Source organism: Salminus brasiliensis, chromosome 17 (genome assembly GCF_030463535.1).
Source record: "Salminus brasiliensis chromosome 17, fSalBra1.hap2, whole genome shotgun sequence".
Taxonomy (NCBI): Eukaryota; Metazoa; Chordata; class Actinopteri; order Characiformes; family Bryconidae; genus Salminus; species Salminus brasiliensis.
Genome location: NC_132894.1, coordinates 11,511,752 through 11,583,840, shown reverse-complemented (window position 1 = coordinate 11,583,840; position 72,089 = coordinate 11,511,752). Strand labels below are relative to the sequence as shown.

Below are 72,089 nucleotides of genomic sequence, written 5' to 3'. Positions count from 1 at the left end.
TTTCATTTCAGATTAAATTTCATGGGATGTAAAAATGATTAAGTGCCAGTAAAGTTGTAAGTGATGCTCAGGGCAGACCAGAATATGTACCTGGAGTTAATCAGTAGTTTCATATCGATCCCATTTTTGCTGTTAACTCTGTCCTGTTTCTTCCTCAAACCCACTGTAAAGAGATGTATCAGTCTGCTGATAGTACCAACCTTCACCACTGTTATATATAGCACAAACGCCATACCAGCACATGCTATCTTTATGTCAAGTTGTAGAAGAGCATCCATTTTTAAACCATGTTTAAACCAACATTACTAGACGCTCAGAGGGGCTAAAGAATCAGTTTGAGAGGCGTTTCTGGTCCAGGTTGGCATTAGATCAGTCCTGTTATGGAGACGCATGTGAAGTAGCCAGTTAGAGCAGGGAAAACATGATGAAAAAGAGTAAGTGTACTCCATGACAAAGGTTGGAAGTCGATTATGTTTGTTTATCAATTGCAAATAACAAAATGTTTGGCTTATGGTGCACTGGTCCTTGTCTACTCACAGTCAGAAAATTCCTAATGTTGTAGTTACTAGTACTCTACCAGCAACTGGTGAATAAATCACATTTAAATAGTGTATATATTCACTCTTAAAAATAAAAGTGCTGCAAATGTTTTTTGGGTGATGCCATAAAAGAACCACATTTCGATCCATACAAAAACTTTGTAAATAAGTTTGTAAAAGAAAAAAAAGCTGTCACTTGACTTAAATGTTGTTTACCAATTACAATTCTAAAGTCTGACTGGCCACATCATCAGATACACATGTACACTTATGTCCAAATGTTTGTGGACACCCCTTCTAAAGAAAGCATTTATCTACTTTAAGTTGCGCCCATTGCTGATATGGATGTGCAAATGCACAGTACTGCCAACAGAATAGGACTCTCTAGAGCAGATAAACATATACCTAATGCCAGGGGTGGCAGTTACAAAGTCTCCCAGCATTAAGCTATAAAGCAGTGGAACGTTTTGGGAGTTAGGAAGTTGGGGATGAGGTGGGGTGGTGATCATCCTGACCTCTATCTAGTAGAAAGCATTCCCTGGACAGTAGAGGCAATTACTCCAGGAAAAGCAGGACAAATCCTTGATTTCGGAAGAAGCAATGAGTGTGTGGGTGTCCTAATACTTTTGTCTATAAAGTGTATATTACCAAACTTATCACCTGCATTCTCTAGTAAAGATACAAAAACGTCAGGGACGTGGGAAGTGGAGCTGGTGAGAGAGCTGCAGCCTCCCCAGAATGTAGGATTGCTAATCTGAGCCTAGTAAAGATGTATATCAAAACAAGATGTATATGTTCTTGTTTTAGGTTTTAGGGTTTTTTTGACCTAATGCTTAATTATATTTTCAAAAAGCAGCTGAGGGATGTTTAACTGAGCCGAATGGCTTCCCTTAACCAACTGTTGGCCACTCATAGGGAGATGTTGGTAAAACACAGGTTGTTGGCTAGTCCCAAAGCAGCCTAATTTGTGTCAGTGTTGTTGCAAATTCTGACAAGTTCTATTTCATGTGAATTTTCCAAACAAAAAAAAATCCCAAACTGCTGAGCTACCTTCATTACCCCTACCTTAAAAATCTTCGCACATCCCTGTGTTCTACCTTAAAGACAAAACATCCCTTATCCATGGCCACATTAATGCCCTGTATCACAACTTATTATTTTTATGACTTGGAAAGAAAACTTGGGAATTCATGGCTTTTTCAAGTACCCTTTCAAAAGCACTATTAGCTAACCTACCATTTGAATGTGAAACTAACAGTATGACCTTCTGTGCTGTCACCTAGTTGTGCACATGTTCCAGAGCTTCACCGAGGGGGAGCTGAAGCAGATCGTCGCCACGCTGGTGGAGCGCAAAGCACGGAGGGACACCAAGCAGGGCAAGAGGACTAAACGGGCCAAGAATGGCAGCAAGGCGTGCTCTCTGCAGGAAGAGGAGGTGACGATTAGTCAGTTGGGCCTGGCCTACATCAGTGACGAGACAATCCCTTTCCGCTACTGCAGTGGCAGGTGCGTGGCCAGCCGCCGTAACTACGACCTCACGCTGGCATCCTTGAAGCGCAAGCACGTGCTGAACCGGGAGGACCTCAAGAAAGCCAGGCACAGCCCCTGCTGCCGGCCAACCGCTTACGAAAAGGAGATCTCCTTTCTAGACAACCAGAACCGATACCACACCATCTACGAGGTTTCAGCACGTGAGTGCGCCTGCGTATGATCTTGATGGCGAAAGCTATGTGGAGGGAAAGTGACACTCCATAGTTTTGGGATTGAAGACCTGTAAACAAACAAAAAGAAAAAAAACAACTAATAAAAGTAGGTATAAGAAGAATTAACTTGGAATAAGGAATAAGCAGGGCTACGTTCACCACGTAGAAGGAAAGTGTCTGTAAAATAATGCTTCTTTGCCTTTCCTGGACACTATTCTAAAATGGAATTACTCAGTCATTACACTGCATCAGAAATCCAAACCCTCAAATCCACTGCTCGGTTAATCACGGCACACCACAACTAGGATAACATCAAAACAAAAATGGAAACTGTACGGAAAAAAAGACTCCAGTACAGAACAGAAGACTGCAGAGCTCGTCAGAAGCTGCTGTTGATCTTGCCTTTTGAGGTCCAGGTCGACTACGTTGAAATATTTTGTGAATGCCAGTTTCGTGGCTTTACCCGCCTGCAGTACATCCCTAAATCAGTCATGTATGTAAGCTATGATCAGCCTAAAGAGTTCCTCTCTCAGAGTATGGAGATGCACTCTCCCACAAATTGTCTGTTTGTGTAAAGGGTGCCCTTAAGTGCAGGTTTCACACAACACCACATTCCCGTAACCACACGCTAACCTTAACACCAAGAATACAAAAACAGCAGCACCCGGAAACACACCAGGACCTTGAATGAAAATGGATGACAGTCCTGAAAAACTGTGCCCACTAGCAGTGGAGTGGGAAATAGAGTAGATATACAGTACAAATGGGTAGAATTACTGTAAATATGGATACAGAATAGCAACAGTCCTTAGAATCACCTTTAACTAACAATATATATCTTCTAAAAAGACACTCCACTTGCACTTGGAAGGCGGTGGTGTTATCCACTATGCTACACCAACTGGATATGTTACACATATGCTTTGCGTCACTGAGTAAAGAAGAGGGAAAGCACCAACCATCTGAACCAGTCAGGAAAATTAACCCCAGTCTGCAATAGGGACAGCAGTGTTGTTAAAAAGCGCCAGGCATCTTATTCAGCAAAACTGTGTAAACTAACAGTGTTTTGCTAGGAACGAAAACACAACCCAATACGTAATCTTCTCTAAGTATTCCTGTGTTCTTTCACAATGTGCTACCTAGTCAAAATGTCCTAGCAGAGCACATATTTATAGATATAGTTCCCTACCTTAAATACACTATATCCAAATGTTTCCGGACACTCCTTGTAATGAATGCATTCAGCTACTTTAAGTTGTGTCCGCTTGCACACTACTTGTCTAGTCCTTGTGAAGAAGTAATGTCAATCGAATACTCCAGAATACTGTCTGGAGCAGACAAACATAAATCTGTTCAGACAGTTTCCAACAAAAGCAGGATAAACTCTTTTTAATACCCTGAATTTCAGAAGAAACAATGCATGAGCAGGTTTACCAATACTTAAAGTCCACATAGTGCATAGGTAGGATATTCACCACATCAGAAAATGCTTGGAGGAGTAAGACTATAGCCAAAACGATATCATCGGAAAACGCTCTCAGCATTAAAACGAGCAGCCCAAATCCATCTAGCTAGCTGAGATGGCACAAAAACCCCCCTTTTTGGTGAATTTGATTTATAGAGCACTTGATAAAATAATAATACTTAGCCAGTGTGAGGCACAAGTTTAAAGTACATAAAAAGCATTAGGCATTATAAGGCATTATAACAATGCAGTTATTTCACCATTCAAATGAACAGTAACCCTCAGGTAGGATGACTCAATGATTTTGGATCAACATCTCATTTCACATCCAGTGGATCATTATATGTGCACTGTGCATCACAGGCAGTTCTGCACAGGCAGTATGTTCTGGTATCAACTCTGGTAACCTTGTGCACTGCATTTCAACGCTTTATTATCATACTGAATCTGAATCTGTGTGTAATAGCACTCCCAAACTACTGTTTAATTACATTACACCAACACTCAGCCTTTAGGAAAGGAATGGAATTTTTTCATTTGGGAACATCATGTTGAATCAAGAACAGAAATGCTAATTTCCAAATGATAATGAGATCTGAAAGCTCATGATCACAGCTACATATTTAGCATCTCTCTACAAAAGAGGAACCACTGTGATGTAACCACTCCAGTGTAGGCAATGTGACACTGCAAACACAAATAATAACAGACTGATGGGTTCTGCTGCTAGAAATGTAGTGCTCTTCTGAGGTATCACTTGGAACATGAACAAACATGAACCTTCCATGTCCTGTTTAATGGTAGAGTCCACGTTCCAGCACATCAGGTATGTGAAACTCTTAAAAATAAAAATGATACGAAGGGTTCTTTAAGTGACGCCATAGAATAACCAAGTTCACACGCACACTCACCTCTTTCACAAACATTCATACGGAATCAAAAGTGGTTCTTCTTTGGCCTCACTCAAAGAACCGTCTGAAGCACCTTTTTTTTTTTTTTTGAAGCAGTGTAAGGTTTTTCTCTTTTGTGAAATTGTGACTCCAAGCTGTCACATCTGAGCAATGTCACGCAATCATGCAAATGTGCTCAGAGCCCCACCACATCCGTCTCCCAGCTAAAGTGTTCTTCTGAGGGAACTATGAGCTGCGCTTTGCCAATTTTTTACAGCCCTGTCTAATAGAAAACAGAATACAAAAGACATCTCTTTTTCTCATCAAAAAGACACCGAGCTGCTGTTACGCATTTACCAGAACAGCATTCACAGGAGATAACAGACTGACAGAGGCCTAGAAATATATAGACCAGCTCTGCTGACTGCAGCTTTTACAATTCATGATGCTGTCCAACATCGAAGAAAATATGCCTAAAGAAAGTGGTATGCGCATGTGGTAGTAAGCAGTATGCCTTAGATGCCTAAGAATGGTTCTTTGAGTGATGCCATAAAAGAACCGCTTTTTTTTGGATATATGCAAAGCCAGCCACTGTCTCTTTTCTGACTGCTGCTGATGCAGCCTCGTCGGGCAGCCAGGTACCCGGCTCCACTGCACAAACTAACAGACATCTGTGCCGGCCAACATCACTTAAGAGAGAGCACAGCCGACAAAGCAACATTTGTTGGGATTTGACCTTGTGACCCATGGGCCATAGTGGCAGAGCATTAGACAGCTGAGCCACAAGGAGCTCAAGAAGAACCTTTTAAAGGTCCATAGAACCTTATTATATATATACCATACATCTCTATTGCAACCCTGGTTCTTCATGGAAACAAAAGTGGCATCACTCAAAGAACTATCTACGACACTTTTTTTATGTAGTTCATGGGTATCCAATCTTAGGTGCAAAGTGTCTATAAGTTTTCAGTTCAAACAAGCTGGAGCTCTATGAACAACCTGATTCCACTGATCAGTTGTTCACATGTGCTACTGCTTGGTTAATATATTTCTAACCTTGCTCTGGCTAATGCATTTCTAATCTTTACCACTGACATGCACAGATGAAAGAAGGGTAAAGCACCTTTGGCGCAAGCAATAATCCAAAGGTCCAATTGAAAGACGCTACCAACACCGATATATTCCAATGCAGATTTAAAAATCATCAGGACCAACCACTACCGATATTCCTTATTTATTCCTTAAAACCCTACAGGCCTATATGTATAAGGCCTCAATTAACATATGTGACATATTAGTTTCAAAGCAGTTACTGCATAATTTATAGCAGTTCTTAAATTAAAACTTCAAAATTAGCATTTTCTAACTGAAGCACTTCACTTAAGATGATCATCTCAGAGATCATACTTAAAACTGAAAAAACACAGCTAACAGCATGACATCACACATGCATACAAGCATATGCCGTTTCCGGCTAGATTTACTACAGGATTGTAATGGATTCATTCAAGTTTTTTTTTTCAATATCAATCGAAACTGAACAAAACCAATATGCCACCTCTAAAAAAAAAACCCCACAGGATTCAACCGTGTTACATCTGAGTGTTACATTTGACTGGGAAATCAGTGGAGGAGCAGGTGCGAGGAATGTCACAGGAGGATTGTGCCTGAGTTAGCCTCAACAAATCCATTCCATTTGTGTAAATCCTATAACAGACTACTCTAATCCACTTAGCGCCTTTCTAACAGACTTCCAGCCAAAATCGCTGAACACTGAAGCGAACGGAACAGGATAGGTCCTACTAGACAAGCAGAAATGTACTGAGTATTTAGAGGAGCTGTTTTTTAAGTGCTGTGCATTGATTTGAAATAAATGTCGTTGATTTCAGTCTTCCATGGAACTTAGTAAGATTCAATGGATAGATTTTCAAAACTCGTTAAAATGACAACAAGCTCCAGTCTGTACTCAAAGAAAATGAGAGCGCTATCTACAAATTGTTCTTTGAGAAATGCCATAGAACAACCAATTTAGGTTCGATAAAGAGCATGCGTACTCCAAAAATTCCTGGAATTAAAACATTAACTTACAGTAGAAGCTTGTTAAGAACGTGTGCATCAAGGGATCTATTACAAACATGGTTCTTCCTGCAAGTGGTTCTTCTACAGCATCACCCATACTGGAATGTAGATGTACAGCTTTTATACAGCCTGTAATTAAAGCTCGTCTCTGCATTTGATCGTAGTCAAAAACCTTACAACCTCAATCAGACTGATTGTCTGGAAAGTGTTCAAAGACACAAAAGCACATCAAGAAGCAAATGCTAACAAAGACTTTGTTATACAGCTTCACAAAGTTCATGCATAACCTATAAAACAGTTTAAAAGAAGAAAAAAAAAACTACAGAAGAAACATAACACTGTATGTGAAAGCAACTTTGCCACCTCATCAGCTCACTGACATTTTTAACAGCCCACAAACAGATTCACAGCTAAGGAATTTACTTGTTTTTTTTCAAAACTCTAATCAAGGAACGGTTGAGTGACCTCTTAAGTTAAGCCCAATCAATTAATTAGAGTAAGGACGTGATTAAAGAGCACGGATCGAAGGCCAAGCACACAAGACTCAGACTTTAATGCCCTGAAGACAATGTGCTCAAAACCCTCAGGATACGACATCATTACTCACCGAGAATATTCAAACTAAGGGCTGTGCATTAAAGGAACGAGAATTATATATATAAATTATATATATGCTGTTTGTGCATGAAACAGTGTAGCATGCTGAAATATAAACATGGGACGGCTAAATCCTAGAATCGGGATGGCTGACCCATTCACTTCCAGAACATTGTACTGGCTGTACAGACTGGAACACTACCTATGCTAAGACCTTCTATTATTTTAACTCTCTTTTCCAAACAAAACATATTTTTTTCAACATGTACAAAAAAAAGACCCTCCCTCCCTCCTGCCCCCATTACCTTTCCAGAAACCGATATTATTTTCTGGCATTGTTGGATCCTGTTGACCAACTACAATAAAAGTTGATGCAATGCATCTGTATAAAGGATTATCTATATTTATTAAAGAGTAAGTTATGGTTTATTTATTTAGATAGCATCACTGACAAAACAGGAGCATTTATTTATTGAATGTATTGGTGCCAAAAAGAAATCTCATGTATTATATTCAGTATATTATTATGACTGTTTAATAAACTGTACAAGCTTTAAAAACAACGGTCTATTTTTTTTCTTATACATTGCTTAACATTTTTATGAATAAGCACCTTGCTTTTGTGGGTACAACTGAAGGCAATGCTTTCTTCTTACAGTGCTCTAAGTTCTAGGTATTTACCAGGTAAGCATGAGCCACCAAATCTAAAGTTCTAGTTCATTATTTTGGGCATTATGCTGGTGAGTTCCAAGACAATCAAACTAAGTTGCACTGACATTTCCAACAGGTTCTATGTATTATGTATGACAGTTTAAGGTACAAAGTACTAGGTAATTATTTTAGGCAATATGGTAATATGTTCCAAGACTAATTCACGCCTGACAGGTTTTTGGTATTATGAATGTAAGAATGAGGTTCAAATTCCAAAGTACTAGGTAAATATTTTAAGTTATATGATGGTATGTTCCAAGACATGTTGTAGGTATTGCTCTTTATGCTCTGTGACTTGTATTACACCATAAGGATTACCAATCAGTAACTGCATACAAAGCAATGCAAACTGGAGTTGTTCCTAAGTTATAACATGGGGGCAGGATCCACCAGTGGTTCTGAAGAGGTTATGGGCTAAACTATATTTGAAGCACAAACTCTACAGCATTGTATAATGTTTTGAGAGGGGTAAAATAATAGTAAATAATCTAACACAACTAAAATACAATGAAATTCCAAACGATTTCCAAAATGTGTGTATTTTTGTTTCATTTAGTTAAATAGTTTTCAAACATATCCCAATTAATGATTAATATTAGCCAATTAATTACTACTGATTTCAGTGTAATTCAGCTCAACTTTAGTTAAACATGTTTAATGTTTAAAGTTGAACTGAATTACATTACAATTGGTAGTAATATCCTAAAATATAGAACCTAAGGAACTGTAAAAGAAGGCACTGCCTTTTTGGATATTATAGTCAAGTCAAGTCAAGTCAAATGTATTTGTACAGCGCTTTTTACAACTGTTGTTGTCTCAAAGCAGCTTTACATAATCAGTAATTAATAGTTAGTAAAATAAAAAAAAGAAAAAAGAAGACATAAGAAGACATGAAAAATCTAAGACCCCCAGTGAGCAAGCCCATGGTGACAGTGGCAAGAAAAAACTCCTTCAGAGCTGGAGGAAGAAACCTTGGGAGGAACCAAGACTCACAAGGAAGACCCATCTATCCTCCTCTGGTCAGAACAATTTATAAATTATTGATAAAAGTTACGAAACCATCTATACTGTTAAACTGCTCTGATCATAATCATAATATAATAACCATGGTGTAGTATAACCTATTATCATCATGGCAGTGATGGTAAGAGTAATGAGAGTAATGATAGTTAATAGTGGTAATATTAATAGTGGCAGATAGTTAAGAGTCAATTTATACATTACCATAATATTATACATTATGGTACACATTTTGAAGTTTATTGTTTCATGTTGTATATTGCTCTGATATTGTATGTTTTTGTCAATACACTGTGGACCAGCTTTAACAGCACCACACACATGCACAACACTGAACACCTGCACATTTTCAAAGGAAGCTTACATAGAATAAACCAATTCACTCAAGCTCCTCAGAACCAGTATACAGTTCTGCATGTGGTTGTATCTGTCAGCACTTTTTGAGAACCACTCATGCGGGGAGGTGTGTAGTGCCCGTGGCTAGTGGACTGAGCCTACAGGATGTGAGTGCTTTGTATGCTGTTTCTTCATGTGGCCTGGTTCCAGGTGACAGGCTCCCTCCATAATGAACCCACGTGAAGAGTAATGCCTTGGATGGCTCAGTTCAAGCTGCCGGCCAGCATCACGAATGGGTAAGAAAGCATTACAACCAACTGGGCCATTACTAATATATACAATATATTAGTACTACATACATATAATGCATATTGAAATATTATAAGCTAGACACCAGACCTTTAGGACAGTTATGTATATTTTAGGTATTTTGGAAACATTGAATAATGAATGGTATATTGTAGACCTATTTTCACTGTAGAAATTAGAGTTAGAGGTGTAAGAAAATATTAATATATTGAAATATTGCAATGTTATGTTTTGCAATACTGTATTTTTAATAAATAGTTTACATCTAAAAACTGGTGGTGGACAGTGATAAATTTTTTGACCGCTACATAGCATTGTTGCAGTCCGTCTGTTTGTCTGTCTGATTCCTCTGTTCTAAATGGCTTTATTTTGTGCATATTATGGATTTTGTTTAAAGTATACTTTCCTAAAATGCGCAAAAAAATGCAATATATCAGCTTTCTTGTAGTAACCCTGTATCATGATATCGTATCACAAGGTTTCTGCACAAGTTTTTTTTTAATTAGAGCTCATTTAAACACAATGTAATACACATTACAAACTTCTGTATTTTACATTTTATATTTTAATTTCCCCCAACATGTTAAATTAAGCAAATAAACAGTAAAATGTGTTTTAGAAATTTGTACTTATTTTGTTATTAGATCCAGGGTCTATACTGTATACATTCACAATATTGTACAAAAGTCAAAGACCACCTTTCATTAATGATTATTTTTTAAAAATTACACAGAGGTCTCAACAACTAAAGATAATATCTAATGTTTGCTTTATTTTCTCCTCTCATTCTCAAAGATGACAGCTTTAAGTGCTGTTTAACTGATGGAGAACGTTTGGGTGGTCTACCAAGTCTTGCCTGGCCCAGTGTTCTGGAAACTGTGGAAACTGTTTCTCTGTGTTTTCCACCACTTATTTTCCTTCGTCTTTCCTCTTCCTCATGCAAGTGGATTATCTCCATTTTATCTATCTAATATGCTCAGAAATATCTCCTAATAATCCTGATTGGCCATACTGAACCAGAACTGAAATAAATGAAGGGTGGTCTCTGACTTTACACAGTGCCGCATAAATACCCTAAACGCAATTTGTGCCACATCTGCTGGCTAGATCTCTTGTAATTGACTCCTTTTGGAATCCTCTATAAGGGGTAAACAACTGCTCTGCGCAGGCCTCTTTAAGTCTGAAGTGAGATTCATTCATGCGATCACTGGCCTCCAGACGTGAGCTTACGCACTCTCAGTGCCAGGTCCACCCGCTTTGCCTTCTGATTTTGGGGAAACGATACGAAACAAAGTCCGTTTAACCAGTAAACCACTCTGACTTTTGTATATATCAGGTTATCTCCGCTACACAAACACCATCTATCACTGTCTCCCACTGTCCTTGTTCGTTTATTTTTGCTGTGTTCACTCATTATGAGGTATGAATATCGTTGGACTCTCAACAGGACAGCGGGACGCTACGGTGAACCTAGAAAGACTAAACACGTCTGCAACCTTCATTTCCTGAAAAAGAACAGCAGACACACTGCAGAACGCTGGTTACCAGCTCTTCAGCTATTTACCGTCCGATCTGTTTTGGAAGTGTGTTTATGCCATGTTTCGTAATCACCACATCACACCAGACCTATTCTTTCAGTAATTTGTGTGGTAGAAAGCAGTACTTTTGGGATTAAGTGGACAAGAACGGTTTCCCCAGCATCCCTGAACACTCGTAAAAGAAAACCATGAAAACAATCTTGAGCTGCACCAAGATGATAAAGAAGTGAACACCTGAAGCTGCACCAAGATGATAAAGAAGTGAACACCTGAAGAGCTTCAGGCCTCTCTTGCCTCAGCTAAGGGCAGTGTTTAGGACTAGTTTTGTGTTTCAGTCAGTTTCGTAGCTCATTTCGTGGGGTCACATAAAAAAAACCCAAAAAGACAGGGGTTACTGCCAGTTTAGTAGTCTCAAACATCAGTGCCAGCTGCTGCAAGGTGTTGTGGATAAAGTGTGCTTGGTATACAGTTTAACACTGTATATCAATGGCACAATTATATTCTTTGCTTTAAATTGTTCAATTTAGCTGCCATTTAAGAAAATGTAATATTTATTGGAAGCTTTTGGCAGGTATCTATCTATCTCTATCTAAGTAACTGTAGTATAGTAATTATGAAGATAATTACAGTATAAAAATAATATTAAAAAGATCTGTAAAAACTACAGTAATGTTTATATATTATTTGTGAGCTGCAGTATCAGTGGATTAGATGTAAATAAACAGCACTGCCCTGGAGAAACTGGTAATTACAAGTAGCTTTTACAAGTACATTTTACAAGTACAGTTTATGAGTACAGTTTTACAATGAAGTAATTATACAGATACAGTGCAATGTTATCAAACTATACTGTGTGGTCAAGGAATTGTTTATTGTGATATTATTAACAATAAAATAAACTATTTATTGAACAGGTGTATTCTGGCACATTGACTTTTGTTGGATCACTATAATACTATAATAATATTGTCCTTAACTGTGTGTTAAGCCCACTCCGGCCACCTGCTCTTTACTGCAGAGGGACATGGAAAAACAGTGCTACCACGCAAGATGTAAGTGACCAGATTCTAAAGCTGGGAAAGTCTTCCAACACCAGAGCCAAATCTCTGAATATGCTCTTAAAACATCAATGAGAGTACAATTTCACAGGCCTTACTCCTGTCACGTACAACACAATGCACATGTACTATCCTGGCAGTCTCGAAGCAGATTAAAAGATTTTATTGCATATAGCTGGCAAGCGCGCGTACCTCGCCACCCCCATATGATATTCCATATGTTACCCAACACGATAACTTTCTCTAATGAGTCACAGTTTGGTCTGAACGGCTCCAAACTGTAAAAGGCTGCCGCAGGAGTTGAACTTCTGCCATGGTTACACTGCAAACATAATGATGGAGGTTGGTAATTAGGAGTTACCACTTTGGACACTTAGGTGACTCATGCACAACACTGTTTTCACTGCACACCGCATTTGCTTATATAGAGGTGGAGTGGAAACCCAAAGTGTGGTTGGGCTGTGGCCGCCGCTCGCAAATGTATTTATTATCCTTTTAAGTCATGGTTATCTTCGCATATACAACGTTCATTTTAGCTATCAGAATTCATAAACATTTGGAAAGAGCAAAATTATAAGAGTGTGTTTTCTGACATGCTCATTGTGCTTGGAATAGCCCGTGAGGGCGTGTTTGGAAATCAGTGAAATGCGTAGTTACCTGATATGTACCGTAAAACACACAGATTTTCTAATTCAATCAGGCCTTTTTTTAATGAAGCACCGAATCTCTTTACTCTCTACAACATTAATCAGGGGCTTCTATTAACACTCTTCTCTTTGATGGTAGCTCAGCTATTTTAAAACATTCACCTTCACACTGGCGGCTGTGTATATTGGACTATTTGTTTTGAGTCAAATTCTGCTCAGCCTCAGTTTACAGCAGGTATGTGCTCTCTAAACACACCCACAGCAACCTCAGCCGAATCAAAAAGAAAAGTGGAATCCTGATATGTTCATTTCTTTAAAGGGCACCCTGAATTTTTTCCCTTCAATAAAATAAACCAGCGTGTGGTGTGGCAACAAATTGGAGCAAAATGTTCCTGGTGAGCAGGAGAAATGAAGACTAGAACCATAGTCAATAACAAGATCAAGTGTCACCAAACACAGGAATGTGGAACCAGAGGCCAGCTGTCCCAAGGTGCTGCATTTGTCTCTATAAACAGTTCATATTAAAGGACTTATATAATCTATCCAGCCATCCACTAAGCTTCTTTTCCGCCTCTTCCTGGCCGACGTTGCAGTATTCCCACCTTGCGCCCAATGATTCTGAGTAGGGTCCGGACCCACTGCGACCATGGGGCCATATATTGAATACATATATTGAAAAGTTTTGTGGTGTACTATGTAACAGGCATGGGCTATACATGCAGGAAATTTGACATTATAGTGTGTGATTTATCTGATTAAGACTGCCCCCAAAAAATGTTATGGCTATAGGCTAACAAGATAAATTTTGAAGATTTAAGAATAAGTAGTCCTTATTTATTATTCCACCCACTTTATGCAATGTGCAAAACAGCAAAACAGTCCCAGAGGACGATGCTACCACCACCATGCTTTTCTGCTAGTAATTCTAGTTTGTATGGCACCCTGGACGAACCTCCTCTTTGGTCTATGTGGAAGGAAAGAAGCTGTTTTTGCTCTCACAGAGGAACAGAAGTCTACATGACTTCTAGATGTCCTTTTGATGGACAGGTTAAAGTACTGCTACTGGGCCATTACAAAACAAAGCCGTCTTTGGACAGGGGAACTATATTAAAGAGAACCCTGAACGTCTAGGATATAGACAACTACAGACACAGAGTAATTAACTATAACTACAGTAAGCAATGCTAAAAATTTAAGTTTTTTTCAAACAGCTTTAAGAGATTTAATTTTTTTTTTGCCTTCCGGATGCTATCAGGTACCTGACTCCACAGCAGGGAAGACATTTCTTTCTTATCATGGGTACTTCTAACAATCCTGAGCTAAAAGAATGTCGCAGCAAGATGGACAGTAAAGAGAGAACATTCCAGATATATGGTCAGGAGCACTGTGATGTAGGGCCTTATGGTTTTGTCATTAAGGGTTTGAGTCAAACATGAATTCCACAGAGAACCTTCACCGAGAGGCTTCTGTCAAAAATGCTACAGTCCTAAAAATGATTCTTGTAATCGAACAACGATTCAGAGTACTCAAGCCTGAAAGAAGAAAATGGAAAACTCTTTCAGAATAGTTATGTCAAAGCCCAGGCCTAAATCCAGCTGCAGTCCTTCAGGGTTACTCGAAGCAGGCTGTCCATGAAAGAAAGCCCTCAAAGATCACACAGCCAAAGCTCCTTAGCGTGGAAGACTGACTGGAAGGTGCCAAAATTGTCAATGCAAGATTTCATATTTTCATATTTGGGCAATTTGCTGAACCAAGGGTTCATTTAAATCTCAACTAAGCAGATTCAGCATTGTCAAAGTCGCCAAACTGATTCTAGTACAAATCAAAGAAGCTGACATACAGTTTAGTTCAATAAAGGCAGAACTCACTTTCGTATACGGCACTATAGGGCAAGTGGAAGTCGTTTCTAAGATGGTTTTCTGGCCTGAACGGTGCTGTCACATTAACTTTTTCAAACCTCCAAGAACTGCTTGGAATTGTCAGAATCCATCTGCAACCCAAGCACAATCATAATGTCTTTCACTGGAAATTCCATGTTGATCTTGGATGTGCTGAAATAACACCGCTGCCTGTGCCACACGCATGAAAGTGCTTTTCAACACTCATGAGGGTCCATAGATCTGAGAATTCAGTCGAACTGTCTGCATCTCAGGCTGCCATAGTCGTCCTTGTAAAAACAAACATGAAAACAGTTCATTTGGTTGTGCAGTTTAACACAATATCAAGAACACAGAGGTGTTTGTGGGGATCTCTCGTTGTTATATAGTCAGATTTTAGGTTCTTACAAGGTATAACAGGGAGGTGAAATGGGTGAGTTGTAAATGGTGTCTTTTAGATATTGTGGGCCCAATGTACTACGCCATCTGTGCATTCATTACAGAAACAAACCAGACACATTTTACTCTCGCGTTACGTAAAATATTGGCTCAGCTGCCCTTAAACACTAAAACCCATGAGCAGTTTACATGATAAGCGTCAGCCTTAGTAAATCAAACATTCCTTCCAGGCACACTGTGAGCACATACTGAAGTAGTATTAAGGTTAATTTTGTGCTGCACTGGCAACGTACTTCTGGCTCTTATATGTATATGGCATTCTGTAGCAATGGTAGCCAGGATATGCATGATATTTATTTAACACTTATGAAATTGAAGTTTCCCACATTTTCAGGGCATATCCATTTTAAAGTGTTAAAATGTTTGGGGTAGAAATGAGAATATCACCCACACGTAGTGGACACTGCCTTCATCAGGGTGTATCTAAACAAAGACAGGTGTATTTAAAGTGCCCAGGCACACCAAGCTGACAAAGACAAACAGCTCACCATTGCTTTTCATCTTCTGTGAAAGTCTGCAGTCAAACGAACCGCAAAGACTCAGCTGATGACCAGCACGCATGTTCACACTGAATATTTGTGGACACCCCTTTTAATGAATGCATTCAGCTACTTTAAGTTGCACTTACTGCTGACACAGATGTGACATACACAGCTTGTCTAGTCCCTGTAGAGAAGAACTTCCAATAGAACAGGACTCTGTAGTAGATAATCATGAACCTACTGGCACGTTGCCCAGCATCGAGGTGTGGAACAGTGAAACTGTGTTCCCTGGAATGATGGTTGGTGCTCCATCCAATACTTTTAGGTAGGGTGGTGATCATTTAACATCCTGACCTCACTAGCGCTGTTGTCATTGAATGCAAGCACATCCTCACAGCAGTGCTCCTTCACAATCTAGTAGAAAGCTTTCCCTGGACAGAAGAGACAGTTACTCCAACTATAGCAGAATAACCTCTGTTTTAATACTATTTATACTTGCATTCAGCTATAAATAAGTATAAATACATTAATTTTCCTATCTGCTTCTTACTAACCAATGCCACTGTAGATCCGGAGCACAAGGCAGGAATGCCCTCTGAACATAGTGTCAGTCCATCACAGGGTACCAAACACACACAAAGACACCCGGGAGGTGGGAGGAAACCAAAGTACTTGGAGAAAAACCATGTGGAAGCTCTTCAAAGACTGGCCTCATAAATAAAATGCATTAGATCTTGTTAGGACTATCTTAATCTTTAATTACAGAAAGTTATTAAGTAGTCTTAAGTAAGCAGGAGTAGTAATCTTATATTTTGGTTTCAGAGTTCACTTTGGGTTTTCATTTCCATCAAACCATCACTTACGTTTTAAACACATCATTTTTTACTTACGATAAATCACACGGCTTTAGTCTGACTTTTAGTTTTGCATGAGAACAGAAACGTGACACAACTGCCCTTAAAACCACATGAAATAAAGCTTTGGGAGACTGAACTGAAAGAAAAAAATTACGAGCACATTTCTAAGTGGCCACTTTGCCAAGTGTTCGAACTTTTACAATTGCTCCGCGCTTCGTATAAAGGCTTATTGTTCACTGCTGGTAAATGTCTGTGATTTGTCAAAGTGGAATTAGTATGTAATAATAAACAAACGCCTGCAGTGTTTTTTTCACCACCAGTAAGGCCTCATTTGGGCTTTATTATAAGTCAGTGATCTTCTATTATGTATGTATATTTTATATATCAACACAAGGGTTTAAATTATTGTAAGGAAGGACAGACCAATTCACAATCTGATATATTTTTTAATATATTTTTCAAATAGCCAACATTTCTAATGACAATTTAGCCCCATCCCTTTTCCCTTTTCCACTAAAGCTAAAAGCAAACAATAATAGGACAAGATGTTCTACATGGACAGATACACAAAAATAAGGAGGCCATAAATACTCGCCATAGTCATTGTGAACTGTCAATTTTTGTTTTTTAAACTGGTGAAAGTGAGGTAATAAGATTTTCTTCTTAAATAAAACCTTGATCAGACTACATTGTTGACTACAAAACCAAAGGTTACCATCCTTGAATCAGTGTTAGCATCACTGTAACTCACTGTAACTGATCTGGGAATTTTGAGTAGATCACAAAGACAACCACTGATGAACATCAAACACAAAAGCCCAACAGCTCAGAGAAAAACATCTAATTGATAAAACATGTAGTCTATCAAATAAAACCAAAACAACTTCTGATATTAATAAATACATCGAAAAGGACAGTTTCTCTAAATTAGCATATTGCCTGAGACACAGTGGCATTTGACAAACGTATCAAGTCCAAATGCCTGGTTATTAACTTTTGCATTAGTGAGCTGACATTAACACTCTGCCTTCAAACGTCTGCCCTCAGACTGCTGGCAAAAACCTTGTCATTCAGCAAACTGCTAAACTGCTAATCTGAGAAATTCACATTATGCAACGTAAGAAATGAATTTTCTGAAAATCAGTCAAATTAAGTACACTCCAGAAAGCAAAATCACAGCATTAATTTCCTGTAAATTGGTCTTGCTGCGGTGGCAGTTTTGAAATAAGATCATAAAAAAGTGTCAAAATGCCAGATGTCTTAAATTGTCGTAACTATGTTACGAAATGTGACTATTGCTTCGTCTATAATCCCAATATATTTTGATTATTTAAAAAATTGCTATAAAAAAAATACAAATTTTTTGCATATTTTAGACTCCTATATTACAATGCCTCCACGTTTCCTAGAAACCATATCTGCCCTGCCCATTATCAAGCACAATGATAACATTTCAAAGCCATGATAAAAAAAAAATCCAGTAAAAGAGTAAAAGTAAAAGAAGATGTTCAACAGATGCCAGTGGCATTGTACTTTAGCAGCTTAGGCTTTGCAAATACTAACCTAAATGTATTCCACCAAAAGATACAGATAATCTGTTGTAAACAATTCCAGTCTGATAAACCGCTCAAATCTCATTGACCAAACATTCATACATGAACGTCTAGCCACCCCCGCTCCTTTTACACTCGTTCATATTGATGGGAAAATAACTTATACAGATGGGAAAGTGCTGAAGAACCTTGGCCCTTTAAATACAGGAAAGCTATACATTCATATCTGTGCCCTGCGAGAGGCATTATGAGTTTATTAAAAATAAAAAAAACACTACGCACACAAGATCACATACTGCTACAGAATGCAGGAAAGATCTGAAATATGGTTTCTTATCTTTCAACTTCAAGGCTACTTGCTCCGATCATCAATGTAGATTCTTTTACACACTTTTTGTGGGTGTTTTACTAGTTTTTCTTAGTTAAAATACATATTTTCACAAAGATTTTTGGCAGTACAGGAGCGGTAGTGCACAACAACAATACAATAATTTTCATGTCTTATTTTCTAGGTTTGAATAAACATTGGTTAAAAACAGGGGGAGCTAATCTTCACCGTAGGATATTAAATAAGACTCATAACTATTTCTTATTAAAGATCCTTTTCACAAACACCAAAGTACTGGTGAGAACATTACATATCCCACATCATTACTCACAAAATCTAGAGCTTTTTAAACAAATGGCAGTGTTGTTTAGTCCGAGATTGTGTTTTCAATGCTATTTGCTGCTAAAGTGTTTTGGGATGGATGCATTATAACAAACAGTACTGTGCAGTTTTAGACACCTAGAAAGATCTCTGCATTAAGACTTTTATGATTTGAATGTACAGTTCCAAAAACACCAAATCACATAAATACAGTAGAAAGTGAGAAGAACTTATTATTTTGAATAAAGTAGTTTTAGTCTTGTGAGCTAGTTTAAAGACCAGAGCATGGATTTGTTTAATTCCATCCCCAGTTCAGCTGATTTAACATCATCAAGCACTAATTAACCAAACCAGATGTTGAAGATAAATAATAAATAATACTAGACTCCCATGAGGAGAGCTTTAACAATGTTTTTAATAAACAGTGATGTAAAACCGCTACTTTTTGTATTCATTTCATTCGTATATGTTATACTATTCTTTTTTACTTTCTACAAAGATAAGGAGCTTTTTAATATAATAATTTTTTTTTTCCACAGATGTCTAAAACTTCACACAATACACAGTACTGTATATTTCCTGTGGTTACATGTCCTTTGGGCATCGATAAAAACAAATTAAAGCAAGCATGAGCAGGATCAGATTTTTATGTAGTAGGCGAGGCAAAAGAAAGGGAAGAATTAATGACTTTAAGACGAGTCAGTCCCTCTTAAAAAGCAACTATGTATTTTTGTTAGGAATACAAGCTGATTTACCAAGGGTGATATGTACACATTCTTGTAGAAATTGGAGCTACATCTATGTGGATTAGCATTACAGAGAAAGATAACATGTATTATTATAGGATTACTATGTGGTATCTATGCAGTAAAATGAGTGAAATTAAGATATAAGCACAGAAGCTTAAGAATTCTGATTGTGCTCATCTGGAGTATAATAAACATAAATCATCAAATACCGGTTCAAAATATCAGTCAAATCTAAACACCCGTACGGTGCGGATCATTTATTTTTTTTAGCAAATCTGGTATCTTCCAATACCAGTACCATTCTGATTTCATTGTGCCGCTACAATAATTGTAAGGCCGGAAATCAGTTGTATGTACGAACATATTTATCTGATTTCTATTTTGCCACATCTATTTATTATCCCAGAATATAATTTTTAATTTTATCATTAATCACTAGTAAACTGAAAGAACAAGACGTTTCTACAAAATGTTCTGTAAAAATCACTGGAAATTGTGATATAGTGACTTGATATGAAAAAGAGGAAAATTATCACTCAGTAGACGCAGAAAATGTGTACAATAGAACAATAAAAATGTGCGTATAGTTACTAGTTTTATCTGTAGTCTAATTTGCTCTTCCACAACACAGCATAACAAATGCGAGTAACAGCTAAACAAAAGGTCCCACTTTGAACAGTCTGGGATAACAGTTTAAAATTTGGTTTCTTTTCGTTTCAAACAGAAACAAAATGCATAAATGAACTGAACGTAATAAGCTGGTTAGGTCTAAACTACAGATGTTTTCAAACTCCTGTGAAAATGAGATTTCAGTGTATTTTACATGTAAAAGTAAACAGGATATTCTAATGGTTCTCAATGGAGTAATCAAAACCCACTTGAACTGTAATGACTGTACACTTTTTGCTTTGTCTGGTAACATAGGGGACACTGTATTTCACTCAAAATGTAAGTCCTTTTATACAGTAAGCTCACTAGTCCAAAACTATTTGAAGCACCTTTACTCTCACATTCCAAATTAAGTATTCTTATGTGGGGGAGAAAAGGAAAACAAAATCCGCTCGAAAGCCCAGACACCCTCTTACACATCAATGTGATGAGTTTGAGAAGTACAGTACAGTTTTTTTTTTATTTAAGTTTACTCCGAAAAGAAAAGTGCTATCCACCCCTTGACTGTGAATATGAGTTTAGTGAGAAACACCTGCATAATAATCTCACTGGAAATAGCCTTCAGGCCACAGCAATGGAGGTCTGGGATGTTTCCAACAGTGCTGGCTGCATGGCTGTGTGCAGTGCTGAAAGAAGTTGCTGCTACGTGCTCTCTGAGGACCGGGTCTCAGCTCCCTCTGGGATTCCTGCAAGTAAAATGTTAATGTATCAGCATGAGATTAGAATATGGTGAAACTGCAATTCGCCCTGTCAGACAAGTTATCAGTTATTGTCTTTGCTTCTGAGCTGGCTGAGGGAAAACCATCCTTCCCCATATAACAAGAGATATTGTGCAATCTAGTAAGTACTGTTTTCTCAGTGTGGACCAGTAAACTTTCACTCATCAAACTACAGAATATCTTTGTATAAAAAATGTCCTGTTTGTTCTACTGGCTGATGCAGTTCCATGATACAGATTATGACAGTGCAGATTTGACCACTTATCTATATATTTTGGATCTACTAGAATATTTTTTTTAAACTAATGACTTAGCCCAGAATATATTTTAAATATTTATCCTAATTAATCACTAGTAAACTGAAAGAACAAGACGTTTCACCAAAGTTCTGTAAAAATCATTGGAAAATATTGCGATACAGTGACTTGATATGAAAAACAGGAAAACCATCACTCAATAGATGCAGAAAACAATAAAAATGTGCATATTTTTAATAATGAGATTACACTGTGGTAAAAAGTAAAAAGAAAACTTTTCAGAAATTTGGAATGCCAGATTTAGAAGACAAATGTATACAAAAATGATATTGTAACTTATATTGTAAAATTTAAGTAACTGTTTGTGTGTTTAGAATAGGAAAGCTGTGAAGCATGAATCAACAGTTAAGTTGATTGTTCAGAATTATATTTCAACATATAATATGAAATATATTTAATGCATTTGTTCAAGTGCATTCGTTATTTTATCTGAATAAATAAACCATCTAAAAACACATGTTTGGCAAACATTAAGTCTATAACATTAAAATACACATTGTATATGTTTATTGTAGAGAGTACAATATCACTTTTCAGATTTTAAAATCTTGAGTATCAGGCGATTATAATTTGCCATTTTTCCTTAAGAAGTTGCAAAGGTGAGATTTTAAATTGAAGGATTTCATAGGATGGCAACACCACAGGATGAAACAGGATGGAACACACAGGTAATACAATGTGCTACTGTAAGCTAGATTTGTTTCGATCAGAATTTAATCAGATTCTTTCTGTTTTCTTTCTGATATCCAATCAAGCATTTTGCTCTGATATCAGCCTGACATCTCTAGTTTACTAAACCTTGGGAATAGAGCTAAAATACTTGATGTTTCTTTCAAAAATGTCAGCAATACCATGCAAAACACAAAATCCTCTAAATAAATTCAACAGGTACAAGCAGAGTGGCTGATATGGGTTGAAAACAGTTAATGCCAAATGATACCTTTAAAGTACTTTTTGCCGACAGGCTATGCAGTAATAAGCTGTATGACATGCTCAAAAGGCCAGACTGTCTCGGTTAAAATGCACTTTGAAGATTACTAGTCTATAGGCACAGTGCAATTACATGCATGGGTAGCATTTCTTCCACACTGTGGTGAAAGTGAAATTTTATGACAAACGACAGTGTCAGCAGTTGGCAGTTTTTGGACTAATTACTTCAGAATCTAGTGGGCAGACTTTATTCTACTAAATAGTATTCCCATGAGCAGCTTGAAAATCGCTAGTATTCCGTTACAGGCACTACCTGAAGCAGGAGCAGAAGCAGCAGTTATAGGGGGAGCGCGAGAGTCGTCCTCGTCGCTGGACCGACTTGCCTCGCCCTCGGGGAGTGTCGGCTGAGGCTCCGGCTCTTGCTCGGCATGACTCCGCAAGGCCAGGATGCGGTGATGCAGAGCTGCGAACAGCTGCCCTGAGTCTTTAGAGCTTGCCTGAAAAAGAAGCACACGCAAACCAGAGGCTTAAGCAGTACACAGCTGACCTCCCTTAGCCACTTTTTCAGGTGCTGTCCTGTACGCATGACGTCTGCAAGATCATAGTGCCCTTGATCGACTAGGATTCTTTCAGCTGGCTATTATTTATTTGGTGATTTATGCTTTTTTTTTTTTTTTTTACAGTTTAGCAAATTAGGCCATCTGGGCAACAAAAAAATGTCATCCAGGAACAACTTGACTTATATTTGTTATATTTGTTTAATTAGGCTTACTAATTAGGCTTAAGTCTCTTACTGATATAAGGAAGACTTTAATTCCCTGGTCCTCTGTGTCAACGGCAGTAATGCGAATGCTCTTCTCGCTGGCTTTGTCCACCTGCATCTGGGCCCACAGCTTTGTGTTCAAAATCAGACGCAGGCTTCCTTGAGTTCGCATCACTGAAAAACACAAAAGACATATACAATTATGACTCACAAACGAGCTGAATGTACTAAAAGTATGAGGGTAAAAATGAGCTTCAGTAGGCGTTCGGATGATGCAATTTCAAAAACGCAAAACACTGAGGCGAGCAAGAATCAGATTTATATGTATATTTATATGTAACACACAAACTAGCTTTTATTTAGGAAAAATATTATTACTATATAATTTGTTCCTGACATTTGATCAGTTGGAATGGACAAAAGAGAACCAATGGAGCCAGATTTGAAAATAATTATCCAAAACTAAGAATAAATCTTTTTTATGTAACATTTCATACACTGTGCTGCACTAAATCCAATTAACCAGGACCAATTAGGCTCTATCTGTAAGGAAACATGCAGTTGGTGTTAAAAGTACTGATATCCAAATATCCAAGACAAAACTGTCCAACAAAAATAGGTCCTTATAGGTCAGCAGGTCACGTGTGTTACCCAGTCTCGACTGCAGCGTTCCATTGTGGACGTCAGTTGACGACATGTCATTAAGTCTCAAAAGTCCACAACCCCTCTCAACCCACGACTGTGAGCTCTTCTCAAAAACAAACAGCTTGCACTGGATCTGGAGGACAAAACCACAGGTAGACTGTTAATAGAAACATTCCTCTGCTTCAGGTGTGATTCTGCAAAGAGATTAATTGATGTAAAAAAAACCCTGAAGTAAAGGGTTTGCTCGTCCACAGAGAGGTACTTATGGTTGCACTTCAATGAAAACTTGAAGGCATTAAAGGCACTTTAAGGTAAACTGGGTGGAGATTTATAAATAAAACAGTTTGGTGTAGTACCATGTATTATTATCTCTCCAGTTTATATATGGAAACTAAGCTACCCATCTTGTTTTCATGGTTCTGTGATAGCTCTGAAAACCAATTCATTATCATACACTATATGGAGAAAAGTATTGGGACACCTGCACATTCATTTTTCTTCGGAAATGAAGACTTTAAAGAAGGGTATTCCTGCTTTTACATGCCCAACTCCCCAACTAATCTCAAAAGTATTTAATGGAGCAACATCATTTCAGAGAACACAGTTCGACTGCTTTACAGCTCATTGTTGGGGGGCTTTATACCAATAGATTTATGTCTGTCTGTTCTAGAAAGTCTTATTCTATTGGCAATACCTCTCTACAAGGAGTAGACAAACTGTATGTGTGCATTTGCGCATCTGTGTTAGCAATAGGTGTACTTAAAGTAGCTGGATGTATTTTTTTTAGAACTGCTGTACACAAACCTATGTAGTGCGTATGTAAGTGTATATGCATCCAATCAGCCAACAACAATTTAGCTCCACCCATTCATCCTGAAGTTATAAGCAGTGTTTCAACACAACACAAATGTCATTTGCACATGCCAGACTTAAAGACACGGTAACAAAAGCAGTCTGTCTACTTCTAAGAGAATCCAACTGCTATATGTGGACCTCATGGGAAGTACAAGAACATATGTTTTTACAAATAGCTGCAAATTCCAACATGTTTTACATGGTGCTTTTTTCACAACAAACACAAAAACAAACAATAAAATGTAAATGTATTTCGGTCAAACTCACTAATTGTGAACTCTAGTTCTCTAGGTCTAGTTCTCAAGAACCCATCTGGTTCAGACTAAAACTCAGCAGAAACTCAGAGCATTTTGGCAATTATTCATTCAAGTTTCTTGTAGTGATTCCAAGATCTGTCACGGGTAGGGTCAAGCCCCAGCACTTTGACATGATATAACCTTTAATACCTGGAATAAAGGACTTGTTCTTACCTGTAAAACATTGCTTTCTGACTCTTCTCCAGTCCTCACCTCCACTTTCTCCAGTAAGCACTTCTTGGCAGTAGCTTTTGTGTATGCAGCTGCTGACTCCTCCAGAGAGTCTGCTGTGTTAGCATCTACAACATACAGACACACGCACACACACACACACACACACACACACACACACACACACACACACACACACACACACACACACGTACCAGTCCTTAGCACTTCATTTTAGCTTCGGTTTTAACAGAACCACCTTTTGAAACACCTCATAATCCACTCAGTCAAGCTAAAGTTCATCATAAATGAATGGATTGGATGTCTTGGTATTCTGGTTTTCCAAGACAGCTAAAATTGTCAAGGTATGAATGCATTAAGCTGTATGGTTAACTTATGTTTGAGTTTGCTGGGGAGGTGAAAAAGCTTTTGAAAGTGAAACTGGCACCTGATTGGGAAAGAAATTCAACAGTCAAAATTGCAGTGGATGGATTTCCCTTTTGTGAACATTTAGGATAATGAGAGCACTTATCCCGTCTCCGATTACGCTTACATTTTTCTACAGCATACCTTTTTCAGAATTGACATCTTGTGACGAGCAGGGTTCGCTGGCCGGACTGTCGGGTTTCGACTCCACCCTGCCCTCTGCTGTTGCTTTGCTGCATTTCATTGGGCTCTGGAAGCAACAAAAGACGGCTCAGCACCATGCCTCAGCAAGACTCTCTGCTAAGGTGAACTATAGAGACTATAGAGATGAAAAATAATTTGTCATCTAACCAAAACACGATCTGACATGTTCTGTCCAAAAACAAACTTTTCCCCAGCATCACTGCAGTCATCAGCTTTCTGGGAGCTGAAAAAGAAAACCATCCATGTTAGGAACTGTAAAAACTTTCTGCTTGAGGACACATGGTGTAAGAAAAAAAGCTTTTGAAAGAAGGAAACTTATTGAGACATATTACCTTGTGTTGTTCATGTACTGTAAGAAATAATTTGTCTCTTCTGACTGAGAGACATCTGGTCTGGAATCACTTTCTTTATCTGACACCTCATCCACCTGCAGACAGAAATGAAGAGGGTTGTTTATTAATGACTCAGTGTGATTAGTGTGTCCAAATTCAGCATTTAAACATTTAGTGCCCAAATTCAATTTCAGTTTAAAGTTTTACACACAAAAAAAAATCTGTAAACCTTAATTCTGTCTTTGATATTTTGTCCAAATACAAATGACGTCTCCAGGGGAAGGACCTTGTTCTTACTTTTGTCCCCATTTTTTTGTTGTTCATCTCCGCCTTTTGACATCTTTGAAGAACATACAAGAGTTAGCATTGTTCTTATATCACTGCACAGACCACAAGTTGTCTTGTTACAAGTTACAAGTTGTCTTGAAGCTAATACTGCCTTCATGTCACAGTGTGCATACCTGTAACTTGTCAGTCTCATGCATGCTTCCATCAGAGTTTTCAGAGGTCCCCTCAGGTCCTAGCTGTGCCTCCAATGGCTTGTTCACTCCATTCGTACTGCTGTTAGAATCTAGAGTTTGCCATAGACAGGTATGTTCTAAACAGTGGATATTGTTATTTCAACTTATTTTGTATAGTTTGGTGTATCTACTTCTACTACCTTTCATAAATCACTAAGTTTAGTGGTGAGGTTCATTTTAGGTACACTTACTGCATGAACTGAAAGACTTGGAGGGAGGTGCCTGGAGCACAGCTGGACGAAGCACACTGCGCTGCTGCTCCTTAGGTTTCTGACTTGGAACTCCTGAAATAAACACCATACAGGACAGAGGTTTGTTTACTGTTTACAGTTTGTAATCCTGCTGTGGTATTCTGCATTTTAATTTCCTGTGAAGACCTGATTTATTAATGATATATTCCGTCCAGCTGTAATGTTAGGAACCACCTTTAGGAACTGTGGACACTATACAACTTTCAGAATCCGAGAATTTCTGTATGTCTTACACTACACAACTTGTTGTGACCTGTTACGTGGACAAAGTGAATCACTGTATGAGAGATGACAGATGATGCTCAGAAACACAATCTGTGCCAAAATAAACAAACACAGACGCCTTTCATGTCCCAAAGTGGAGCTTGAGAAACTTGCTATGGATGTTGTTTCTGCACTAATTTGTGTAGGAAATAAAAGCAGTCACTTTCTTTCATTCTCTATACCTAATTTAATCTTTCTATATTGTCATAAAATAATGAGGGAAAGGCAATGAAGCGGCTAGTCAGTTAACTGTCCAAATACTTTTAAGCTTGTGAAAATGAAAGGACTGAGTTAAAATTACTGTAAATCCTTCATGTTAAACTCATTGAATTTAAGAGCATCTTAACCGCATCATTTGAAATCTACTGAGATGTTGTACGGAGACAAAATTAGCAAAATGGATTGCGACCAATTTGTAAAAAGAAATATGTGGACCAGAATGTATAGCATTAGCAATATCACCTACCAGCACTAGGTGCCTGCCCATGTATTAAGGTTGGTGGCCTCAGACGAAAACCCACAACTTTCTCCTCTGTCCAAAAGAACACACATATTCTAGTTAAATAAACTAAACACATACAGGCAGTTTGGAGAGAAAAGGGACAGTTCATACTTTGTTTTAATTACGCATCCATGTGCACAAGATGGCTGCGCCACATAACCTATGGTCATTCAGAGTGCTTGTTATGTATATACTAGTCGGCAAGATACAATCATTTAAACTGTCTCTGCTGTCAAAGTTGACCTTGTTGTGAAAAAGCAGCTAAAGGCAGGTATTCCTGTACCTGTACCTGGCTGAGATATGTCAGCTCTGATTTTGAATGGCAGCAGTGTATAAAAACAGCTGTATATAAAAACCATTAAGAAGTATACCATTTAGAGATGCACTGAATATTTGGCAAGCAAAATTATTCGGCCGAAAATGGCAAAAAAGCACTTGCAGTGTTCAGCCGAATAAGTGAAAAGACTATAGCGATTGACGTTTTTGATTACGCAATCAAATCAGTTTGGACTGAGGCACTCTCTGTAAATGCAGCTGCTGAATTGTCAAGAGGTGGTACATCTGCAAAAAGTTACAAAACCTTGAGTTTAATTTATCACCTAGTTTTGTTATTGCTGTTTTATTTTGTTTTTTCTGCTGAAAAGCAAATCCATTGTTCTTTAGGCTATTGTTTTAATGCAATTGTGAAAAAAGTGTCAGATTGAATGAAAACCTGTGGGGAAAAAAACGTGTTCTGTATTTGGGCTTTGGTCTAAAGGCATACAAAACTGCACAACAAAATGTTACATATCTAGAACTTCATGAACGTAATATATAGTGTAAAATACTTTAATAGTCTTACCAGGCTCTGAATCTGAATTTTCAGTTGGGGACTGGCAGAAATTGGATGGCATGAAAACATTATTCTTAGACACTGAAAAAGTGAAAAGAGCAAATATGAATAAAAAAAGAATTAATCACATGATCTGACAAGGTTACAAAATGAACATAACTGCAAAAACAGAAATGAAACTGCTCTATTACCAGAGTTGGAGGGTGGGAAGTGTGTGAATGATAATGTTTCTCTCTTAGCAGGAGGACAGTAGCTGCTATCGTCTTGATCAGAATCTGGAAAATATGGGAGTTGGGCATTAAACTCGTTAATAATGACACACTGACAACCCCCCTCATTTATCTCCTTCATGTATAATAAAGCTGACTGCTACATAATTACAACCTACTGCTCAGGCAGCATCACAGAGTAGTTACACACTGAGTGTTGGCTGCATGTGAGCAGGCAGATGTCCACCATTGGCAACTGATACTATTAGCACCACTGTAAATCAACAAGAAGTCAATACTGTATTTGTGTCAACTAGATGACTGAAAGATCATATATATTTTATTATGTTTTTCAGAACAATTCCCATTTTAAACCAGCACCACTGAACCTCACCTTCTCCATCCTCTGCACCAGACCCATCTGCTGACCTCTGAGGACGAAGTGAGAGAGTGAACATTACAGCCCAGCATTATACAAGTTCTTTTTCACAGTCCAAATCACAAAACCAGTGTTTACACATACTCATACTAATGAGCTTATGATAACTTACCTTTTGTGCTCTATCTTTCTGAAACACAAATGCTGGAGCAGCTATAGCAGGTTTATCTGCAAATGAAAAAAAGGAACTAAATCACATATTGATACTTTTTTTTACAGCTGCTATGAAATGCAAACTAGATAAGCAAGCAAATCAGCAAGTTTTTGTTGTGTTGTGCTGTTTTTTTTTTACTAGCAGCTCAACATAGAATCACAGTATATCACACGCAAAGTGCCAAATGTGTCCTAGCTAATTCAATTCCAGGGTTAAGTGGATTAATGGTTAATATTAATTTAAAACAACTTCCATTTCACAGGTTGAAAGGCCAATAGGGGCCCTGTGGAAAGAGGCTATATATATATATACAAACCGGATTCCAAAAAAGTTGGGACACTAAACAATAAAAACTGAATGCAATGATGTGGAGATGGCAAATGTCAATATTTAATTCGTAATAGAACATAGATGACAGATCAAAAGTTTAATCTGAGTAAATGTAACATTTTAAAGGAGAAATATGTTGATTCAAAATTTCACAGTGTCAACAAATCCCAAAGAAGTTGGGACAAGGCCAGTTTTACCACTGTGTGGCATCCCCCCTTCTTCTTACAACACTCAACAGACGTCTGGGTACAGAGGAGACCAGTTTTTTAAGTTTAGAAATAGGAATGCTCTCCCATTCATGTCTAATACAGGCCTCTAACTGTTCAATCGTCTTGGGCCTTCTTTGTTGCACCTTCCTCTTTATGATGCGCCAAATGTTCTCTATAGGTGAAAGATCTGGACTGCAGGCTGGCCATTTCAGTACCCGGATCCTTCTCCTATGTAGCCATGATGTTGTGATTGCTGCAGAATGTGGTCTGGCATTATCTTGTTGAAAAATGCAGGGTCTTCCCTGAAAGAGATGACGTTTAGATGGGAGCATATGTTGTTCTAGAACGTAGTTCTCTGCATAAATGGTGCCTTTCCAGACATGCAAGCTGCCCATGCCACAAGCACTCATGCAACCCCATACCATCAGTGATACAGGCTTCTGAACGGAGCATTGATAACAACTTGGGTTATCCTTGTCCTCTCTGGTCCGGATGACATGGCGTCCCAGTTTTCCATAAAGAACTTCAAATCGTGACTCATCTGACCACAGAACAGTCTTCCATTTTGCCACACTCCATTTTAAAAGACCCCTGGCCCAGTGCAAACGTCTGAGCTTGTGGAGCTTGCTTAGAAATGGCTTCCTCTTTGCACTGTAGAGTTTCAGCTGGCAACGGCGGATGGCACGGTGGATTGTGTTCACTGACAATGATTTCTGGAAGTATTCCTGAGCCCATTCTGTTATTTCCTTGACAGTGGCATTTCTGTTTGAGGTGCAGTGACGTTTAAGGGCCCGGAGATCACAAGCATCCAGTAGAGTTTTACGGCCTTGACCCTTACGCACAGCGATTGTTCCAGATTCTCTGAATCTTTTGATGATGTTAAGCACGGTTGATGATGATAACTTAAAAGTCTTTGCTATTTTACGCTGGGTAACACCATTTTGGTATTGCTGCACTATCTTTCTGCACAACAATGGTGGAATTGGTGATCCTCTTACCATCTTGGCTTCAGAGAGACACTGACACTCTGAGAAGCTCTTTTTATAACCAATCATGTTGTCAATTGACCTAATTAGTGTTAATTGGTCTTCCAGCTGTTCGTTATATGCTCAATTTCCTTTTTCCAGCCACTTATTGCTACTTGTCCCAACTTTTTTGGTATTTGTTGACGCCATGAAATTTTGAATCAACATATTTCTCCTTTAAAATGTTACATTTACTCAGATTAAACTTTTGATCTGTCATCTATGTTCTATTACGAATACAATATTGACATTTGCCATCTCCACATCATTGCATTCAGTTTTTATTCACAATTTGTTTAGTGTCCCAACTTTTTTGGAATCCGGTTTGTGTATATGTGTGTATATATATATACAGTGAGTCCAAGAAGTATTTGATCCCTTGCTGATTTTCTTTGTTTGCCCACTAATAAAGACACTATCCTTCTGCACTTTTAATGGTAGATATATTCTAACATGGAGAGACAGAATATCAAGACAAAAATCCAGAATATAATTTTAAAGAATATATTTTAATTAATTTGTATTTCAATGAGGAAAATAAGTATTTGATCCCTCTTGCCAAACACACTCAATACTTAGTGGCAAAGCCTTTGTTTGCAAGCACAGCGGTGAGACGTTTGTTGTAGTTAACCACAAGTTTAGCACACACACCAGGGGGAATTTTGGCCCACTCTTCTTTGCAGATCCTCTCTAAATCATGAAGGTTGGTGGGCTGTCGCTTGGCAACTCTGACCTTCAGCTCCCTCCATAGATTTTCGATCGGATTGAGGTCTGGCGACTGGCTGGGCCACTCCATGACCTTAATGTGATTTTTCTTGAGCCAATCCTTTGTTGCCTTTGCTGTATGTTTAGGGTCGTTATCATGTTGGAAGACCCAACCACGGCCCATTTTCAGATCCCTGGCAGAGGGGAGGAGGTTGTCCCTCAGGATTGTGCGGTACATGGCTCCATCCATCTTCCCAGTGATGCAGTGAAGTAGCCCTGTACCCTTGGCAGAGAAACACCCCCAAAACATTATGCTTCCACCTCCATGCTTGACGGTGGGCACAGTGTTCTTGGGGTCATAGGCAGCATTTTTCTTCCTCCACACATGGCAGGTGGAGTTGAGGCCAAAAAGTTCAATTTTGGTCTCGTCTGACCACAAAACCTTCTCCCAATAACTTGGTTCATCTTTCAAATGATCATTGGCATACTTGAGGCGCACCTCCACATGTGCTCTCTTCAGCAGGGGTACCTTTCGGGCACTGCAGGATGTGAATCCATTGTTGCGCAAAGTGTTGCCAATTGTTTCCTTGCAAACTGTGGTCCCAGCTGCCTTCAGGTCATTTGCTAACTCCTGCCGAGTGGTTGCAGGACGATTTCTGACTGTTCTCAGCATCATTGCCACCCCACGAGGCGAAATCTTCTTTGGAGCACCGGGCCGAGGTCTGTTGATTGTCATGTTATACTCTTTAAACTTTCTGATAATTGCACCAATAGTTGTTACTTTCACATCCAACACCTTACTAATCTTTTTGTAGCCCATTCCAGCTTTGTGAAGGTCAACAATTCTGACTCTGAGGTCCTGTGACAGCTCTTTGGTTTTACCCATGTTGGAGACTTGAAATCTGTGTGATCTGTCTGATTCTGTGGACAGGTGTTTTTCACACAAGTGATTAGTGAGAACAGGTGGCTTCAGGTCAGGTAACAAGTTGATTGGGAGTGTCTAACTGGTCTGTAAAAGCCAGAACTGCTAATGAATACTAAGGGATCAAATACTTATTTCACTCCATGAAATACAAATCAATTAATATATATTCCTTAGATTTATTTTCTGGATTTTCTTTTTAATATTCTGTCTCTCCATGTAAGAATACATCTACCATTAAAAGTATAGAATGATCATGTCTTTATTAGTGGGCCAACGAAGAAAATCAGCAAGGGATCAAATACTTCTTGGACTCACTGTATATATATATATATATATATATATATATATACACACACACACACACACACACGTGGAACAGCTCCACATACATGAAATCTGTCAAGAAAAAAAAACAACTTCCCTTCTTTTATTGGCACATAACTAAAGCAATAACCTATTACCTTAAATAACAACTTTTGCCATTCACTTTGCATTAATCCGTCTTACAACCATCCACGACATTTTGAGCACAATTAAAAAAAAACAGCTTGCTATCTGGCCAGTACATGTCTATTTGCTGAGAAAAACACTAATATTTGAATAAATAATAATAATAATAATAATAATAACTCACAAGATAACTCATTTACTTTCTTTTTTACAAAAAGAGGATATGTTGTCATACTGTGCTTAGGTGTTTAAAACAGTGTGTTGTTATTTATTTGTGCATGGTAATTATACATACTATTATATGATATGTATTAGTAACACCATGTAGTTATTTCTGGTAATTTATTGACAAATTAAGTGCCTTCAAAGTTATGTTTTTAAAAAGTTCAATTTATACAGCCATCTACAACCCATTCTGAACAGCTTGCTACAAATTACTTCAAATCTGTGCAGTTTAATCATGTTATACATCTATCTCTATATATTGCTGTCAAATACCAAGAGACTTCACATCTGAATAGGTTACATAAAGAGTTATAAAGCCCCAACACCAATGATGTGGATGATACATCGGTGATGATGATGATGATGAAAGGTGCTATAATTTGCTTGTGTCTATTTTTATCTTACTACAAGGAGAGTGCAACAAGCAGAATGGCTATCTGTAATCTCACAGTCCACTGATCAGCACATGACATGCTTGTTATTCTGGCAGTCGAGTAAAGCTTCAAAAGTGAACCATTTAAAATCCGCTCCCATTGTTAAAGAAGGAGAAGTAAATAGAAAAAACAAACAGCAGGATCTTCTGGTTTTCTCTCCATGTTTCATATGAGGATGCCTAATATTACATGCCGTGGATTCATTTCAAGATATTTCAGTCCTTCAAAATAGAAGACAGACATATCTTTATTGGCAGGCAGGAGATGACCACTTATACCTTGGAACAGTCAGAACCACAAAAATGTATAATATAAATATACAGAACGTCTGTTATAATGTGAGGTGGGATAACCTGACTGTTACAGATCTGTATAAAGTAATGTCATTTTATACAGTGTTTATTATGATAAATACCTGTGGTTAAATATCTGTGGTTAGCATTTCCAGAAGTCCTCCTCAAAAGCTCACGCTTTAGAAGTTCAGAGGTCACAAATATGACTTGACATGTGGAAGAAAATGCATTTCCTTGCTTACTTTTGCTTACTGTTGTTGTTTTTCTATTGCCAAAGAGGAAACGTATTTTGGCTTACGTCAGCAAAGTGAAAAGATGATGAGGCACATTCGATGATGTTTTTATCCAGTTATTAATACTGAATTAACAGCATATACTTTTTTTATGTATGTGAGTTAACAAGCCCATATCCTACATTCTTCTCCTATTTTATTTTTTCCTTGAGGTTCACGTAAACTTTGGTGAAACCTTACATTTCAAAAACAGTGATACATTTTTACACAACCATTTTCAAGCCTCTGTTTATTCTGTTCTGATTGGCTGTCCTGTTTTTTGGCTGATTGAAAAACACCTCCGAGCTGAAACACCTCAGAGTACTAAGACAAGAAAAGCTTATTCACCTATGTGTCGGAAACAGACAGATTGTGGCCTTTGCCTTTAACTCATCTGTGCAGTGAACACGCACATAAAAAGTGCGCACATGTGCCCTGTGCTGAAGCACCCGGGGAGCAGAGAGGGTGAAGGGCCTTGCTCAAGGGCCAATCAGTGGCAGCTTGCCAAGCCTTGGTATCGAACCCACAACCGCTGAGCCAAATGGGCAGAGCTAATCTACAAATCTCTTGCAAAGTACAATATTTGGTTTACAGAGTACAACCAATCAGTCCCCAGTCAGTGTGTGAATGAATAAATATAACCCATTCACTGTTCTTATAAGGAGCAACTGAGCCTGGACTACTTTGCAAATTAATATATAATAATAAGGCCTGGAATTTAGGTAAAATAAAATACTACATGACATTGAAAGACATTTACAATACACAATATTTATCACCATACATGTAAGCACAGTAAACACCAGTGTTAAAACTACCACCATAAAACTACCACTCAGATACTTTCCCGCACCAAGTACAGAGATTTTTATTCAACATCCTCTGCTCAAACAGTGTCTATTTACACTGTTTGTAATGAAACGTGGAGTTGACCGGTGCTCTTTAAGCACTAACGATATCTTTGATATGCTTAGAAAAGCAGATTGTGTTTCACGATCACAGAATGTATCACAATACCATAGAAAAAGGCATCACATTGCCTCAGCTCTAACTATAATACAAGGCACCCATTCACAACAGAGTTCATTACACAAACCAGCCTTAAAGACACAGTAACAAATACAACCCAAACACATCTTAAATGGCCAAGACACAATGTCAGTGACCACTCTCTTCAGGCCCTGCTAGGATCTAAGGGATAAAGAGAGATCGCTTTTTAAAGGTGTTATTGAACTTGTCATAGCCAATGGGTCAAGCCCCTAGCCAACACTGGGGACAACCGTGTACAACACACCATTAATTTGTTGAACTTTTAGCTATCCTAGCTAACATTATTTGCCATTTATTTTATCCAAACACACAATAGTTCGGCCACTTTATGTCTGCGTGGTTTTAGCTAACTAGCTAGCTGCCTTGCGGTACGTTTCTTTCTTTCTGCTACTGTAAAATCACCAAATAGTAAACAACCCTCCACACGACCGCAGAGTTCAGACCCGCAGCGAGGCTGAAGTTGGCTCCGTCCTCCAATTTTCCGTTCCACCTTAAACGGCGCTGCGGCCACTGCTGCTCCATTCTGGCGCCAGGCAGCATTTAAGGTGGAACGGAAAATTCGGAGAAATACTCCAACTTCAGCTTCTTCAATGTGCTGCAGAGATGCGTAGAGTTAACACTCAAGTTCGGGGTCACTCACAGCTGCAAGGTGAAACTACAGGAATAGGAGGCGACTCCTGGTAGCTAGTTTGATGGCTAAAGCTAGCTAAATCTACTGTAGAGCCACTGTACCGCCGCTCCTCCCACTGTTTCTCCTCATTAACCACCATTCACACCGCGCTAGCTTAGCTAACCGCAAAGAGCCCTATATACTAAACACTGCTGTAGAGTCAGACAGACCACCGGCTATTGGGTCCCACAGGGCTGTTTTAGGAACCACGAGCAAAAGGCATGAAACCATACAAGCTTATATATGGCCCCTTTCCCAAGCAGAAGCCCACCAACACCGGCGAGTGTCACCCACAAGCAAATTACCGCACTCGAGATACTTACCTTCATTTGACAAGTCCGCCATTTTATTTCTTTACTGTACCCATGATTCCTCGCGGCGACGGCTTTTGTTTATGTTTTTGTTTGTAAAACCGCTTAACAAACATTTTTGCTGTTTATTAACATATTAAATATTAATATCAATCTTAATATATTTTTATAAGCTAGGAAAGTAACATAATGAACCCAGTCATCACATTTAAAAAAAAAGGAAAAATCCTTTTATTGATTTCAATAAAACAGCTTCAATAAAACAATGGAAAAAACAGAACTGTCGTATTCAGAAGATTAAAAAAATAGTCAATCTTATTTTACACAGATTAACGCTTCTACGGTTCATAAAGAAAATAACTATTTTATTCCCTTAAATCGACAACCTACTTCAATGCACCTTAGGTTTATAAAACAAAAACGCTGCTTGCATAAACACAGACCTTATAAAACAGTCATTACGCTGTGGTGTTACCAACATGTTCTCGGTGTCCCTTTCAGAACAGTAGGAGAGGTAGCTAGCTTATTATAAGGTCAAGTTACTGTAAGGCACTGTCCACTGTACAGGAATTGGATCTCACATGAAATGTGTGCAGTACTTATTCTTCACCACTTACTATCTGATACTCAGGGCTTCTATTGCGGTAAAGGCAATAATGCTGAATTATAAATATGATGTCAAAAAATATGGAGAAGAGCCCTAATCCAAACTTTGTCGGGTCTCCAAATATGAGCCGCCATTCATCTGCAAAGAAAATGTAGTTAAGAGTTATGACGAATAGTTTCTCAAACGAGGTGGAAACTGTGGAAGACAGCGATGGATCATTACCGTTGTTATAAGACTGTAGGAACATCTGAAGGAGGCTAAAACTGCCTCCTGTGAAATCCAGCAGCACGTTGCCGATGCTCCAGCCCTCTGTGCTTTGTCTCCTGTAGTTCATGTAGGCCTAAAAACAGTTAGTCAAGGCGAGAAAAACAGTTAGTCAAAATGTCAGATAGTTCCACCACCTAATAATAATTGAATTCTGTATTAATGGACCAAATTACTAAAACCATTGTCCTGTTAATGCTGTCTGCATAGACCATTGAGTGTATTGACAGAAGTAAAAAATAATATATAGAATATGGCACATTTAACACGTTTTATTTAGAGCAGAAAATACATGAAACTTGTGATCTGAAATATGGGACTTCTTACTTTGTGTTTTTAGAAAATCAACAAATATCCTTGCATATGACTGTTCTTCTCAAAAGGTCATAAAAGTTATCTAAAAATATAATATACAAATACAATACAGATATACAAATATTTCTCTTCTTCTCAGTAATAAATCTTTTAAATTTGGTATGGCAATAACATTGCCAGAGGACAAGTGGTTTCTAGTGGGTTGTATTTTCTACACAGATCGCAAAAAAATATCTATAAAAAAATGGTCATTATAATGAAATTATAAAATAATGTTGCCCTTATGACCCTCCCTTTAATCAACCTGCAGGATTACTGCTCCTGATAATGCTCTCCCAGTGTAAATAGGGTGGAGAAGCAGTTCTACTATACAGTCCAAAGTAATAATTGAAAGACTCCTGCATAGAATCTATTGTTTCAAAAATGTGTGGTTTGGAAGTGTTTAATATGTATATCGTCGCTGTCCAATGAAAAACATGTATCTCCGAAATGTTGGCTTTCCAGGAGAAGGCAAAAACATCCTTTACTTTCAATGAAAGACAATAGAAAATAAGAATTTATTCCAAGTAATATAGAGCATTTCTATGATCCATTCCTCCAGCACTACTTACACAGTTTACAGAGCCGCCACAGGCTGCAAACCATGGAGAAAAATGGAGATACTTGGTTTTCATTGGACAGCAGCAATATGAATGCTAGAGGACCAAATACGGCACCGTAAAAGCGTGAGAAATGCGAGGACCCTAGGTACATCTAAACCTGTACGAATAGAGCTAGAGTCATCTCTTCCAAACAATGTTATGTAAAATCACAAAAGTGAGAGCCATACCTGGGGGATGTATTTAACCAGTGTGACGCCCAATTTAATGTAGGAGAAATAGTACAGGTAGGTTAGCCATGTAATCTTCTGAGCAACAGTTACAAAGAGTGTGATGAAGGCAAATGTCCAAGCAATCGCCAGCAAGCACATGGCCACCCTGGATACTCTCTGCCCTGCTCTCTAGACAATTACAAACAAAGACAAAGCTTCATTTTAAGATATAAATGTTCTAACATGGTCACTCATGGTAACTGCAAATGATATGTTCAATATTTCCTACTGACCTCATAGATCACACACTGGCAGATATAGACAAGAGTAAGGGCCAGTGCATGCACACTGAAAAACACATCATTGGCCTCAACAGGGTTGACTCCGTTTGGATCACTCTTTAAGAATTCCTCCTGTTGACATATAAACACACATATCTGAAGATCTATTCAGACACATATTAATTAACTTAATTCAGTCCAATATCTGTATTTCAAATATACCTTTATGTAAGGAATCCAAAAGAGGCCAATGTTGAAAACACTATATGCAATAAATCCAGTGAGGTTCAGCGCGAGGAAATCAAAGTTGAGGCCCACCACGCTGTAAAAAAAATCACAGTTGGCAATCAATAGTGTATGGCTGCAGTGAAAGAGGAGAACTTCAGCAAATTCCAGTAGTTATGTGAAGTACCCTTTTACCTCTTTCTTCTCCAGTTCTCAAAAACCTGAGGATAGAAGGAAATGGACCAGGCAAGGAAGTAAATCCAGCCAATAATTTGGTTAATGACAGCAAGGATTTTGCTTCTGACAACCAGAAATCGTATTCGAGTTCTCATGCTGGAGAGAAAAGGAACATAAGCATGAATTAAAAAAAAAAAAAAAAAAAAAACACACACACAACACTTACCAGTTAAAAAGTAGACATTTTAAACAGTTGCCAGTTCATGGCATGGAACTCGATTTGCAACCTGAACATCGGAACAATAAGAATAATCCACTGTCCTTACAGTAAGATACAGCGTAAACAAAAATAACCTCCCATAGGCTTCACTGGGACAGTGGACTATATGCAGTTAAGGCCTCAAATGGTCTCAACAAAACCGGCTTCTCCTATTATTCTGCGAATTATGAATTATGAGTGATGAATGTTTAGTATTCGAGTGTTGATTTACTATTAGCTTGACTTCTTCTATTCTGGACAACACCTGAGAGTGAATTAGATGGAAGATAAGATAAACTCAAAGAACAGCCGGATGTTGTAACACTGTAAGACACCTTCTGCAGTTGCATGTCCTGGTCTGAAAGCAGCTATTGGTTATATATGTTAATGGTGGTACAGAAATTAGGTCATTGGCATCCATCATACCTTTGAATGCCAGTGTTGCTGCTGTACAGATAAACAGTCACCTGACCAACATTCTCTGCTTGCACTTTAAATGTGGCTGATGTGCTTCCTGCAGGCAAAACAACCTGTACATAAGGAGAAGCATATGCTACAGAATCAGTCAGAATCTAATATCTGGAGCTGGAAATTAAGAAAATGATCGAAATCTGTGATCCTATTTAAAAAAGCAAAAAAAAACAACAACTTTAAATTAACCTGACCCACATTTTAACTTAAAACCTACCTCTTCTGGAAGGTGAATAACTGAAGAGGAGTCATTTGTTGAAGAAAATGTTGTATTAAAGTAGATGTTTACAGTAGTGTTCAGCGGAGAACTATAAAACAAAGCACATCAGTTGGTACTCTTCACAAATCCAACAATTATTTCAATTTCATAAACAAATAGAAAAGAAAAGACACACCTCGCAGTAATGGTGATGTTTGTAGAGAATTTCTCCTCTAAATTGACAGAAGCTGGAGCACTTAGAATCACTTCTGCATCTGTGAATGAGGAAGGATATAAATACTACTGAACAACTGCAGGACATTATGATACGCGCTGACATGAACAGAACAGGATCCCAGGATCCCTACAGCATCTTAGTGTTATGATCATCTGAACAGCCAGAGAGAGAGAGAGAGAGAGAGAGAGAGAGAGAGAGAGAGAGAGAGAGAGAGAGAGAGAGAGAGAGAGAGAGAGAGTGTGAGAGAGAGAGAGAGAGAGAGAGAGAGAGAGAGAGAAAGTGAGTGTGTGTGTGTGTGTGTGTGTGTGTTCAGTGTGATGCTCGATTCCACATCATCTTTGTGCTTAGATGAAACCCAGCTCAGACCAAAGAGGCTGAGCTGAGAAGGCCTGTCAGGAGGACGGTACTCACCACAAAGTGTCAACAGTGCACAAAGTGACAGAAAAACAACTGTTAGAAAACCTGTGTCCGTCATCTTGAGCTTGGACACCGCCGTCTGCGACCAGGAGAAAATAAAGAGCACGGTCGTCAGAAGTGGACAAAAGAGGCAAACTCCAAACTTAGTTCTCTTGAGCTTTTTCTTAACACTGTTCTGCTGACTCGGTCTGTTCGGTTCGCTCTAATCGTATCGATTACTAGACAACTCAAAAACATTCCTTCATTTTTAAAGTTTTAAAAAAGTGAAGCGAAAGCAATTAGGGAAGGGGGGGGGGTAATAAAAATAAAGCAGTGCGTTACCTCCACCACATTTGTTTACGGGAGCTGAGCTGCCGACTGTTCTTCCTGCTCACATGAGCAGAGTCAGCTGACTGCTGACGCTCAAGCTGTGAAAGCGCGGGGTAGGTTTCCATGGAGACCCGAGACGACCAATGAGCTGGGGGTTTCGGTCCAGTGGGATTTATCGGTTCGCCACGATAGATCACTTTGACCAAACGTCAGAAGTTGAATTTACAAAAGCACACATTGACAGGAATATATCGTAAAACTCCAAAAACCTTGTATCTCCAAAATCTTACAGCAGATGAAAAGAGCCATAACTTATAGTGGAAGTTCAAAACAAATTCCGAGCCATTTTGGAGCGTTCCTATTGGTTCATTCATGATTAACAACTTCCAGATTAACATTATGTCAAAAACAAAAAAAAGCCAAAATGCAGATACAATGTTTTTTCCGTGACAGCGACAATATGTGGCCCCTTTAAGTAGCATTTTATTATTATTATTATTATTATTATTATTATTATTATTATTATTATTATTATTATCAATTTTAACGACTATATCTAGGTCCTTTAAGTGACATTTTTTTTATATTCATTCAAACAATACTTTTGTTCCACATTTGGAAATGTAGTAAAATCCCACACATTTAAATTAGAAATATTTTTTTCTTTGGTAGGATGATCAAATTTGGTGGGAGTATTAACTGGATTTGTATTTATAACATGAAAACATTATTTATTTAATTTCAAGTAAAATGTGTACATTTAAATGCGAGATGATTTACGCCTCGATTTACAGAGTGTAATAAAGACATCTGTGAGATTAGCATGTGAATAGTGCAGTACGATGTACACCACTAGGTGGCGATACAAACTCACCTATTTAGATCCATGACTCGACTAATCAGCTAGAAAAGTCCTTAAGGAGTATGTTGTTAAATATCTTGATGAGTATGTTGTTAAATATCTTGATGAGTATGTTGGTGGCCTACAAAGGGAACAGTGAACTAAGCTAGGCTGAAAGCAGAGGATCTGAGATCAGTCTGTGTACATCATGCAGCATAGTTTTACTATGTTCTGGTTCCACTGTGCATTGTGCACAATGTATGATGGTCATTGTGTTCACATTTGTCCATATGGTGGAGCTCACTGCTTACACTTAATTTGTCTCTAAATTGAGATCATAGAGCTGTGCTTTTAATACAAGTGTGATCTTGTTCATTTACTGTTGAACTTGCACAAGATTTTGGCTACATGCAGCTGGTTTTAAGCTGAGCTGTTTGTATGCTGTATTGATTCTGTGTGCTTTTCCATTTAATCCCTTTAATTCCATGGATTTGAGGAAAACATGTGGGGATGAAAGCAGAATTCCATGGATTTCCTGTTTATTACACAAGTCACACAAAATGACTGTTAAGATATTTCTTAATATTGTCTTTGGACATCCTTCTGGTGATGATCTTCAAGCTGGATACATGTAGAAATCTGTAGCTTTCTACTGATTGTGTCCAGAGGATGTGGAAATCGATGCTTACCTAGTAGTTCACCAGGGAAGTAGGGATGTAAAATCTGGATTTCTGCTGGTGTTCGACTAGAAAAAACACTCTTGCAAATATTACCTTCAGCTTGAAAAGTAAAAGCACTCAGAGAAATTAAAATGAAATATTATTTGATGTGATATTAAATGCACAATGTGTCAACAACTGACCTGTTTTACATCAGTAGTTAGATTCACATGGATGTTGTAGATATAACAAATACAATTTTAATCACAAGGTGTTTTTACTTTAAATTCGTATTTTAACCGTTTATGTTATACTTTCACAAGAACGTACCCTGCACATTTTTGTGGTTCTGCTGCTGCCAAGAAACGTGATCCAGGTAATCAGCTAATAAGCAAGACCTTCCTGAGTGTTACAGCAGGAAACCAGTAAATGTGCGGAACAGAGGGTCCTCCAGGACCAGGGTTAGAACCCACTGTTCTAAATTATGGTTTGTTCAGTGCGTAATGAAGTTAAGAAATGGCAGATAACACAAACAGCTTGCTCGATTGTTAGAAAGTCAAATCAAAACTGATTGTAAAAGACCTTCAGGAAGATTTCTACGGTGCAGTGGGACCTTCACAAATATGACTTTTTTAATGGAAGAGTCACCAGAGGAAAAAATCCCCTGCGCCCTCACCACAAAGTTTGGTGTCAGGCTTGTTTAGATTATCAGAAAAGAACAGATAAACAAGCCTGCTGCGTTTTGGATACAGGTCCTGTGGGCAGATGAAGTTAAAATATAAATTTTGGGCTGCAGTGAACAAAGCTAAGTTTTGGGGGAAAAGAAAAAGCTGAAGGTGAGGAGAGGACGACTTTTACAGCAGGATAGTAATCCTTAATACCCCTCAAAACGACTATGAACTACCACAGCTTGTGCAAGCTAAAGGTTTTGCCAAGGTACCCACAGTCCCTCAATCTCAACATCATCTGAAATTTGTAGACAGACTTCAGAAGATCTCTACAGGAGAAATCTGTAAATATACCAGTGCATCAAGAAACAGAATAGAAAGATTCTTAGCTGGTTACAAACAAGCATTTCAAACAGTGAGAGGTGTTGTTAAGTATGATGACTAGGAATATGGAGGGTACCCAAACTTTTGCGCCAGGCATGTTTTGTTTTTAGTTTTTAGATATAGGGGCATTTTGACTAGGGGAGCCCAAACATTGGCATGCTGCTGTACATATAATGTGGGGTAAAAGGTAAAACTAATATGAAAAAAAAAGTAACATTGGACTTTTTATGTAGTTAAACAGATTCGTCAAAACAGGCTTTTGGTTATGGCTGTACAACATTGGAAAAAATACTTTTTTGCAAGATCTTTTAAAAAATAATGAAAAAAAATCAACAATCCTACATGTAACAATGTTAATAATGTACTCCATTTATCCAGGATTGGAGTCAAATGAATGATATTGGCTAGAGTAATCTGCCTTTGGTAGATCTGTCATTGAAAATGTAAACAGTACAAATTTTCCTTTTCTATCAAGCAGCAACAAAGTTGCATGACGTGTTTGATTTGTGAATTTCACATTGCAAATGAAACTGCATGTCCTGCAATGTGACTATTGTGCATGTTCACATTGCCATGGCAATTGTGAAACAATGTATTGTGCAGCCCTACTTTTGGTCAATTTCTCCTATTCTTATAGCAAAACTATCTGAGAAGTTTGACTGTATTTAGACAGGTATTTCTCAAGATTCGCCTTGAAGATGTTTCTGTAGCTTAAAAAACAACTTGTTAATTGTAACTTGTTATGTATGTTGAATGTTATGAAGTACAGCCTCCTGACAATGGTACGTTTTACCACAGTTAACACAATGGACTACCTCATCAGTTTTGCTCTGTATAGGGAGGGACTATTTAGTTTACTAAGTAGTGGTTGAAACACAAAAAAATGAATTTGGACACTCCCTCATCATCATCATCATTGAAAAAGTGTGCCTAAATTGTGTCTAAATTGTTTGTCGCTAAGTAACAACAGACTCGCAAAGCATTTTGGTCTACATTCAGCTGATGCAGTGAGCTACTGATGGTTATTTACATCAAAAAATGTTAAGCAGGAGAATTGTATCATTAGGCCTTAGCATGACACAGCCAGCTCTACCATAGTTGTAAAGATGGTGACCTAATCTGGGGTAAAGGAGGGGTGAGCAGCTTGGCAGGTCTCCAATATCTTCATCTCAGTGGGTGTCATCACATTCTGCAGGTGTCAGCACTCCTTTTTAAAAAATGTACATACGTTGGGGTTGGACATAAGGGGAAACAAAAAGTACCTGATTTCCCTATAAGGGACCATTACCTTGTAGATAAGCGGATGCAACCAGGTGGACTTTACAATGAAAAAATATGCATAGGGGTAATCACATCAAGCCATGATATCGATAACAGGATTGTGGGTTCGATTCCCGGGCTTGGCAAGCTGCCACTGTTGGTCCCTTGAGCAAGGCCCTTTACCCTCTCTGCTACCCGGGCGTTGGAGTTGGCTGCCCACCGCTCTGGGTGTGTGTGTACTCACTGCCCCTAACACACACGTGTGTGTGTGTGTGTGTGTGTGTGTGTGTGTGTGTTCACTACCAGATGGGTTAAATGCGGAGGACACATTTCGCTGTACACTGTACAGTGACAAATACGTGCACCTTTACCTTAAAGATAAGGACAGTATATTAAGCACAGGCAGAATCAGACTGTTTCAGACTTCTTTGGGGAAGAAGCGAGCTTTATGACACATAGTGCCTTGGTCTTTATATCCTTTGTACACTTTATGGGAAAATAAAGGTTGTACTTCACCTTTCTATTGACTACAGAGGTGGATTCATTTATGCATCATTTCTTAAAGTGCTTATTAGCTGATTGGACAAATAGAGACAAAAAATGCAGACACTACGATGTTACTCTAAATTACGAGTCATGAGAAAATCATGTTCTAATTCCACGTCACGATTTGGACACATAGAAAAAAATGGTTGACATACTCAATACTGCTCATATCAGTCACAGCCAGTGTTACACCTAAGCTTCTCAAAGTAAACACTGTGTCAAAAACACTCATTTGCCATCCGTGACATGTCTTAGTTGTGTTGATGCAGATATGTTATGTATATCAAAACTATGTTAAATTAACTATATTAACTTGTATGTACTATTTTCTAGACTTTTTAGTAGACCTTTAGTAGCACCTGGCAGAAGCTGCTGAGCTATACTCATTACTGCACTGTACATTTGTTTACATATGTGATGCTATTTACAACACCAGACTGGAATACCTTAGCATACACTCCTGAACTCCCTGTTTTACTCCTCCATTTACACTCATGACACATCACTGCTCTATATATTTACTTCATTTTGCTGTTAGTGTAGTAACTTAGTCTGGACCTCATCATGCATGCATTTGCACATGTACATGTACATAATTGTATATTTTTGCATGTGTTGTATTTATTGTCTTTGTGCTTATTGTCTATGCAACCTGTCTCATGTTTTGTCTTTTGTCTCTGCACTATTGTATCATGTTCTACATATTCTGCACCAGGGATGTAGCCTAACAGTATTTTATTGCACAGTACAACCTGTGTTAGTATAATGACAGTAAAGTTGAATTAAATAGAATATTTAGCTTACAGCTATCCCCTAGCCAATCTGTTACAAATTACCCCATCCATGGGTTACGCTGTTATGCTTGCACTCACTCTTCTTTCAGCCGAAACATTCGTAAACAGTCAGTGCTGCAAACAGTGTTTATGTCCTTATTTGTAGTAGAGCAGAGCAGGTTGCTTTTGTGCTGAATCGCTCAAAAAGCCTAAACGTGGCAGTTTGTGCCCCCTCTCTCCTATTAATTAAGTTATTTCTCTGTCTCTAAATTCTTTTATTCACTTCCAAGTTTTCTCAGAATTATTGGGACACCCAGATTTTCTTTTATACTTTCGCTTGGCCATAAACATGGTGTGACGCATGTGTGTCTCTCATTAAAGTACTCATCAATCAACACGGAGAAGGTCAATAAAAATAGGCCCACATGCAATAAATTAGACGTTTAAAACCACTGCCAAAGTGAGCGAGCTGTCTAAGAGTGTGCTGTGCTGTTGGCCCCCACAGGGAGGAAGAGGAGGGTTCAAAAGGCAAAGCCTGTTCTTCATGGTTCACAGTTGGAGAAATGCAGATGTCCACTGTTTTCACTCCTTTAACAAAAAACAGCTGTTTACCAGAGAGAAACATGAGCCATCCATTCATCAAACTATACAAATAAGTGCAGTTCATGAAGTGTCGCTGAAACTCTGACATGTCCTGGGTTCTGCAGTCAGAAGGTTTTATTTGGCCACAAACACCACGTGTGAGCTGGATATTAACACAAGATAGTAAGGCAGAAAAGAACCGCCTGCTCTGCGAAGCATGCCAATATGTGTGTGTGTGTGTGTGTGTGGTGATTGACTGTTTTCCTTCCCAGAAGTCATGGGAATCTTGTGAAAGTGCATGCTATTGAAGTGTTCCAGGGTGTTCTGAAAAAAAAAAACTGGTAGCTTCTGCCAAAATGCAATCGAATAGTGTTGCTTCTATGAGAAGGATAATGCTCCAAAGCATTTCCCCTGAAATATACAAACATAACTCACTAACTAAAGCTGGTCTTTTCTCAGCGCAATGGCCTCTAAAGTTTCTACTCGAATTCCAATACATGGTCTCAATCAGAAGAGCACAGGCGCAGCACCAGCACAGCTTAAAAACTGAAAAACTGAAAAAAGTGATGCACTGAATGTGCTTTTTGCAGTTTTTTCAAATCAGTCATTACTTTTACAGACATCCTTTAGTAAAATGACATTACTCCACCTCCTCATTTAAAATGAATAAGGCTAACAACTTCCAAAAGTCTGAAAGCCATGGGAATGACCAAATCCTTCTCTACTGGCAAGCACCATCCTATCATTTTTGTAGCGTTTAACTCATAGCAGAACGAATAGCTGTATATTTAAAGTAATTCAAGCTGCTACTTCTATCAGCAGTCACATCATTAATAAAAAACAGTGACCGAGTTCCACTGGTAGCCATACATGCTCATGTCTTAACAGTGCCTCCACCATGTTTGACAGATGGTGTGGTATGCTTTGAAGACTTTGACAATGATACACCTTCCTACTTGAGAGAGCTTTTGACTTTTTTGACTCTTTTGAGTTTCTGTTATTAAATGTTTCATGAACAGCTACACAAAATTAAAAAGAAACTGGCCGCACCTGGACATGAAACTGCTCAGTTAATTATCCAGTTACTTTTGAGCCTGTAAAATGTAGACATAAACAGTTGTTTAACAATATTTGAACTGAACAAAACCTGAAAGTCTACACTTCTACACATCCTAACTGCCTCATTTCAAATTCATTGTGGTGTACAGAGGCAACATTATACAAATTGAGTCTGTCCAAATACTTATGACCCTGTCTGTAATTCAATATTCATGTAGAAATTATACATATGGATGAATTAAGTAAATTCACTCCATTCCATTTCAACACAGTGTGGCATTAGTTGAGGAGAAGAATTCTGATTTGGAAATATTTTGCATAAAGAAATTCTCTAGAGAAGAATAAATTGTGTTCTTTGGATATATCAATAAAGCAGAAAAGGGAGAACATGCTAAAAGTCATAGGAATCTCATAAAATGAAATGCAAAGCTATTCATCAAATACCCAGGAATTTCATGGTCCACACAACTGAAGACTTAACTGACTTGAGCTGTTTTTCCTGAAAGCATTATACCATCAATTTGTCTCTCAATTGGTTGAGCAAACATTACACTGTATACTCTATACTACCAGTTAAGATGATCTTACAATTAACACCTATCAGATTCTCCTTAACTGTAATCACACAATATAATAAACATAAAATTCGTTCCTGTTTGTATCCATCTATCCATGGTTGATCAATTCCATAGGACTGTATTGCACAGATTTATTAAAGCTGCAATCATTTTTTTATGTTTAGAAAGTATTGGGAGTAGTGGGAACAAACTCTTGTTCTTATAATCAATATATCAATGTTTTTTTTTTATAGGCAAACACACATAGTTTTAAAATATAGTTGTGACTGCCTTGGAATTTGGCACATATGGTCCTAATCAGGTCATGGATGTAACTGTGTTGTAAAAAATGTGTGGGACAAGGATGAGGATGAGGGCTAACTAAAAACACAAAAACACACCAAACATGGTTCTCAAAATCTCCTGCAACACGTATGTGTACATACATGCATGCACTAACACACACACACATGCTTACCAGTAGAATAGTAATATTGGTTTTAACTTTGTTATGTCAATTTGAAAAATGCTGGGCTTCTGCTTTCTGTTGGACTTAATCAGTGTAATAAACATGGATGTAAAAAAATATTAAATTAATGTTTTTGCAACCCTGCAGATGTTTGTATTACACACACTGTTTGGATCATATAGAGCATTGAAGAGAGAATAAAAAGAGTAAAATTATACGCAATGTGATTAACTTCTGGACTTCTAAATTTACTTCTGACTAACTTCTGTTTACTTCTAAATCTAAATTCTAAAAACACTAAATATTGAATAAATAATATTATTTGAGCTAAAGACAATGTTTATGGAGAAAAATATTCAACTTCTGGATGGTTAATCATGCACCGGGTCAATTTGCAAATTTGTTTATATACCATAAAAGTTCACACCAAAAATATTCATAAAATTTCCACGAAGACATTGTACATATTTTATGACTACAAGGAGCTCTCGCCCACTGGTGGCACTGTTCTGCCAAATACACACAACCTGGCCTGTAATGTACTTGAAGAAGGATTGGGAAAACAGCAGTGCCACAGTGTAATTTATGGACAGAAACTCGCATTCACATTTCACATTCAACTGGGTTATATTTAGGTTTATGGTTAGGGTTAGGGCTATGTTAAAGGTCAGGCGAAGTTTAGGTTAGAATTACATTGAGGTATAGTAGGTTAAGTGTAAGTGAAAGTGTAGTAGGTTAAGTGTAGGTTGAGGTGTAGTAGGTTAAGTGCAGGTTGAGGTATAGTAGGTTAAGTGTAGGTTGAGGTGTAGTAGGTTAAGTGTAGGTTGAGCTGTAGTGGGTTAAGTGTAGGTTGAGGTATAGTAGGTTAAGTGTAGGTTGAGGTATAGTAGGTTAAGTGTAGGTTGAGCTGTAGTGGGTTAAGTGTAGGTCGAAGTATAGTAGGTTAAGTGTAGGTTGAGGTATAGTAGGTTAAGTGTAAGTGAAAGTGTAGTAGGTTAAGTGTAGGTTGAGGTGTAGTAGGTTAAGTGTAGGTTGAGCTGTAGTGGGTTAAGTGTAGGTTGAGCTGTAGTGGGTTAAGTGTAAGTTGAGGTATAGTAGGTTAAGTGTAGGTTGAGGTATAGTAGGTTAAGTGTAGGTCGAAGTATAGTAGGTTAAGTGTAGGTTGAGGTATAGTAGGTTAAGTGTAGGTTAAGGTAAAGTAGGTTAAGTGTAGGTTGAGGTGTAGTAGGTTAAGTGTAGGTTGAGCTGTAGTGGGTTAAGTGTAGGTTGAGGTATAGTAGGTTAAGTGTAGGTTGAGGTATAGTAGGTTAAGTTTAGGTTGAGATGTAGTAGGTTAAGTGTAGGTCGAGGTATAGTAGGTTAAGTGTAGGTCGAAGTATAGTAGGTTAAGTTTAGGTTGAGATGTAGTAGGTTAAGTGTAGGTCGAGGTATAGTAGGTTAAGTGTAGGTCAAGGTATAGTAGGTTAAGTGTAGGTTGAGGTATAGTAGGTTAAGTGTAGGTTGAGCTGTAGTGGGTTAAGTGTAGGTTGAGGTGTAGTAGGTTAAGTGTAGGTTGAGGTATAGTAGGTTAAGTTTAGGTTGAGATGTAGTAGGTTAAGTGTAGGTTGAGGTGTAGTAGGTTAAGTGTAGGTTGAGGTATAGTAGGTTAAGTTTAGGTTGAGATGTAGTAGGTTAAGTGTAGGTCGAGGTATAGTAGGTTAAGTGTAGGTCGAGGTGTAGTAGGTTAAGTGTAGGTTGAGGTGTAGTAGGTTAAGTGTAGGTTGAGGTGTAGTAGGTTAAGTGTAGGTTGAGGTGTAGTAGATTAAGTGTAGGTTGAGGTGTAGTAGGTTAAGTTTAGGTTGAGATGTAGTAGGTTAAGTGTAGGTCGAGGTATAGTAGGTTAAGTGTAGGTTGAGGTATAGTAGGTTAAGTTTAGGTTGAGGTGTAGTAGGTTAAGTGTAGGTTGAGGTATAGTAGGTTAAGTTTAGGTTGAGATGTAGTAGGTTAAGTGTAGGTCGAGGTATAGTAGGTTAAGTGTAGGTCGAGGTATAGTAGGTTAAGTTTAGGTTGAGGTGTAGTAGGTTAAGTTTAGGTTGAGGTGTAGTAGGTTAAGTGTAGGTTGAAGTGTAGTAGGTTAAGTGTAGGTTGAGGTGTAGTAGGTTAAGTGTAGGTTGAGGTTTAGTAGGTTAAGTGTAGGTTGAGGTGTAGTAGGTTAAGTGTAGGTTGAGGTGTAGTAGATTCATTTTAGGTTCAGGTAATAAAATTACACTACAAAAACAAGAATGGACCAGCCTGTTTGCACTTGATGGCAATGGTCAAAAGCCGATCTGTACAGCTCTTTGGCTTGACCCACTATGCTTTAAGATCCACAGGATCCACGATGTCCTGGCACCGAAGTGGTGGAACGAACGTCCCCTTGGAGGTCCGAACACCAGAGTTGTTCACTGTCTTCAAGCGTTGACTGAAGACCCCCCCCCCCCCCCGCTTTTGTTACAGCTGCTACATTTGAGAAGCTCTCAAACACAGAATGTCAGTGTAGTGTTCCCAGCAAGCAGGATAGCCAACTGTTAATTATTATTTATAATAAATAATTAGAAGAAAAAGAAGCCTTGAATAAGAGTGTTATGGTTTTGTAATCAGTGTTAAATATATTAAACAAGTAGAGTATTGCCTTGTAAGTAGTGCATTGTAAATGAGGCAAAAACAACAAAATGTGTATATAGATTAAAGACATCTGCTCATTCATTGTTTCCTCCAAAATCAAGAGTATTAAAAATTAGTTCATCCTGTTTCCGTTGGAGTAATTGTCTCTACTTTCCAGGGAAGGGTTTCTACTAGATTTTGGAGCACTGTTGTGAGGATTTGGCTGCATTCAGTGATAGTGAGTCCACGTAAGTGAGGTCAGGATGTTGGATGATCACCACCTTATTTCATCCCCAAATCCCCAACTCATCCCAAGTTTTGGATGGAGCACCACCATTTTAGAGAACACAGTTCCACTGCTCAACAGCTAAATGCTGGTGGGCTTTATGGCCAACTAGCCCATGTCTGGCATTAGGCATGGTGCCAATAGGTTCCTGTTAATCTGCTCCAAAGAGTCTTTCTATTGGCAATACTTTTCTACTAGGACTAGACAAGCTGTGTGTGTGTTCAATTGTGTCAGCAGTGAGTGAGGGGTGTCCACAAACATTTGGACATTCTTAATAGTCATTTCTTTTTGAGACGCAAAATTCCCAAGCAAATTCTTTAACTTCAGTTTCTCTTGTGAGGTGGAGAAGCTTCTCAGGGCAGGGCAAAAATCCTACAGTGCAACGATTCATAGATCTTGCAACGTCAGTAAGAAAGTTTTCAGTGGCAGGAACAGACCATTTACCCTGTTAAATTCTTTTCTGCATGATCTAATTAATGTTTTAAAGAAATGTGTTAAGACAAGTTTTTGCAGAGAACTATTACACAAAAAATCTTACACAGAACATACTTTCACAACACGGCATCTTGGCATCAAATACACTTGTCTATCAGAGATATTGCTGTCAGTGGCAGGTCTAAAAACAAAAAACAGTCTTAAGAACATGGTGTTAAAATCATATACTTTATGGGTTTGAATTAATCAAAGCACATAATTACACACAAAATTCCAAAGTGTGTTATAGTTTATGTAAGCAGAATTAGCATGTTTATATAAAAAAAATATATAGTTTAATCAGTTTCATTGGGAGGTCTGCGTAACTATCTTTAAAAATGTAGACGTAGTTCCCCTTCAATTCCACACATGCAGTTTGTTTCTTTTTTTATACTGGGTTTAAACAAATACCATAGGCCAGTTTTCCAAACGTTGGTCATAGCCTCAATGGCGATTCACCATTGGGCATTCTCTTTGTAGTATAGCCTTAAGCTTATTTGAGTAAAGAAAACTGGACCATTGCAAGTTAGGTACATGACATTGTTGGTGATGAGACATGCAGTAGAAAGTGTGCTGTTCCTACTCTATTCTGCAAGTTGGAGGTACACAAAAAATAGAAATTCTTTGAGCCATACCTTAGAACAATGGCCCAAACCTTGGCCCTGGAGGCCCACAGTCCAGCTCCATTTAGAGACTGCTTCCATCCCACTATTCATCCTTTTAGCACTATTATTTTTTTAAGACCGTATAACTAAACTTTCAACATTTGTTATAACCAGAACCATGGCAACTCAAGAAAGCATTTCAATTCTAATGTTTTTATAGAACCTTATAGTTGAACCTTTTGGGCACTACACAGAACCATATTTTAAATGATTCTTTAGATTCTTTAGAACAATATAACCATACAAAGCCTGGTTTACCTAGAAACTCGTTTTCCTTGACTGATGTGTATGCTTGTCTTAGACATTGGACAACAAGTATCAAAAACATTATGTTCTCCTGAAGTGACAGTGTTTTGAAAGGCTTTCTCTTGTGGGCTGAGTGTATGTAAATCTAGGGGATGTAAATCAAATGAGCCAAGATTGTTATTTAACAGTCTTGGGGTTTTGGTATTTTACAGCCCTGTTTTACAGCTGCTACAAGCAACTCTAGGGTTTCCTTCCCAGACCCTCTTCCAAACCAAACAATGGACACTGTAAAATTGTATGAACCAGTCAGAACTTTCTGTCAGTCAGTGGAGGGAATACTGCTTTCAGGGGTGAGTATACGGCAAAATAACAAAAAAAAAAAGTAACGGTAAAGGTAGCACTCATCCTCTATTTTCCTCAACGATTTATGAGTTTGCTCAAGCAAAACATAGCTAACAAGCTAACAGAACTAAAGTGTGTAGTGCCAGGTTGGTCTGAACAAGATGTTGTTGTTTTTTAGGTTGTCAAACATCTCTCTTCTGGGTCTTTCTTTACTGCAAAAGACATACAAAATGCATATTACCAGGGGTTGTCACATAGCTTAGTTTTGATTGTGTGGGATTTTCTTTTCAAAAAAGAGACAACAATGTTTAAGGTTCATGGTATGTCACCTCAATGTGCAGAACTCTCATAATTCAAGTATGAAAAAAGTGAATACAGTTTCCAGAACACCTTAAGTGTTATAAACTTCTATTACCAAAGAATAGTCCCACCAGTTTGTACAGAGGTCCTTGTAGTTACTGAGTAATACACCTCAATATATGTTTGTAATAAGCTTTGCTGTGTTTAGGGGTTAAGCTACTCTAATTTCATTTTTGCGCATGCAAATAAATGCTTGCATGAACTGAACAACCACTTTAAAGAACACATAGGATTTACAGCCAGCCTGTACTGTTAGTGTTGCGTTTGACACTGATTGGCCTCTACGCTAATAGCTTTTCACTAGAGAGGACTAACGACTCGTACGTTTCTTGTATTTCAGCCAAAATTATAGAACACATGGGCATGTTCGTAGCTGTATATGGCCTCATGGGAGTTCGGCTGTCTCATTGCACAATATTTGATTGTTTTTATTGGCCTTGAGTGCCTCAAGTACATCAACAGTAAAAGGGCTAAAGAAAAAGAAGTGTGCCAAGGATATTGCACAATGCCAACATAGGTAGCTTAGTTGAATAGGGACAAAAGAAGTTTCCATCAATTTTACTAGGTACTTTCCTATACTTTGAGCATGACTATTTCTTCATGGGGCCAGCATAAAATGTGTCCCTTTCTCCATGAACAATTCACTCAAAAAAAAAAAAATTGGTTCCAAGTAATCTGCACTACTTCTTATGTAAATGTCTTTAAGAGGCGTGGACTGCCATAAATGGGCAGAAGCTCTCAAAAACGGAAGTGCAGTAAACTCAAAATGAGCAGCAGCACTACTGCTGTCTCTTCCACGGTACATATTCCGACCTGACTTGATCTTGATCTTCACGCCAGGCACGCTTTACACACATACCTAAAAAAAAAAAAGGATCAGGTCCATTTGCAGCTGGTTTGTGAGAAGAGCTCATCTGTACTTCCTAAGATAAGATCAGACAGAGTGAAGCCATGAAGACTCGTGCACTCTTCTTACTCCTGCTCCTCGCTTGCATGTACCCAAGTTTGGCACAAGGTAATTGCTTATTATGCTGTCATTTGTTTCAGAAGTGATCCAGATGTTTAGTGGTTATAGCCTTTATTATAAGACCTTTATTGTTGGGTGTTAACTTTGTTACGTTCTTGTACAGCTCGTTCACAAATATTGGGTCTTATTCTATCAACCATCCTTAAGAGTAAAAATGTCTTTTTAAAAAAACAGTTTTAACAAGTTTTACATATTCTGAATATTCTGATAATCATCAAATCTTTTTATTTGGGATTTTCGAGAATGTCATGAATCTGTCATAGACTTTCTGTTAGGACATTTCTCAGCAACACATTTGGTGAATGAGACCCAATATTCTTTAGCCTCTTAAACTCAACTTGTTACCCAGTAATTACAAGTGTTTCATGGAGAACAGTAATTCCGTGCAAACTGGCGGGATCTGAAACCACTGAATAGTGCATTTTGCTTAAGAGGTTAAAGAATCGCTGAAGAGTGCATTTTTTTTAAATAATTGGTTCTAATAGACAAAATAGCCCTCCAATTCAGTACAGTTCTGCTTTTGCAAATAGGTGGGAATTTTGGCATTTGTTACCTCAAGTTTGCAGTAGCAGTAATATTACATTAGGTTCTATTGAATGTGCATCTGATCATGACATTTGTTAGCATGTTACAGTAAAGCATAACTCATCCACTTGTATCTAAATTTCCCTTATACTCTCCTTACAACAGGTACCTATGAAAATTGTTGCTTAAAGTACGCTAACGAGGTGAAAAACATCGTCAAACGAAGGGTAGTGAGCTACAGACTTCAGCACACTGACGGGGGGTGCAACATCCCTGCTATTGTGTAAGTTCTGGCTATTTTCCCAAGCTGTTCTCAGAAAGTGAAGAATTTCCCAAAAAAAACTGCTTGCATTTCCAGTGGGAGTCTGGTATTCTTTCACTGTCTCGTTATGCGGCTTGCCTGCTGTTCAGTCACTGAGTAACTACAATCGCAATGTAAACACTACACAAAGTGACTGCATCTACTGTTTCAACCTGCAGTACAAAATCATGCTTTTGCAAAGCCATTTCTAGCTAAAAGCTGTGACTGCATATAAACTTGTATTGAACCAAACTTGGATTGGCTAAAATACATTTTATTTTATTTCCAATAAAGATTCACACTGAAGAAATCGAAGACATTCTGCGGTGACCCCCAAAAGCAGTGGGTGAAAGACCTGATGACCACAGTGGACAAAAAAAAAGGCAACTGAAAGACCACTCTGAGGGCCTTTATGATGAAAAACACAGTTATATTGAGACCAATAGTCTTTCTTCTGGTCTTCAAGATGTAGCGTGGTCACCATGAGCAATGTCAGTAAACTCCTGTGTATGACTGGGTGCCTACAGCTCATAACCTTAATGTATTATTCACTGTAAGGAATGTAGAGCCATGTGGAGAAGGGATTGAGGTTGGTTGTAAGTGCACAAGTTTCTTTAAGCTTCACTCTGAGCCTTTTATACATAATCAAAACCATAAATAATCATGTGAACTTAATTATGTCACACATTTCCATTCAAGCAAAGCAAAGAGTAGAGTAAGCATATACAGACTTTGCCACTTAGAATGCAATGTGTTTTATGCTGACACGTTTTTAGCTTGGTTGGTAGTACACCAGCTTTGAATGTCTACACCGTATTTCACTGTGCACAATGAGTTTTAAAGACCATGTTCTATAATGTTGTGTCGTGCTGAATGTTGTACTGTTGCACTCTGTTGTGCTCAGTCCTTTCTGTGTTTCCAAAACAGGTTTTTAAGCTTTTCCAAGACAGATGTTGAGCCTTTTTTCCAGATTAATGTTTTTTTCTTTTGCATTAAATGGCTGTATACTGTATTGTGTAAGACTATACATGTGGAGAAATGTGTAATGTGTTTGTTGTTTTTAATAAAACAAGTATTACAATCACAATGATCTTGAATTGAATATGAAAAGTGACCAATTAATTATTAAATAATTATGCATGTTTTAGACTGGGTGTACAGAAAGTATATGTTTTTTACCTGGAAAGTTATCATTTTAAATAAAAAGATATCAATATACAATGAGTTAAATACTATCTACTATAATATACTATATATCTATTTATTTAATATACTTATGTCTATTTTTTAAAGGTTCTTTAAAGAGCCGTAAAGTAAATTGGCATGTTTACAGGAAAAGGAAACACTTAAACTTACTAAATGGCAGTCAATGTAGAAAGATTTGACTCCAGTTTGTTCCATTCATTCATTTGGAGCAATTCTGTGGGTCTATTTATGGCCCAATTTTGACAAACATTGAAAATGGAGATACAAGCATTATTAGGCACACTTAATTAATAACTACTCGATTAACAACTAATGATTAACTTTGTAATTATTACAAGCATAATAGCTTTTTTTTATTTAGTAAAATACAGCACTGTGCAAAAGAAATAACAAGTGATGTATGTGGACAGTAAGTGATTATTTGCTAAAAAAAAAACAAAAAAACAAAAAACACTAATACAGTATATAGTACACATCAAAAGCTATCTTATTATATTGTAGTTATCATCCAATACCCGGTTAGGCTAGTCATTACTTCATGTACTGGTGATGGAATGGATCATAATGTATGTGTTTTGACTTGTCAAATCTTATCTGAAATTATATTAGAGCTCAAACTGTGCATTTCATAAATGCACATCACTATTATTAACTACTGTACTAGTCAAAATGCATTTACAGATATGTGGGTCTATGGCAAGTCGTTTTAGTCATCAATGATACCAACCATAACTCAAATTCAAGTGTTATGGTCTCCATACTGACTTTTGTGTTTAGTAGTATCTAGGCTTAAGAGGTATCTTTGGATCCTAGTCTATACAAATTAGCTAAGGGTATTTTTATACCCTTAGTAAACAGCAAAGCACTTTTGTAAGTCACTCTAGATAAGAGAGTCAGCTAAATGCCTTAAATGTAATTGTTTATATACAATACTGAGTTAAAAAGGCTTGCCATATTCTAGGCCTCTTGTGATAATAAATTTTCGATTTATCATACAATATATGGACGTCATCAATAATTTGTGCTCCTCACAAAGAGAGCCTGTTAACATGAATGAGCTGGTATGTCTATTTTTTCATTTTATTTATGTTTTATTTACTTATTAAATGTAAACTTTTTTTACATTCCAACTTCAATGTCTGAATATTCAAAATAATGAAAAGTTCATTGTTCTTTAAGAGAGTGCAATTGCATTATTTGTCTCGGTTTGTCACACTTTTTAATACAAAAAATAAAACACAGCAAACCAAACAAGCACTATTAACTGTACCGGAATCACACAAACAGGCCAAGTCAACAAACCCATACATACATACAGACATACATACATATATACATCAATATGGACATGCACAAGACCAGGCAAAGCACAACTGAAACAAAGGGGTACTTGTACAGAGGATAACAAGGAACAAGGGGGTGTGGTTACAAAGGACACACTGGTGGAAACACTAACGGACAGGCATGGCTAGGACAGACAAGACACAAACAGAGCCATGTGCTTGGGAGCACATGGAACACATAACAGAGGCAGACATGACAGAACAGAGGCAGGAATGACATATTATGCTATTATCATGATATCAGTAGCATAAAATAATCTTAAAATGACAATAATATTGCAGTTTTTGTTTTTGTTTTTAGAGGCAGACACAAATACACATGCAGTTGATGTCATTTGATCCATTCTGTCATCACAGCCCTTAACAATGTGTTTATTGTGGAAAAGTACTGGTGCCCCACTTTAACTGATGTACCTCCCATGGATACAAGATGATCATCAAAAATCACAAGTTGTTAAGGCAGACAAAAGTCATTACATTTGATGGAAGTTTAGGGAAAAACAGAATGAAATGATGATGTGCATAATATGACCAGATACATTCAGAGCTTCCCAATACAATATCCTTAAGCGTTCATGGTTAATTGCTTGGTGGACGTTAATTGCTTGGTGGATGATAATTGCTCTGTTGTTAATTGGGGAACCAAAAGCCTGATGAGCCAGACACTCCTTGAACACTCTAAAGCACTCCCAGTTATCACAAACAAATATAAACAGCTTATTAACCCAACACTTGGAAGAGCTGAAGAATGTGTGAGGAGAATCGTTTTCATTCTTTTCTGTGCAATTTCAATATCATCTGATCTGATCAGCTTTTATGATAAATCTTGTGCAACCAGAACCGTTCCACATTTGATTCTATCAGTCCAAATAAATGCTTGTCTAAAGTATTGTTATGTCAAATATTACTTTGTTGTGCAATTCTGGAATGTATACGTTACAGCCAAATTCCTTGCCATGGAACAGATGCTGGTTTGGAAATCTTGTGCAAACTTCAGTGCAAACCTCTCCATCCCCCATTAACATCCCTCAGTCAAAAGCCTGCAGACAAAAGAAATTCAAAGATATACGTCAATCTACAATACATGAGAGTTTTATTGATTTAATGTGCTGCTTCTGCTTGTTAGTTCATGCTCAGGCTTTGCTCTGAGGAGTGCATCAGTTTATCTTTCTGTCTATCTGTGATGTGTGCTATTTGTCTCTGTGAAGGGTGACAATAACTGAAGCTTGCCTGAAGGGGGTTGGATTACTGTTAAGAATGAGGGGTTTTTTTCCTTCTCTAGCTTTATAACTTTGATTCAGATTCCCGGAATCCGAGTCCATCATCAAACCCATCTGGTCTTACTTAGGGGGGAATAATACCTCGGGCACTGGTCCAAATACTAACAAGACCATTTCAAGAACATTACAAGTTGCAAAGGTTACGATTTCCACAGAAACTCACTCAGTCCCACAGTCTCATAGAAACTCTGGTGCACTTATTTTAAAAAGGTGCCAAAAAGTGGTTCTTGGCAGACGTGCCATAAAAGAACCATTTCTGATTCTGTTTAAAATCTTTCAATGGATTATTTTAAGAATCATTTTTTTGTTAATTAGATGTTCCATTCTGAAAAACATCCATCTAATTTAAAGGTTCTATCAATTGAGTGTTTTAAGAATCATACATCTAAACCAAGAACCATTTAGAAGTTTATTTTAACAGTAATTAAAAAATTTTAAAAATCACACGTCTCTGACAGCAAGTTCATGTCCTAACCTGATATTAATATTGGCCGCAATGTTCAGATCGTTGCAGTTACGATAATCATTCTCACTTTTATGGGGGCGCTTGTGTCATCTCCAGACTTGTCTCTGATGTCACAGATGACTCAAGCATTGACAAAGAGCGTGTCATACGACAGCCATGGGAACATGGCTCCATAAATGATAGTATCAGTATGAAGAGAACAGGAAATGTAATTTATGTGTCAATGGTAAACTCTTACAATGTGGTTCATCAAGGGTTCTTTAACAAAGGCAATACTTCTATATAAAACCATGACAACCATGTCCATGGAAAATTAGTCAACTCAAGGACACAAGGATTGTTTTAGTACTACTGCCTGATGTTTGGAAGACATGGACATCATCAAATGCTATCAATTTTTTTCCCCTAAGATGTTTTGTAAGGCCTTTTCTGCGGCTACCTTCAGTGATGCTTGTTTGTCTTTATGTCTTTAATATTGTCTTTAGTAAGTGAATAGCATACTCAGTTGGTTTGAGGTCAGGTGACTGACTAAACAATTTCTTTGCCTTGAGAAGCTCTTTGGTTGCAGAAGTAACTCTATTCACAATAGTCACATCATCAATACACACCAGTGACCCACTTCCATTGGCAGCCATACATGCATGCTATAATAACCGCACCTCCACCATGTTTAAGAGATGATGTGGAATGCTTTTTTTTGCTTCAGAACTGGGCAAGCCTTTTTTGATGGTTTCTAGCAGACCAGCCTGGACTTTCTGTTTGTGTTGCCAGTGTATCTTGAAGTAAATCCTCTAAAGTAACTTTTATTAAGGCATCCCTTAATTGTAGACCTGTGGCATTGATACACTTTCCATCCTTTAGAATGGTCTTGACATCACTAGATGTTGTGAAGAGGTTTTTCTTCACCAAGGAAAAAAATCTGCAATTATCTATTATTCTAAATGTTCAAAGTCAAAATAAGTTAACTGTTTACAGATTTTTAGAGAAAATGCAAAACTGAAATATGGTGTTGCACAAGCATTCAGAGCTCTGTGTCTTGGAGGTTTGAGGCATTACACATGTTGTAAAAATGTCAAACGAATTTAACTGCCTCTTAATTTGTATATAACTAGTGTCTGTCTGTGAACCATTAAAGTGGCATGTGTGTAAAACAGCAAAAATGTCATACACATGCACACATTAGGAAAGGGTACAAAATAATGGAGTCTGCAGAAACGATAATCAAATGGAAAGTGCAACATACCACCAAAAGACACTATTTGAGCCTCAGTATGATGTAGACTTGTGAGGGACATCACACATGCCAATAATAACTTAATAAGCCCTGCATAATAAACCTCTTTATTAAACTGGCCTGTTTGAGATTTCCAGACTCTTAAAAAGAAAACACATGAAAGCATGATTCTGACCCAGTTAGGCTGTGGGAAAAACTTGGCAAATGACACACCCTTTAAAATAAAGATGATCCTGAATGATTATTGGCTTTGTTTTAGTTTATAAAATCTTTAGGTTTTGTGGAGATTCTCCAGCTTCTCCAAAACATCAAAACATTCTTTACAAACTCAAAAGTGGCTTCTAAAAGAGCCATCTTGTGAGCAGTTTTTTTGGAAATCAAATGTGGTTCTCCCAGAGACCGTTTTTGGACAACATTCAAAGTGTTTGGATGTGCAAACTTGACTCCAGTGAAGCATGGTGGTGGCAGCATCGTGCTGAAGGGATACTTGTTCAAATTGAAGGATGAATGAATGGAGTAAAAATACAAGGAAACGTTATAATGAAATAAAGAACCTGTTAAGAAACTAAAGGCTTCAGCCATTCAGCAGAACGACCATGCACAAAGCCAAACCAAATGTGGAGTGGCCCCTAGCCAAAATGGTCAATATCTAACAGGCCTAATTCCTGGCCTTAATCCCACTATAAATCTGCTGCTCCAACTTGTCCCAAAACAGAAAATCCAATGTTAGAGCACTTGAGTTCACAATCACAATGCTGACTGGAAAATGAATCATTTATAATCCAAAAAAATGTTGATAACTATTAGTTCTATTTACTAGACTATTAGTCTGTTTATATAAGTAGCCCTCCATATCTTAGTTGGTTCGCGTGCTGTTTTCCGAGACGTGTTTCTGTGTATATATGGGCTCAAGTTTGTTTCCTTAAGCTTTTGCTTAGTCTGATACCATCTTATGTGTATTATTGTATTTTCGCTGGTTGGCTTATTTCTGTTTTGCTATTGCAAAAACACTTAATAAATCCCACTCACACATTCACACACCTCTGGCAGTCATTTCATTATGATAACTTTGAAAAGGCTTGAATGTTACTGCAATGTACTCTGTGTCATCTATGTTGTCTATACAATGAAATCATAATATATCATGTGTGGGACTATGTGACATGTAAAATCCCCTCCTTTCCCCCTAAACGTGACAACAATCGCCTCTTACTTGGTATGTAATTGGTGTCTGTATAGCATTAAAGTGAGTGTCATGTTTGTTAAAGGTGCAAAACAATGCATTTATTACTGATACTAAATTGTACTTTGATGTATAAATAGTGTGTAACTGTGATCAGATGCGGTTTCATAAGCTTACAACCCTGTTATTTTGCCTCAGAAAGAAACATACTCATTTTCTTTTCTGAATGACAAGGAGCCCCACTTTATAGGCTAGTTTATGACACTGGCAACAGCTTGCAGAAGTCACATTATAGAACTGAAGAGATTCTAGACAGTTAGCTTTTAGCCTAGCATCTGCTTGTTTTCCCGGGTTTGGTTTTCTTTCACCTTACAGGTAAAAATAAGCTGGTGCTTTCCCTTCTGATGTGTGTTTAGCTCCAGTTTGGTTTAGCTGGGGTAACCTAGGTAGTTTTTGGACTATGGAGAGAGGAGATGATAAAAACAGCCCGGCTAGCATTCTGTACTGACACTGACACATAAAAAGTCATGATTATGGAAGCTGGTTCACGTAGCAACCTGTATTCTTATAGCCAGCAGAGTCTGAAGGTGATGTGCTGCTCTCCATAGGTCTCTGAAGCATTTTACCAGCTTATACTAGGGTTTTTGTTAGTGGGTAGGGTTTATGAACATTTTGGAGATGTACATTTAATGAGTTAAGACTGTTGTGAAGCAGGCCTAACACAAACAGGCCCATTTCCTGCCCTGTTTGGGTTAGGCAAGATTTTCTTTTGAAGGAGGAAACAACAGTGTTTGATGTTCATGGTTTGTCAGTTCAATGAACTGAACTCTCGTTATTCAATTATACCAAATATAGTTTGACATTCTAAGTCATACAAATGCATAAATTACAGAAAAGAACACACAATAATGTCCTAGGATTTCCCAGTGAGCTAGAAGTCAGAACCCCGCAAATTGAAACAGCATCACACTGTCAGACACTAAAAACGCCTTTGAAACTCAACATGAGTAAAACGTAGGCTTGTGAAGGACATGACATATGCACAGTGATAACTGGGAAGCAACTGCAGAGATCGAGTGGCTGAAATTAAATTTTAAAATGCTTGTTTACAAGATCTACCGCTCTGTGTAGAGCTGTTTTGATTGTGAGGATTTCAAGAAAGAAGTCAGCGCTTAAAAATAAAACATTTGAAAACATGTCTGGATCTTTCCCAAAAGCATGACCCTGACCCAAGTTAGATGTGGGAACATATTTTGTGGTCAGATGAGACAAAGCACTACACTCTTAAAAATAACAAATGGTTTGTGTCTTAAATGTACAATTTTATTTAAGAACATTCAAAAAGGGTTTTTGACATTCACACATCCTTTTTTTTAGCTCCTCACAGCACTATTCACGGAACAGTTCTTTTGGGAATTGATTGTGATTCTTCTAAAGAACCTTGTTGGCCATAATTCAGTCCTATTGGTTGTGTCAACTTAACACATGCCCATGCACATGGGTCAGCTAATACCATTCCTACAGTGAAGTGCAAGTTACTTTTACTTTGACCTTTAGCTTTGGGGAACAGCAGCGTCAATGAGTGAAGTTTTTGTATATATGGTCACATATTGACCACAACAGCAGGATAATGCTGTGGCGATATCAATAGAAATACAACGGCCTGGACGGTACCCAGCAGATGAGGCAGTGACACTTTATTTGGAATGGTCTCATTGGTTTTATTTGGATGAATAAACTCTTAACAGAGTATCAGTAACACATGCACGCATGTCAGTGCAGTAGCAGAGGTGAAGCATCTGAATTCACTGAGGTAAACATCTTGATGATGTTCTGATCATGCATTACTAACATTAAGTCAATTTACTGTTGATATTAAGTAAATATTAATTAGATTTAATATGTTGCGGAAATTTGGCAGGCCAGCGAAAATTCCCAGCAATTTCTACATGCACACAGTCGGGAATGTCCTTACCACCTCCATCATAGAATGGAAAGTGCACTGATCATAACAGGAAGACCCTCCAGTTTATGATCAGAACTGACAAAGTCCATCTGCATCCTGCATCCTGAAGCAGCCTTCCCCTCACTCCAGGATATTTACAACACCAGGGCAATTAGGAGGGCCCTCAACATCATTAGGAACGGTACATACCCCCAACACAGCCTCATCACAGTTCTACTATCAGACAGACATTATAGGAGTGTGAAGTCTCTATCCACAGGCCATCAGGCTTGGGAACGACTTCATCAACACAATGCCCTTTCCCATCACTCTGGCTGGTCAAACTGGTGTGTGTCACACACACCCACACACACACACATACACATCATTAATGAACTGTAGTCAACAATACACATACATATTAAGTGCTGCTGTCATACTACTGTCTGTAATAATGCATAGTGCACTGTATGGCAATGCTGTTTGCACAATACAGCACATGTAACTGTACTGCCATGCTCTTGTGCAATACCACACAGCAATGTTAACAGTAATATGTGACCTATTTATGTGTAGTTATGTCTTCTTTATGCCTAGTTATGTCATCTTCAGTACCAGTCAATTTTTTTTTTGTAAATTAGTACTGGAATCATCCAGACAATGAAGCAATCATGTAGTAAACTTAAAGGTACTGAAATACACTGTCTTTCTGAGGCTGGTAACATATCCTTTGCAACAGAGCCAACTCTTGGTCTTCCTTTCCAGGGGCGTAGAACCCTGTGAATAATTGCGTTGTCTGATATGTTATGTGCTTTGGTGTAGGATCACCTTAGACCAGATCACCTTTATTTTTTGTTGTTGTTAACCATGTAGCTTTTAGCTTGTTAACTAGCAAACTAGCACAATAATGAAGTTTTATAGACAGATACTCTTTGCACAATACTGCACAGCAATTTTAACAGTACTAAGCTACATATTTCTGTCTACCTCTTTATATATCTGTAGTTTTATATGTCTTAATATTTTTACTTATGTTGTTAGCCATGTAGCAATGATTTCTGGGCAAGGTTTGAAGTTTGTACTTTGTTGGCTTGATTCCTCACTCCTCCTGGGGCTCATCTAATCAGTTTCACTTGAGCTAAAGAAGTAAATGAATGGCACTTATGATGGCGTCTTCCTTGAGGGGAAATGGCAAGGCCAAGTGGAAATGTGGGCATGTTATATGGTGTCCATATATATAGATATATATGTATATATATACAGAGTTGATCAGACAAATATCAAACCTTGGGTGTGCATGTACATGGAATTAGTGTAGAGGAGATAGAACCCAGGCCTACAGCACATAAAATGCTGTGTAATCAATCTGAGACCGCATGAAATGCTGAAATGACCTAAATGTGAAATCACCCTGAGGCCTGGCATGGATGTAGTAAAACTGGTCCCCCCATTGTGAAGACAGGTGCGGCCTTCTTTCTTCTGTGCCTGTGCAGTGTTCATTTCTAGGCCAATGTAGACCAAAGGTCAGGGCAAGCATGATCATGTGCAAGTTAATGTGCTTGTTTTCTGGGACATTCATATACAGTGGCAGGCCTAATACAGGTTAAAGGAAGGATGTGTAAATCTCATCTTCCCATACTGAAGTTATCAATGTGTTAAGATTTTTTTTATTAATAAAAAGCTGTGAACTTATCTTAGGTCAAACCAGGCAAGCGTAAACATGAAGCTGCGCACATCCCGCATCAAGTAATTTTTTTTTTTCCAGAAAATCTTTCACCGCCAATTTCGTGGCTACACTTGAATGTGCTTGTCTGTGCAGGTAAGGAATGACAAGAGACTAATAACAGTATTGCAAAAGCTCCCTGAATAGAAGTGGGATTAGAAAGTGAGAAAGTGAAAGAAACAAACATAGAGACCACCTATACTGAACATATTTTCAAGAGTTTATGTTGTGTATATATATATATATATATATATATATATATATATATATATATATATATATATATATATATAGTGTATTGCAACACCTGTCACTTTCTTACCACAGGACAGGCAGTCATCACATTAAACAGTTACAATATACTATTCAATGGATGAACTGATAATAGTTTATAGTTGGTGCCCCGCTGCTGCAGGTTTAGTTGGAGTACTATTAGATACCATATAGAGAACATTACACCTGTTCTGGCAACTTTTCACCTGCTACCTGCTTCTTTTACAACAAACTGCAAACATGTCAATGGTAAAGCATCTGTGTACAGCTCACAGTGCCAGAACTGAATATATATCAAAGCTCTGCTTACTAACATCTACTTCTCAAGTTCTAAATGTGCTAATAATTAACATCAGGTAACTATTGGTGTTGAATTATGCAGTTCTCTCCCACAAGACCATAAGCCCAATCAAACCTCTTGATCCTCCTGACACTGTGAGTTCTAGACCTAAATTTCTTTCTCCCATACTTTAAGAATAGGAACTCAGTTTGCATAAATGTTTGTGTGCTTACTGAACCATGATCCTTGAGAAGTAAAAAGGTTACAGTGTTTCAGCAGCTACCAAAACCTGTGTTAAGATGATACTGTAAAATATCTGAATTATATAAATGATTACATGTTTGCTATATGCAATATACTAGATGAAATTATACACTATATAATTCTTCTCTTAGTTGGGTTTTTAGTTTTCTTATATTCATATCTTCTTTTGTTGTATTCGTTAAATGAGTGTCATTTTGGTTGAATTACTTACTTGAATAAGTTAATATATTAAAATATTTTTATATTAATATAAGATTATATTTAAATAGTGAATCAAATATTATGGCAATCGAATATATAGACAATTAATATAAAAAATATTTGAGGTTTATAATTACTATTTCACTATGTTTTGTGTACATTTCTTTATGTATTTTATACCTTCTTTTATTTATTTTTTGTTTTGCCATTTGATCTATAAATTAAAATTTAGTGATGTTATTTTCAGTCGAATTTGAAGTCATAGAAGAAGAAGAAGAAGAAGAAGAAGACCATCACCACCACCACCACCACCAATAATAATAATAATAATAATAATAATAATAATAATAATAATAAACTAATAATAATAATAATAATAATATTAATAATAGAGTACATTAGGATATGAGCTGATTTACAGCACTTCCAGTGCAGTTCCACTGCCCCACAGCTCAATGTAGCTGAATGCATGAATTAGATGAGGTGTCCACAAACATTTGGACATATAGCGTATGTACAAAATGTAGTAAGAACTTTAGCGAACCGGATTTTATGATCAGATCAGAATAAAATACAGTTTTGGGCTTTTAAGTGCATTATTGTTTAACAGTTTTGTCACAACAATGCTGTTCTTATAAATACACCGGATAAACAATTAGACAGCATTTACCAAAACAACAGTTGCTGTTCAGCACCTGTAAATTCTTAAACCCAGTCACAGTCTAAATACTTGCGTTTATATCAAATATGTTACTTTACCATTCTAATAACCCCTATTTAAACTTTGTTAAACTGAAAGTTCACATTCTCAGTTTTGAGTTTCAGGATGAGTCTAAAAGCTGGATTCCTATCAAATCTTAATGGACTGTGATCCAAAGCTTTCTTTCACATCCCTACAAAAATTCCCCAAATTAGAGTCATCACAGAACCCAGCCATAAATAAACTCTAGTGAGAAAATGCGAAGGCAGCTGACAACAAGGTCAGAGGCCAGGAACAGATGTCTGAACAGAGGAACTTGGTTACTTCCCACTATGGTCATCAACTGTTTCAGTGATAAGCCTGTGATCAAGCCTAAGATCATAAACTGTACTAATGTTCAAACAGGATGCTTCTCTCTTTTTGCAGATCTCAGATACTTCTGTAATTTGTGCATCTTTTTATATGTCAACATTTGCTCAATCCCAAAAAAAGGCCTTAAAGTAAAAATTGTAGCAGTGAGAATGGACGTAAATAAATAACCAGTAGAATGTAGAAGTGAACCAGTTGGACCAGTGCTTTTATGTAAGAATTCTTAAAGAAGCCAATTTTTAAGAGATTATGATGATTGTGTTACAATGGTACCAGGATTACTTCTTACAAAGGCACCGATCAGAAGTGGGTGGTGGGTTGAATGGTTACTCGTAGTTGATATGTTGGATGTGGGCAAAATGGACAGCAGTCAAGACCTGAGTGACATAGGCCACATCATTACGGCCAGACAGCTGGATCGTTGAACGGTCAGGTCCAACATAGCAAGGCTTTTGGTGTGTTCCTGGTCAGCAGTGTTGAGTACCTAGCCTAGCAGCAATTGTTTGGTTGGACGGACCAACCAAAAACCGATAGCAAGGTGTTGGGCCCTGTGCGTTAATTAATGCACAAAGACAAAAAAAATTGTGACAAGTCTCAGAAGACCAAGGAAATGGTTGTTGACTTCAGGAAAACAAGACAAGACCACTCTCTGCTCAACATCAACGGCTCCTCTGTGGAGATTGTTAGGAGCACCAAGTTCCTTGGTGTCCACCTAGCGGAGAACCTCACCTGGTCCCTGAACACCAGCTCTACAGCCAAGAAAGCACAGCAGCATCTCTACTTCCTCCAGAAGCTAAGAAAGGCCCATCTCCCTCCACCCATCCTCACCCTCTTCTATAGGGGGACCATAGAGAGCATCCTAAGCAGCTGCATCACTGCCTGGTTTGGGACCTGCACAGCCTCTGACCGCAAGACCCTACAACGCATTGTGAGGACAGCTGAGAGGATCATCGGAGTCTCTCTCCCCTCCGTCATGGACATTTACACTGCCCGCTGCATCCGCAAAGCAACCAGCATTGTGGATGACTCCACCCACCCTTCACACAGACTGTTCTCCCTCCTGCCATCAGGAAGAAGGTACCGCAGCATCCGGTCCAACACAACCAGACTCTACAATAGCTTCTTCCCCCAAGCCATCAGACTTCTCAACTCAACTCAACTTCTGAACTGATGTCTTTTCTGCTACATGCACACTCTCTCTCTCTCTCTCTCTCTCTCTCTCTCTCCAACCATTTACCCCAGATAAAATGAGAAGCATTTTTTTTTTGCACAAAGCATTTGCACTAATAACTTTACTACCTCACTGGACTCAATATTTATTACACACTGCAGAATTTGCACACTACTGGCAATTATTTATTATTCTCTGTCTGTACTGTGTTGTGTTGTCTGTCCACACTTGTTTGTGTTGCACTTGTGTTTTATATGCACTGTCTATGTTGCACCATGGTCCTGGAGGAACGTTGTTTCGTTTCACTGTGTACTCTGTATGTAGTTAAAATGACAATAAAACCCACTTGACTTGACTTGACTTGAAAGTTCAGTGATTGCTATGAAAGAAATATGTCTCAACATTCAGTGCATCACAGCCTGCTGTGTAGGGGGTTGTGTAGACTGGTTAGTGCCCATGCTGACCCCTATCCACAATTAAAGCTCCCTAATATGGGTCCATGGAGCTCTGTGTTTTGTTTTACATTACTGAGACAGCCAGGTATGTGTGTGCCGTTTACTTGTCTATGTGTGCTGGAACAACAAGTTTGATCTTTGGCAGCTCCACCTCACAACTTACGGGATCTGCTTTTTACATCTTGGTGCCAAATACCACAGGGCACCCTCAGAGGTCTTGTAGAGTGAACTGTTTTGAGGGTACATGGAAGACCAACAATATAAGGCAGGGAGGGGCTCATTGTGACTGATATATAAAATGCAAATATACATTAAATGTTATAGCACTCTATAACTAAATAGATAAGTATTTTGTAGGAAACTGAAATAAAGTAATAACATTAATATGCATTAACATAAGTAATTATTATTAATAATTACTGTATGTGGTTTATCACCTTGTTGACCCTACGAACCTTCATGTTTTTTTATTTGACATGCTGAATGTATTTGACATATTTTCTAAAAGTCTATTCAGTACTGTACTGTCTATTAAGTTAATACTGAATTTGAAATCGGCAATTATTAATATGATAAGTGACTCTAAATTTCTGAAGTTCTTCGGTTGTGTGAATGAAAAAAAACAATATTTAGTACATTTGAAGCTTTTTTCTTAAATAAAACACTGCTGTGTGTCTAATCCTAGAGCACCCCTAGATTTTTTCTCTGTGTACACCAGCACATTAATGTACCAATACAATATGTTTTTCTGAATCTAACCGAGAGTGTTAGAGCAATTCAGGTAGAGGACACAACTGGAAGTGGGAAACACTGGACTAGGTTTTTGAAAAAACTTTCTGGAGGGAACCAAAAGGTGGAGCTGTTGTCATGCTTAAAGTTAAAATTCTTTCTTTCTGCAGTTCAACCACTTTTTTAGGATCCAAGACACTTTGACAAATGCAAAATTGTGATGGCTGGGTTAGAGCATCTCCAAAACATCAGGCAGGTCTTCTGGGTTTTTCTGATATGCAATGGTCAGTGCAAAGGGCAATTGTTGAACCAGTGACAGGGATATGGGCGCCCAAGGCGATCCATGGAGGCCCAACCTCACAACTTATAGGACTTGAAGGATCTGCTGCTAATGCCTTGATGCCAGATACTACCACAGGACGCCTTCAGAGTTTGTGTGGAGTCCATGCCTTGAATGCTCAGATCTGTTATAGTGGCACAAGTGGAATGGCTGATCGGTGTACATCAGTGTCTTATGCAAAACGTTGGGCCAAATGGCACATATTAAAATGAAATGAAATAGCAAAGTAGTAAGCATTGCTTCTAGTAACATGTAAAACAATACTATCAAGCGGCTTTATGTGCAGAAAATGTGCGTTTGATTTTCCTGTCTTATCAGGATTTAAGTAGTTATCTGATCTTTCAGATTTCATCTTGACCTTCACAGTTCCACTGAACTGAAATATTTAAATATCTCTCGGCACAGCAGAAACTGCAAGTCTTCTTATAGCCTTCTTCTGCTATGTGGGCATTAGTTTTTTTAGACAGTTGCTTAGAAATGCCCTTAGTTTGACGAGTGTTAGTACACTGTCTGAAAAGTCTGGGAATTTTATGACGAAGCATGGGAATGGACTGATGGTGGTCCATCCAACGCTCTTAAGATGAGTATCCTGCTTTGTTGCTGAATGTAATCAAATACTCATAATGCACCAGTAGAAAATAGCTAGAATCTAGTAGAAACCCTTCCCTGGACAGTAGATACCGTTAGAAGAAACTCTTTTTTTATACGATTGATTTCAGAAGAAACAGTGAATAAGCAGGTGTGCATTCATGCGATTCTTCTGGTGTGGCTCACTTGAGTTCTAAAATAAACTTGAGCAAAAGAGGATTTCAAAATTTATTAGATGATAACAAGTTTCAACAACACTGCAGTAATTAAATATTTAAATAATACAAAAATAAAAACTGTCAAGCTTCTCAGGATTGCTTACTGCTCATCAAAATAATCTTGGATAGAAATGTCCTTATGATTGACAAGAAAATAAGAATTAATATATCTCTATGTTTCACACACACTACATGACCGAACACTAGGTAAGTTTAATTAAAAATGCAATAAAAATGGCTTTTTATGCCAATTTAACAGAAAATAAAGTCAAGCAAATCTGATATTATTTACATAACATCAAGTGAGATCACCAAACACACATTACAACTTCACTGTGGAAAACAGGGTAGTGTAAAAGAACTATCGCTTTTAAACTTTCTCAGACTGCTATTTATAAACCACCACTCTAAATTTATCACAGGGGAAAGACTTGGCAAACTGACACATTAGCTGATCGCCATGAAATAATTGTACACTAATTTACACTGAAGGACAATCCCAGAGATTATTCCTTTGCGTCAGACACTCACTGTAAGCCTACAGTCCTGAACATGCTAAGCGGTATTACGTCTTTAGAACTGACTAATTTGATGGATAATTGCTTAAAGGGATCAAATGCTCCACATTTACGGGGGTGTAAAATAAAAATCTTTTTCTAGTCTCATATCCATTTGTTAAAAACAATAAATTAATGGGTATTAAGATTAACTGAAACATAACAGAACTTAATAAATTACAGGCAGGGTTTTATAATGAGTCACTGCTTATCGAATTGCTTTATTGTGGGATGTTGACCAGAACCTGCTGCATGTGACCAGAACCCGCTGCATGTGTTACATCATCACATTCAGTTTAAAAGCACCATAGGACATATTACTGCTTCACCACAAAAAAGGCCTGGAGCTAAACAGAACCATTCCATGTGGCTGAATGATAACTACAGTAATATAACTGTACAACTGAAAGTGAACACAACAGATCATAT

General features: G+C 37.9%; 4 protein-coding genes across 6 annotated transcripts in view; 2 read left to right on the top strand and 2 right to left on the bottom strand.

The window, feature by feature from the left end:
- The window catches only part of nrtn (neurturin), a 6,276-nt gene extending 3,891 nt beyond the window's left edge, over nucleotides 1-2,385 (top strand). Inside the window, exon 2 of the mRNA XM_072660852.1 lies at nucleotides 1,823-2,385. Coding sequence (XP_072516953.1) covers nucleotides 1,823-2,250 — 428 coding nt within the window. The 3' untranslated portion in view covers nucleotides 2,251-2,385. The remainder of the gene's footprint in view (nucleotides 1-1,822) is intronic.
- A 14,608-nt stretch (nucleotides 2,386-16,993) lies between these two features.
- Nucleotides 16,994-35,956, bottom strand: ranbp3a (RAN binding protein 3a). Its single transcript, XM_072660652.1, has 17 exons — nucleotides 35,929-35,956; nucleotides 28,976-29,031; nucleotides 28,819-28,855; nucleotides 28,407-28,490; nucleotides 28,225-28,296; nucleotides 27,348-27,413; nucleotides 26,558-26,650; nucleotides 26,307-26,416; nucleotides 26,075-26,185; nucleotides 25,846-25,940; nucleotides 25,661-25,736; nucleotides 25,454-25,559; nucleotides 24,887-25,011; nucleotides 23,568-23,694; nucleotides 22,948-23,090; nucleotides 22,467-22,650; nucleotides 16,994-20,873 (listed from the first exon to the last, which is right to left on the bottom strand). Exons 1-17 carry the CDS (start codon nucleotides 35,948-35,950, stop codon nucleotides 20,830-20,832), a joined length of 1,551 nt encoding a protein of 516 aa, XP_072516753.1. The 5' UTR covers nucleotides 35,951-35,956; the 3' UTR covers nucleotides 16,994-20,829.
- A 167-nt stretch (nucleotides 35,957-36,123) lies between these two features.
- Nucleotides 36,124-40,570, bottom strand: ctns (cystinosin, lysosomal cystine transporter). Of its 3 annotated transcripts, XM_072660288.1 has the most exons (11): nucleotides 40,502-40,570; nucleotides 40,175-40,259; nucleotides 39,722-39,800; nucleotides 39,544-39,634; nucleotides 39,282-39,385; nucleotides 38,615-38,752; nucleotides 38,417-38,516; nucleotides 38,207-38,326; nucleotides 37,932-38,102; nucleotides 36,746-36,863; nucleotides 36,124-36,661 (listed from the first exon to the last, which is right to left on the bottom strand). In XM_072660288.1, exons 2-11 carry the CDS (start codon nucleotides 40,236-40,238, stop codon nucleotides 36,516-36,518), a joined length of 1,131 nt encoding a protein of 376 aa, XP_072516389.1. In that variant the 5' UTR covers nucleotides 40,239-40,259; nucleotides 40,502-40,570; the 3' UTR covers nucleotides 36,124-36,515. The 3 variants fall into 3 exon arrangements, with proteins under 3 accessions (XP_072516389.1, XP_072516390.1, XP_072516388.1); XM_072660289.1 differs by lacking the exon at nucleotides 40,502-40,570 and having other exon boundaries at nucleotides 40,175-40,444; XM_072660287.1 differs by lacking the exons at nucleotides 40,175-40,259; nucleotides 40,502-40,570 and having other exon boundaries at nucleotides 39,720-39,973.
- A 13,490-nt stretch (nucleotides 40,571-54,060) lies between these two features.
- Nucleotides 54,061-56,222, top strand: ccl25b (chemokine (C-C motif) ligand 25b). Its single transcript, XM_072660229.1, has 3 exons — nucleotides 54,061-54,297; nucleotides 55,000-55,117; nucleotides 55,430-56,222. Exons 1-3 carry the CDS (start codon nucleotides 54,234-54,236, stop codon nucleotides 55,524-55,526), a joined length of 279 nt encoding a protein of 92 aa, XP_072516330.1. The 5' UTR covers nucleotides 54,061-54,233; the 3' UTR covers nucleotides 55,527-56,222.
- Nucleotides 56,223-72,089: the final 15,867 nt, after the last annotated feature.

What these genes read in the sequence shown, in the direction of transcription:
- ranbp3a (XM_072660652.1), bottom strand. Translation starts at nt 35,950, where the DNA reads ATGGCGGACTTGTCAAATGAAG. An exon ending in ATGAGACTGACAAGTTACAG is followed by an intron (nt 26,186 to 26,306) that starts GTATGCACACTG and finishes TGTTCTTCAAAG; the next exon opens with ATGTCAAAAGGCGGAGATGA. An exon ending in AACGCTGCAGTCGAGACTGG is followed by an intron (nt 23,091 to 23,567) that starts GTAACACACGTG and finishes TGTGTTTTTCAG; the next exon opens with TGATGCGAACTCAAGGAAGC.
- ctns (XM_072660287.1), bottom strand. Translation starts at nt 39,865, where the DNA reads ATGTCAGCGCGTATCATAATGTCCTGCAGTTGTTCAGTAGTATTTATA. An exon ending in TTATTCACCTTCCAGAAGAG is followed by an intron (nt 39,386 to 39,543) that starts GTAGGTTTTAAG and finishes CCTTATGTACAG; the next exon opens with GTTGTTTTGCCTGCAGGAAG. An exon ending in GCCAGTGTGTGATCTATGAG is followed by an intron (nt 38,103 to 38,206) that starts GTCAGTAGGAAA and finishes GTAATTGTCTAG; the next exon opens with AGAGCAGGGCAGAGAGTATC.
- ccl25b (XM_072660229.1), top strand. Translation starts at nt 54,234, where the DNA reads ATGAAGACTCGTGCACTCTTCTTACTCCTGCTCCTCGCTTGCATGTAC. An exon ending in GTACCCAAGTTTGGCACAAG is followed by an intron (nt 54,298 to 54,999) that starts GTAATTGCTTAT and finishes TCCTTACAACAG; the next exon opens with GTACCTATGAAAATTGTTGC. An exon ending in TGCAACATCCCTGCTATTGT is followed by an intron (nt 55,118 to 55,429) that starts GTAAGTTCTGGC and finishes TTTCCAATAAAG; the next exon opens with ATTCACACTGAAGAAATCGA.